This window comes from Sceloporus occidentalis, unplaced genomic scaffold (assembly GCF_023333645.1).
Source record: "Sceloporus occidentalis isolate IW3139 unplaced genomic scaffold, rSceOcc1.0.p SCAF_34, whole genome shotgun sequence".
Taxonomy (NCBI): Eukaryota; Metazoa; Chordata; class Lepidosauria; order Squamata; family Phrynosomatidae; genus Sceloporus; species Sceloporus occidentalis.
In genome coordinates this window covers 4,013,075-4,085,163 of record NW_028317014.1, presented here as the reverse complement: position 1 = coordinate 4,085,163, position 72,089 = coordinate 4,013,075, and the positions used below count along the sequence as shown (strand labels likewise).

Here is a 72,089-nt window from a genome sequence, read left to right as displayed (position 1 = left end):
AGAAACAAGGAAATTACGGTTGAGTAAAAACATTGTTTAAATAGCCCTGGTCTGAATTACTGGTTTAAAGGAGAAATAAATGACTGTGCCTATAATATAAATCTAATTTCCCCGGCTCCCTGTTCTATGCAGGAAGCATTCTGCGGAAAGGCTTAGCTCAGCCTATTCTAGTTTGATGGAATCTTGAACTATGTAGACCCGGATTCATTTTAGTTGTATTTTTTCCCAGAAGCATACATTTTTTTATTGATTATGATTCCCTAAATGTGTGCTCGTGTTGTTAGCATCAGTACCGTACTGTTCAATATCGCCATGGGCTTCAGATTTTGCAACCTAGCAACACCCCTGAATCTCATAGAAGAACGTTAGAGTTCACGCAGGATGTATACAAGAAGAAGTAAATCAAGTGAAAGCCACCATCATATAAAACACGGACACAGGGACATGATGTTTTCCAATTACATGGTACCTTGTACATCAATGGAAATGCATGACATTTACATTTCAATGTATTACACAAAACACAAACCCTCATAAGATTTTATACTTTTATGTTTTTATTATTGATCATCATAGTGCTCCAGCCCTGGTGTTTGATCATGGATTCTATTTTAGGCCGCCATTCGTTTTATTCGTCCCCCAATGGCTCTTATGAGCAAAAATTGCTTCCAGACTTGGAATAATTGGTTAGTGGTTAGTACATAGTAGATGAACATGAAACAGTAAAGAAAATTGCATGTTCACCAGGTATTAGACAACCACCTAAGGCTATGTGAGATGTTATATACATATATGAAAAGTTGTGATAACTATTGAGTAGCCAATGAAGGGATGTACAGATAAGTTTAAATATGGATAGCTATATGAAAAGAATGACTGGCGCTCCTGTTAACTATTAAGATAGATTTAAATCAGGATGTTATACTACATGAGAAGCACAATAGCACTTACTCAATCACAATCTGAGGCTGTTAAAGTGCTTTGGTTTCTTTCACTGGCTTCTTCTTGTGTTCCGGCATTTTTGATGGAAGTTTGGCCTTGGACGGGGCATCTGCAAGGTATAGATACATGTTTAGAGCTGCAATACAGTAGGGAATGTGTGTGTTATAACTGAGTTTTAGATTGCTTTGGATATGAGGACACCATGAATATTCAATTTGTACATAAAGATACCAACAGCTTGAGAATGGCATTGGAGCAACTTTATGGTATTACTGAAAATGACACTAAAGTCCCTGTATCACTTAGTGGCAGACTAGAAAACAAGGTTAAGTTAAATATGTATATGAGTAGCAGATGATATTTGATCTTTTCGGTCTCAAGGAACACTCACTGCCTGTTCTCCTCATCGAGGCTGGCAGTACTCTTGAAGATTTGTATGCCAAACCTATTTTTGTTTTGTGTGACCTTGATAGGTTCAGGAGGGTCCGCTGGCTGTTTTGTTTCAAATGTTGCTGTGGTATCCAGGATCTATTCGTGTGGAAAGAAACAACCATCAAGCCTGAGAAAGAAAAAAACCAGATAATTTGTCTCATAATCTGAAATTTTATAAGCCAAGTAGTTTATAAAATAGAAAGTATCAATCAAATCTTTAGAGAGTTTTCCGAATAATAATTACCTAGGAAACAGAGCATGACGTTGAGCCGAAGGAACAGATGGATTTTTCCCTTCAGCCTTTTTCACCCATCCTGCACCCTCTGATTTACGCTGGTCTTTTTTGAGCAACACACAACTGTACGGCTCCCGTGTGCCACACACATATATTTCACAATTTCAAGTATTTTTGTGTATTTTTTAAGAAAAGGTCAAAGTGGTTAAACAATATAGAACATTTTTCAAAGGATTCTTTGCTCATATTTACCAAAGGTGCCTATATCAGTGGATAGCACTGTTTATATACAGTCATCTGAAAAGTATACCTTCTTTAAATTCTACAGGTTTACATATCAGGAGAAAATACCTTAGCAAGTCTAAAAACAACACATGACATATACACCATGTCATGATCTATTCAATAAAAATAAAGCCAAAATGGAGAAGCCATGTGTGAAATACTAAGTATACTCTTACTGCTTCCATATGAATTAAGATGCTAAGTAGCAGACAGGTGCTGCTTATCAAATACCCTTGGTTAATTGATCATCAGCAAGTGTGACCGCCTTTATAAAAGCCTACATTTTAGCAGTTTGCTGGTCTGGAGCATTCAGGTGTGTGTTAACACAATGCCAAGGAGGAAAAACGTCAGCAATGGTCTCAGAGAATGTTGCTGTCTATCAGTCTGGGAAGGGTTATAAGCCCATTCCAAAACAATTTAAAGTCCATCATTCTACAATGAGAAAGATTATTCAAAAGTTGAAAACATTAGAAGACAGCTGCCAATCTTTCCAGGAGTGGACGTCCCAGCAATTCATCCTAAGGTCAGACCTTGCAATGTTCAGAGGGATTGCAAAAAACCCCAAGAGTTACATCTCAGACTCTACAGGTCTCAGTTAGTATGTTAAATGTTAATGTGCATGACAGTACAATTAGAAAAATACTGAGCAAGTATGGTTTGTTTAGAAGGGTTACCAGGAGAAAGCCTCTTCTCTCTAAAAAGAATATGGCAGCATGACTTAGGATTGCAAAGTTACACCTGAACAAACTACAAGACTTCTGGGATAATGTCTTTTGGAGAGACGAGACCAAAGTGGAGATGTTTGGCCATAATGCACAGCACAACATTGGGCGAAAACCAAACACAACATATTAGCACAAACATCTCATACCAACAGTAAAGCACGGTGGTGGAGGGGTGATGATTTAGGCTAGTTTTGCAGCCACAGGATCTGGGAACCTTGCAGTCATTGAGTCGACCATGAACTCCTCTGTATACTAAATTATTCTAGAGTCAAATGTGAGGCAATCTGTCTGACAGCTAAAGCTTGGCCAAAATTGGGTCATGCAACAGGATAACGATCCCAAGCACGCCAGCAAATTAATGGCTGAAAAAGAAAAGAATCGAGGTGTTGCAATGGCTCAGTCAAAAAACAGACCTCCTGATTGGAAAGCCTTAAGAGAGCTGGGAAAAAAACAAATAAAAAATAGTGGGCAAAAATTCCTTTAAGAGACTGATAAAGTAATACAGAAAACGAGTTGCTGCAAACCCTTATGATTCAACAAGCTATTGAATCATAAGGTGTACTTAGTTTTTCACACATAGAACCACAGAATTAAAGAGGGTGTACTTTCTTCTTTTTCATGACTGTATATATAATATATATATAAGTTGTGCTGTGTATTAAAGTTGCTACACTTTTTGGTTCTTTTCCTTGAGATACCCAATGCAAGTTTATGCTTCAGACTTTTTTTAGTAAAGTCCTGTCAGTTTGAAATGTGTGAATCATATTTTGCTGCATATAGAACCATTCTATATTGGAGCCAAGTATGAATTTAACACCAGTGAAATATATTAGGTGTTTGTGAGGTTGTCCAAGCTGTTGCTATCTTATCTGTGGAACAACATGTGTCCAAGATTCTGGGGCTTTTTTTATTTCATTAATTTGTGTTTTAAAATGTTCACTAAAGTTATAGTGACATCTACTGGTAAGTATAGAGGTTGTCTAAAATCTTAAATAAATAATACAAATTCTAAAGTTTGATATTAATATTTCTTACTTGTTCTATTTGTAATTGGGTGGTTTATATCTTCAGCAAAAATATAATTTCATCGCATCCAAAATATTAATTTATTGTGAATGAGTCTCATTTGCCCTCCACTGCAAAACCATTTGCAGTGGAGGGCAGGAAACGTCTTCCCCTAGGGGCAGATGAAGCCTGGTGGCCCCGTGCCCCATTAGTAACATACAGACTAACACATAAACACCACATGCTCACTCTATTACCACAAGCTAACAAATTCAACCAGTGTAGATCTAGGCACCCTAATACTACAGGGTCATGTAACAGGATCATCCCAATGCTTCAATGAGTGAGATGGCCCAATTTAGACTGACTCTGTAAAACGAATGTGGACCTGGTACAAGGTAAGAGTGAAGGTGAGTATGTATACACTATTTGAACAAAAGTAGTGTCTTCAGCATACCAAGACATTTTGAACAACGCTATGCTTCCAACTTTGTGGGAACAGTTTGGGGAAAGCCCTTTATTATTCCAGCATGACTGTGCCCCAGCGTACAAAGCAAGGTCCATAAATACATGGTTGGGTGAGTTTGGTGTGGAAGAACTTGACTGTGTCACACAGAGCCCTGACCTCAACCCCATCGAAAACCTTTGGGATGAACTAGAACGGAGATTGTAAACCAGGCCTTCTCGTCCAACATCAGTGTCTGACCTCACAAATGCTCTTCTGGATGAATGGGCAAATCTAGTGGAAAGCCTTCTAAGAGGAGCGGAAGCTGTTATAACTACAAAGGGGGGACCAACTACATATTAATGTCTATGTATTTAGAATGCAATGTCATATAAGTCCCTGTTGGTGTAATGGTCAGGTGCCCCATATAATGTATGTTAGCATTAGTTTGCTTGTGTTAGTGTATGCTGCTAGAGTAAGTATGTGTGCTAACATATGGTACCTGTTTGCATGGAAGGACTTGCACCTTCTTGCCCAGGGGAAAAGTAAAACCAACTGGGAGTTTGGTTGCCTAATAGGTCAATCAACCCCTGGTTTTGCAGCATAGGGTCCAGGTCCTCCAGACCCGCTGCCCTCGCCCTAAGCCCAGTGAGCCTAAGCAAGAATATGTGACTGCCCGAGATATAAGAATTTCTGCCATGCTGAAAACTGGGGAAAACAGAAAAGTATATATAAAGGTTCACCCAGAACTATATAACTGAAAACATTCATAAGGAGGAATTGGGGGTGGCACTGAAAAAGTTTCCTATGAAGGTGGACCATGAGAATGCCCTTTCCAATGTAGATTTTAAATGAAGGATTTTCATTAAGGCATGTAATAAAGCTTCTTAGTAAGACGGAATTGGTTTTATTATGCTGCATTTACTAGTATTGTAGTTGAGTGTGATATGTATCTTTGGAACAATCCGGAAAAACTATTATATATTAATGTTGTGATTTAAACGGGTAAATTGCAGCGTAGAAAAAAAGTTCATTTTAGACTGTTAGGTTTTTTAAGCTATAATTACTGGACAAGCAATTGGCAGTTTGACAAAGACTTGATGCTACTGACATGCTATGTAATTTGGACTGGCTCTCATTTGCATGTTAAAAATTCTATGTGTTTTTGCCATCTGGATACTTGTTACGGCACTTCAAAAAAGCAATTTAAAAAACTCACAAAACCTTTTAACCCTTCAGCTGCCTGTTATGATTGAGATACAGCTGTGAGGGTCCAATAGATATTTCCCCTGCATAAATCAATGTTTTTAAGCTTTTTTCCTTTATAATAAGGAATTTTAGTTTTCCTTTGCTGAGTGGCCCTCATAGCAAAATTTTTATATTAAATACAGTTCACTGAAGCTAAGCATGTGCTGTAATTCCTACAAAAATAAGGTGGTACAAGAGCTTCTTAAAAGTACATCCCGATTAAGCGCTCACTGAAACTCAAATATAGGTAAATTCACTCATATATTTATTTAATACCAAAATTCATGAAGGAGCAGCGTCTGTGTGAATGACTACAAGAATAAACAAAAATTCCTTAAACATGATTATTGCAACATATATAAATACCCATGTCAATAAATATATTAAGAATTATCTAACTAAAGATAAAAACAAATATAGCGCTATTCTCATACAAAATTAAACACTTTTAAATATCCAAAAATATAGGGTCCCTTGGGGTTTTTAGTTTGTAAACTATCAAAAAAAGATAATCGTCATCAGACACCCTCAGTTGAGGCACAGTTTTAAATGAAATTTATAGAACTTCTACTAAAGTGTGCATAAGATGATCAAAGAGTCCACCATTAAGTAGTGTAATGGTGGGTTAATTCATCCTTTTGGCGAGAAATTATTCTTTATCTACTTATATATTTATTAAAGTGGGTATTTATGTGTTGGTATAATCATGTTTGAGGAATTCATTTATTTTTGTGGTAATCTACACAGATGCTGGTTCTTTATGAATGTTGGTATTTAATAAATTAATTTATGAATTTGGAAGCGCTTAATTGCTATCTAGTTTTAAGAGACTCTAGTACCCCTTTATTTTTGTACCAGCAGGGTTCAGCTCCATGGTATTTAATATTTTTTCAATATAAATTACTAAATTGCAATGCTACCAATCAAGTCTAAAGCTGAACATTCAATTTTACTTTAACACAACTGCATATATGAATAAAAATAACAACCTTCAATGCTTTATTTCCAATAATTTGGTTGAACATCGACGTGGTCTAATATAACCTAAAGCAGTACACAACATGATATCATATATAGGCTATATTTTGTTCAGATATTGATCACATTATAGTTACATACCTCTCAAGTGTTTCTCTTTGGGATGGACAGTACCTTTTTGGAACCCCAATACCTCTGCCCCTGTATCTCCCTTGCTGCCCCTTCATTTGTGTGAGCTGAGAATGTTTGATGGGTATGACTGCATCATAGCACCAAAAGTAAAAACAATGTAGCGGCAGATCAGGGGAGTGTGTGTCTCTGTTGGCCAGCAACCCTTAGAGCATTTACCCTGTGTGCCAGATGGCAAATACCTAAATGTATTATTGGTATGGAATCCACTATGGCTCTATAAATTAATTTAATGTGTATTTATACAAAGCAGGGTGCTACAATAATACACAATTCAGTAGAACACTATACACACGAGTAGCTCAACAGCAATGGCAGATAGGAGAGGCCCAATGGAATCCTATAAAATAACCCTGTTTTCATTGGTGTGCTACTAGTCAGTGTCACACTATACTTGGCTACTGTTGTTTGAATTTTATGCCACAGGGGACAGGTAGTGGAGTAAGCCATAAGTGATATAGCTGACATAAAGGGCGCCCTAATATCATTCTTCTCTTGTGTGCTATGTCATCTAGGACCAGCTCTGAATGTTGACGTTGTTCATAGTTCAGACTTTAGTGACAGCATCTATTTAAATTTATAAATGCAAACTGCCTGGTAATTATACCCAAAGTGGACACTTAGTCTTAGTATTTGCTGCATTTTGTCAGGTATGGGACTAATGTTATCTGGGACCATACGGATAGCGTGTCAAAAGGTTATCACCATCCATTATAAAACAGTGTGACAAGCTCCATTAATAACCTGCCACATTAAGCAATTAGGCTGTCTCTTTTTGCTGCTGGAAATCGTTTTTTTCTTCAACTGATGATATTGGTTTTAAGCTTGTGATGATAGCTTCTTGGCCTCCTTCCACTAGGGTAATGGGGCCATGATTTCCGGGAGAAAGAATAACAACCATTATAGGATAGATCTATTTATTATTATTATTATTATTACTGGATACGTTCAAAAAACAGAATGTCATATAGATACAGAGCTTTTCTTAACACCAATTTAAGCCTTTTTTAACCTGAGATCATAAGATATCATATTCAATGGATATATCATGCAGAGCAGTAGAACATGCCCAACGAAATTCACTTGAGCTCTAGAATGCCATGCATTATGGTCTACATTGCTAATTTATACTTAGTTTTTGTAACTCTTTGATCGTTGAGTCACTCCGGCAAAGCAATATAACATTTTAGTGTTTTGGGAAGCAGTATAACGATACTTTTTAGTTGCTTCCTCACGCTTACATCCAGTGCCTTATGAACAAATGTTGGTGAGCAGAGTCCTCAGAGCCGTAGATAGCTCCTTTGGCGCCCAAGGCAAGAATGGAAAATTGTGCCCCCCCAGCTATTTTTTTAAAGAGGTAATTTTATTTACACTGCCCTTACACATACCTGTCCATAAACACACATATACACAAACATGCTGCCTTTACACACACCTGCCCATTAACACGCACATATGCATACACTGCCCTTACACACAACTGCCCATAAACACACATATACACATACACTGCCTTTACACACACCTGCCCATTAACACGCATATATGCATACACTGCCCTTACACATGACTGCCCATAAACACACATATACACATACACTGCCTTTACACACAACTGCCCATAAACACACATATACACATACACTTCCTTTACACACTGCCTTTACACACATCTGCCCATTAACATGCATATACACATACACTGCCCTTACACAACCCTGCCTTTACACACACACATACACATACACCAGCTTACAAACATACAAATCCCTACACTGCGCTTACACACAGACTGCCCATACACACACCGTGCCCATACACACACCAGCTTACAAACACACACATATATACATACACTGCTCTTATACACGACTGCCTTTACACACCCACAGATACACACACCTGCACATTAACATGCATATACACGTACACACACACGTCATATCCCAGCGCTCTGCATCATTTGCCGACGTGTAGTGATTAGGGAGCACGGAAGCCAAGGTCTGAAGTGACAGACCTCGCACTCCCTAATGTTGGGCCAGTTAGAGGGGGATTGTGATCTCCCCAACCAGCCATGCTCATAGGACACCTCCTACCCAGACCAGAGCTGATGGTGCCTGGGTGCGCACTGCCCACAGGGGCGCCTCGGCACTCCCCTGAAGACTGGCCCAGGGGAGGTGGCCTCTCTGCTCGCCCCCTCCCCTATAGATACACTACTATTTCTTTAGGGACTTCGTGGTGAATCACATTGCTGGCACCAACTTCCCTGTGTGCCCAATGCGTTTAAATGGCAACCTTAATGTTGGGCTGGTTAGAGATATCCGTGATCTCCCCAACCAGTCCTGGAGGCTGCAGCTGCTGATCGGGCGGCTGTGCGCCCCCTCGCAGCGGCACCTGAGGCAAGTGCCTCTCTCGCCTCACCCTTCCTACGGCCCTGAGTATCATCTTTGTTTGTCATAACAGAGCCCTCCTTTTCTCGCACTATACACCGAGGTTTTGCACTAAAGCAGGTATTTTTATATACACATTACGAAAGTTCTACTTCGGCATCAAATATGTTTAGCTACACACATGCGCAGGCTGAAAAGGCAACGTGTGCTTATGTTTACTGTGCTCCATATTCCTTTTAAATATAATAGCGCTTAGGCCAAGCCATGCCACATTGTATCTGTCAATGATGATTGCACAATGTTCCTGCTGTCAGAAGGGGGAGCACACTATCATCATATAGCCTTCTTCCTACTCTATAGAGCTGGGCAGGATATTGGCAACCAGCTTGACCTTTAAAGGGTATTCAGGCTAGTCAAATAATGGTCACCTGGAAACTGTTCTTCCTACAGTAAAATATTCCACACAATAATTAACCCATTCCCTACCCTACTGGGTAAAGTGTATCTTTGCATTAAGATGTATGTATGTTTCACTGCGTATATATATATGTGTGTAATATTAGGTATTGTCCACATGAGGGAGACAAGAGAATTGTACAAGGACAAGTTCACTGTAAGTGTGTGAAAAGGAAAATCACCAAGCATGTTGCATTAAATCAAATGATCATTACATTTTATTACTTCATATTTTAATGCAAAAAATTTATTCTTTACTACTTGTGGTAGCTATTTTTTTCGGCATGAAAGTGAAATCAATATTTTTTTTCTATTTCAGTTACTATTTTTTTGTTTATTACACTCTACCTATCATGCCATTTTATTGCATCAGTTTCATTTAAAGCACATAGATTTCCCTCGCTTAGAGGGTGAAAGAAAAATGAAATAGCCTCCCAGCAGAAATGGTAGAGCAAAATACAGCGAGGGAACTTAAACATGCATGGGACTGGCAAATAACTACCCTGAATCTAAGACAAGACTGAAGCCGGATTTAGGTCTGAATCTCTAAATGGGCAGACTAGATGGGCTGACTGATTCTTATCTGCTGTCAAGTTCTATGTTTCTACAAGCAGTTGCATGATCAACAATGTTACTCGCCAGAATGAACACTTGCCAATGTTTTTCAACCCCAAAAAACAGTGCAGTTTTTTAAAAATATATATAAATAGCAGTTGCTGGCACAAAAAAAATCAAATCAATAAAAAATATAAATACAAGCGCAGGTCACGCTTTGACTGCCCAAACATTGGCAACCGCAGTAGAGATTCCACAGGGTCTCTGATGACACCACTACTGATCACACGTTCACATATTTTTAACATAGAATATTAAAAAGTGCTAATGCAAGAATTAAAATAATAAATAAAATATATGAAAAATATTTATATGGGCCTCAATGATTTGTAAGGTCTCTACTGAGCAATAAAGAAAAGATGAAAAATTTTAAAAAAGAAAAGAAAAATACAGTACATGCTAATTTAAAAAAAAAATGGAAAATGTTTTAAAAGTGTCTATACACCTCATACCGATCCCACTAGAAATAAAAAATAAAAAAACACCTATGCTTCCCCAACCCAAAAAGTATGTGTTTATTTTTAAGAAATAAAAGCAACATAGTATGTCAGGGAGCAATTTGACTCCCTCAATACATAAAGACACTACATATATGAACACAAGTTGGATTTTTTTTTTTTACCATATGGAAGATTTTTGTTTCAAATTTAAAACATTTATATATTAGCGCTAATAAATATTATATGTATAAATATGGTTTAAAATGAAAGCTGCACTTATCTTTAAAAAAAACAATATATACATTTTGTTGGTACACTAAACATAAAAAGGGGAACATACAGTTAGCGTTGCAGAAAAGAAAAAGAAAAACTCCAATCTGTAGTGACATTTTCTGACTGTTTACCAGCGGGATTCTTTCTGCCTTAGATACCATTGTCAGAATTAAAGGGGGTTAATAGGGAGAGAGGAGGATATCTATGATTAGTGCCTGGAGTTAACAATATTCTTTCTAGCACCTGCTTTGCTTCTTGCATCTCTTTAGCATGCCTGGGAGGCCTGTGTATTATTCTTTAATTATTTACATATTTAATGGAAAACTGTGTCCAAAATGTCATTACAATGACAAATAGAGCGCAGTCCCTTCTGCTACGAGATCTTCCGACATGTGACGCATAAATCTCTTTCATAGAAAAAAAGTAAACATGACTACTGTCTTGGTTTTGAAATAATAACTGGACGTACCATAAAATGTTGTGTGTTTATAAAGTTATCCAGTCATCATGCGACGTATATCATTTTCTCAAATAGAAATAATCCAGTTATATCTGAATTTCTATTTTATATAAAATATGTTAAATTACAAACCCAAAACACGTTTTGTGAATCAGGTAGTTCAATTTAAAATCAATTTTTTTATAAAAAAAATAACAAGTGTATATATCCTGTTCTTTCCTGTCCTTCCATACTTTTCTGTTTTAAATTGGTCCATACTGCTATATTTATGATTGTTAAGTTCATCCAAAATCAATACTTTGAGACCTCTTCCCTTGCTGTCTCCTCCTGCTGTTTAGTTTTACCTGAATCATACAGAATATTTAGAGCAAATATAATTAGTATTAGTAATTAGAGCAAGCATAATTAGCACGAGTTAAACAGGGTCAGACTGGGGATTAAAATTGACCCTGGCACGCTTACACTTTTGCAACATGCAATTCTGTATATCCAGACTGCGGCCGAATACAAATGGCAGTAAAAGTTAGTGAGCAGCAATGGTGGCCAATCCCCCACCCAACTGGGCAAAAGTATTTGCCCAGTTTGCCCATAGTCAGTATGTGCCTGGAATTATATATATATATATATATATATATATATATATATATATATATATATACATCTCATTAGATGGCTGGTACACCTTAAATACAAGAAATATTACAATTTGAAAAGTGTTACAAGTGCTAAATCCAGACTTAAACTCACTGTACAGTATTATGGACACTATTTCATCATATATGTGACTTACAAAAGCAAACCAAATTACCTGAAAAAAGAATGCATTTGATAGAAATTATGAAAAAAAACAAAAAAAAAAACGCTAACATGATTTCAGCAAATAGATATTGTTTATGGAACATTCAATTTACCAATTTAGAATATTTTTTAGTATCAGTCCTTGGTCTCATCTTAGTTTCAGGATAGCCTTATGACTATTCGTGTTTAAATCCTACCACTGTATTACCTCTACCACTTCTGCAGTGTGGCTGTTCCAGTTATTTACCACACTCTTAGTAAAGTAAAACTTCCTTATATTATATCTAAGCTTCCAATTATTTTTAGATTATGGCCTCTTGTTCCAACATGTCTCCCTATTTGACATATACTACATTACTTTATATATTTGTTTTATGTGTTTAAATGTTTATATCACATCTCCTCTCTCTGTTGTTTGGTCCAAGCTATCCTTAGTTGATGAATATCTCACCTGGAATAGAACATATGACCGAAATTAAGGTAAAGTGACCAAAACTAATAGAAGAAGCAAAATAAGCAAATTCACAACCTATTTATGGCCACTGGCACGGAAAAACCAACACGCCCTAGGGAACATAGAACTTTGGTAAAAAAGTGCCTGATGGACATAACCGAACACAATAGAAGAAGGAATATCTACTTATTCTTTATTTGTTACGTTAAATTCTGTACTTTTTTGACAGTAATGTATTTTGGCAGAAGAGAGAAAAACAATAGAGTAAAATAAATAAACATTTCAAAAAGTAATACCAACTAAAATGTAGGATAATATAAATAATAATGCAAAATATTTTGTGTTATGTCATCATGGAACATACTGTATAGTTAAACTATGGGCACAGTTCAGTGAACACTTTTATTTCATAATACTGGTGTGGTTTGTGCATCTCATGACAAGAATGAATGACCACAAACAGTATTAAGCAAATCATATTCACTAAATGATTTATGATTTATTTAATAGATGTGGGTGTTGAATAAAATGGGGGGAAAAAAAGCAGAGAGGTGTAAAAAAATAAATTTATTGGCCTATACTAATTTCTATGTTTAAATTATATACCGTTTCGCTTTGAGTCAGAATGTCTGCTGATATATTTTTTCCCATCATAAAACAGCAACTATTAAAATGTATTTGAAAATGTATTTATTAAAAAAAAAAAAAAAAAAAAATAGGCTCCTGATCAGCTTAGGCTTCTGGTAAAGGGCAATTATTTTATATGTATAAAGAAATACATGAGGTCCCCTTAATGTAACTTTCAATAACTGCAATATTGTTACAAACTGTAAATGTTACTGTATTGTTACTGTAAATGCCTGAGAAAGATGTATGAGAAGAAAAAATGACTGCTCCTAAAAATATACAAATATGAAACAAGATATGCATGTTATTTCTGCTTCATGGAGGAGAACAGATCTAAAAACGGATAAGCAATGGGAGTTAAATGTTCATTGAAAAAAAGAGAGGGATGGTTAATTGAAATTCACAAAAAATATATTAACAATTCATTTTTACCTATGGGGGTTCTAATGTTTTCTCTGTAAAGATGCAGTTATCCTGTTTATTAGTCTCATAGGTTAAATGTGCAGTCCAGACTCTTATAACAATGCACCCTACAGCTGGATGCAAGAATAAATGGTATTATGGCAAATAGTTACAGAGCAATGGTGTCTGTCCCTCAAACATCTGAAAGAGTCACTGAAAGAACAAAAAACCTGTCACTGAAAGCCCCAACCCCATTGCTGACGACATGTGGTATGTGATGTGGGAAAAGGGACTGAGGGGCAGTGGCAGGAGTCTGCAGGACCAATGAAATCTCCAGTGGAGGACTATGTCCTCAGATGACAATTCACTGCAGGTTTACTGCTCCCACACCTCAGGCAAGGACAGAGACTTCTATTCACAATGCAGCCACCAGCATCTTCTGCCCAGGACTGCAACAAAGTGACAGATCCACAGCCCACTCCTCATCTCCACACTTCATATTTCATAGACAGTATCCTTGGGACAGCACAGGACTCACAAGAGAAGAAGGAAACCCAAAGGAACCTAGGAGAGCTTTCTCTGAGTGGTGAGTGTCAACTTTTTGATCCACAGTGTTACTCAAGGGGGTGATGCTGTCCTTATCCTCTGTACAGGGATCTGACACCAGTGATTCCCACACTAGCATTAAGATTATTTTTGGAAGAGCCTTGATATATTGTTCCAACATCTCTAGCTTTCTTCTTAAAAAAAAGAATTTTTTTGGTGGCAGATAGCATACTATTCTCTGATTTAGTCAGGAATGTAAAGGGATATCAAAAATCAACATTTACTGTAAAACTATATTTTGCACTTGCAGTAAAATTATATTCTGCTTGTTGCATGTTTAAATCACATGTTCTAAATAACTCATCTTTTTATTGTGTACAAAATTAGACACAGATTTTTAAGAATTAAATATTGATGAATACTGGTTAAAGGGGGGGGAAATCTCACTATAGAATAATGAATTTGTTACCCTTTAAGGCAAAAAGATAGTATTGTATTATTTTCACACTTTTTTGTTAGTTTAAAAATATTGAAATCATTTGTGGGGTGTTTTTCAATTAAAGAAATAATTTGTGTTTTTTAACCTAATGTGTGAACTACATTTCTGACTTAATACTACTTTGGTTTATAGAATTTAATGCAAAGTGCAAAGTACACAAGTGTCTCTGAAAAAGGTTATATAGTCATGAAACAAATATATATATATAGTATAGATATTTATATACATACATATATAAACAATATATATATATATAATTGATGCATATAATAAGGGTTATATATAAATAACAGTCTGTTGATTATGTCAAGTTAAAATAAATAGTTAAAAAAAAGAAGTCCGTTTATAAGTCAGTGAATAAGTCAGTTTATAGCTTTATCGATAAAATGTATGTTTAGTGCCACAAAGACACCTTTTACATATAAATTCTCCTCCTGATATGACTGACAACCAACCTCTATGAAAAACAGCTGTCATTAACCATTTGGCAGCCCAAAACGGTTCTTGTTATAAGATTATGTTTTACAAAGTTTTGAAATTCTATATAAATCTATTTTTTGTTAAAATGATAACATAATCTTCTCTAGAACAGATCTCACTGTTTACTAACATTAATATGAACACAGCAGCTATTTAATTACATGTAGTCTCATCTTTCCACATGTGTGATACCACTTTATGGGGGTTTAAAGAGCCAGCTGTGTGGAATATATTGACTATATAAACACATATAAACACATATACAAGTCTCCATGAGTTCTGTATCTAGCAGGACACTCAAGCAACTCAAGTGCATTCCTGGGTTTAATCTACAGTGAAAACAACAGGGACTCAACTTCCCAACTAGGTCTTTGGCCTAGGCTAGTAAATAACCCTGGTCAGATAACCCACCTTCCCCCCAGTAAAGTACAGTCATATGTAAAACTAAATAAAGTAACATTAATTATAGATTTTAAACTTTCACATATATAGCAGGGCCATGTAGTCCTTTGTTAAAGGTATGCCCAGGTTATTGTCCTAAAATGTAGGTGGTTTGTGGTGTCAGCTCCATAACTTCACTATTCATTATGAAGGGCCAACAATGTTTCTCCAGTAAGAATGGCAGAGCTGCCCTGGCATATGTATAATTCGTTGGGTGAAGAATTCCCCCATTTAATGTGTGAAGAAAAGGGCCAACCAAGTAGCATGAAGGCAGAAGCTCACAGGGTTTGGACCTTGATGAAATAGAGTAGTCAATGACTTTAAACAGCAACTCTCTGGCAAACTCTGACAACTTTCACTCAAGTGGGCCATGAATACTGGTTTGCAGGCTTCATTATATATATATATATATATATACATACATACATACACACACACAATAAGCTGGAATCAGCAGTGCTGGGGATTTTCTTAACAGTCTCACATCTCTTTTAGGTTCAGAGGCCGATGCACCATCTCTAGAGGCAATACTTTGTAACACAGTCCAGTGTACAGAGAAAGCCATTGCCACAAGTACAGAGAAAGCAGATTCGGGAAGCAGTTCTGGTACAGATGGTACAAAGGAAGCAAGTGATAGTAAGCAGAGGACTATAGAAAGCAGGGAGAGAGCTGGTAAATGGTCCTCCTCCTCCTCAGGGACCGGTAAAAGAAAGCAGCGTCGTTATCGGACTACCTTTACTAACCAGCAGCTGGAAGAGCTGGAAAGGGCTTTCCGGAAGTCCCATTATCCTGATGTTTTCACCAGGTTAACATTTTTTTATTTTATTTATATTAGAATATTCTACATTTCCAGCTGTCATCTACAAGTGTATCTCTCATGAAGTTGGCTAATGAAATTAATTACATAATGCTAGTTTTGCCACAAATCTCACTTCACTGAGGTTGACCTTTATCTCCAAAACAATTACGCTGATCACAAAAGCAAAAAGAACGCACAATGTGTAGCTTGATAAATTATACTAAAAGCTGTACTAGTGGCATTATGTTTTCCTTTTAATGAACACTGTTACATTATTGACATATATAATAGCATTGCCTTATCATGTTGTGGTTTGCTGTTCATCTTATGTGGACTAGAGTGTTGAGTCCAAAATGGTTTATACCTCTATCAAATGGCTAACAGATATATTTGTCTATTTTATACACAGAGAAGATCTGGCCATGAGGCTGAACCTAACAGAAGCTAGAGTACAGGTCAGTATGATTCATGGCGTGTGGACTTTATGTGAGCATATAATTTAATAGTCTGGGGATTAACATACACTATGCGAACTTGTGTTTAAAATCATTCTCTCTTAAAGTAACTTTTTCAAGCTAAATTTTAAAATCAACTTTGCATTCATTTTCCACTGCATTTTCCTGCATCCCAATTAGCCATGGTTTTTTTTCTAGTTATTGTAGAAATTACATTTCTGTCTTATTTGACAGTTTTTTTACAAGCCTGGTACTAAGGTATATTTGTTGTGTTAAAGGTTTGGTTTCAGAACCGAAGAGCAAAGTGGAGGAAACGTGAGAAAACAGACATAATGAGCAGTGTCCATGGGTTTCCTATGAGGCATCCCTTTGGACTATATCTCGATGTTCCTTTAAATGCCACTCCTGTTATGGAGCCAGCTTGGAAAACAGTGCCTCTTACATCATCATCTGCAACTTCTGCCTTCAGCACAGCACCGATGGGAGCGCTCAGTCTCGGCAATCTTTCTTGGACTTCATTCTTCAGGAACTCTATTCTAAATCCTTACTTCGGAAGGTACTTAAATATTGTATAAAAGAAACCACACTTTTAAATTTTATTATTCACAATCGTGTTGTTAGGCCAGGTGACATATTATAATACAATTTGCTTCTTGTCAAGAGGGACTTCTTGTATCCTAAGGACTTGGTACTCTTGTATTTAATGAGGGTTTAATTTAGTTGAATTTGGCAAGGTTTAGTGAATTTACCATCATACATTTGAATTGTTCAGTAATTAAATACACTTATAGCTTAAAAGAGATGTATGAGGTTATTCCTGTGCCTCCTTCACTAAGTGTTGCTTAGATAAATATATATATAGACAAAAGTATTGGGACACCTGATCATTACACCAACAAGGACTTTTATGGCATTGCATTCTTAATACATAGATATTAATATGTCGTTGGGTTCCCTTTTCAACTGTAACAGCGTCCACTCTTCTGGGAAGGTTTCCATGAGATTTTGGATTTGGAGTTTTTCTGTGGGAAGTTTTTTCCCATTCTTCCAGTAGAGCATTTATGAGGTCAGTCACTGATGTTGGGTGAGAAGGCCTGGATCACAATCTCCGTTCCAGTTCATCCCAAAAGGTGTTTGTTGGAGTTTAGGTCTTTGTGTGGGCCAATCAAAATCTTCCACACCAAACTCATCCAATCTTGTCTATATGGACCTTGCTTTGTGCACTGGGGCACAGTCATGCTGGAACTGGAAAGGGCCTTCCCCAAACTGTTTCCACAAAGTTGGAAGCATAGCAGCGTTGTCTAAAACGTCTTTGTGTGTCCCCTTCAGGGGTAGCAGCCTATTGGGACTCACATGCCTGGGGTGCCATTTGTTCAGGACCAACCCTGTCTATTTAGATATCTTTACTCTACCATTTGAATAAATTATGTTAAAATATAACATTGGTTTTTTTTAAACGGATGCATATGAAAATAATTGTGGATGTCCCTCAGTTCAACATCGGGACATCGATAATCTTAAAGGGGACATAGAACATTGGCTTCTTTTCATCAGATTATTTGGTCAAACCCACTCATCAGAATTATGAGTACTGGCAGACGACTCACTTTCTATATGTCAGTAAAAACACCTAGTAGTGTGTATTTGCCCCTTTCTCTACCCCAGCTAAATGCCCTGCAGGAGACGGACTCAGACAAATGCATCTCATGTGTAAAGTCTTTCCATTGACTTCCTATTGATTCCATTGCTGTCAGTCAGCGGCAGGAAATCGCTTCCATTGATTTCAAAACAAAATAAATCTTTCAATTTAATCTATGGATAATGCCTGTTTAGCAATTGTTACACATGAATAACATAATTACCAGAAATATTGAGGAACTCACATTGAAGTATCATTAACCAGCAATAACTGTCCTAATCGTAAGACAGTGTGATAGAACATTTAGAGAGAAGACATTTATCAATTGCTTCAGGATATTTAGTCTCACCAAAGAAACAATGTCATGCAGAAAATGCAGGGATGCAACAACAAAGAGCTGAACTTCAAACAAAGACTCATAGTAGATTCATGTGAAATATAATCATACGTAAGGAAGCTAGTTGCAAAAGTTAGTGAAACCCACTCGAGATTACAAAATGTGTGACAAGTGGTGCTTTGGAATAATTCAGCGAGCAGTCTAGGAGGGCAATGTAGATAAATGATTGAGTGCAGGACAGAAGAGTTGGAGAAAATGTTGGAGGGTTTATCTTATATCCAGAAATGTGTAAGTAAGTCCTACTTTACAGAGGTCAGGACAACTTTGGAATGTGCCCAAGTGTTCCAGGAAATATGGGAACTCTATGTATTGAATGTTTATATTGTTACTAGATAAAACTGTTGCTGTTAGTTAGTGTTATGTTCTAGTGAACCTCTAAAGCAAACATTAAGGCCCGATGACTCAATGATTGAAAATCCCATAGACTTCTTCTTCAAATGTCTTCTTTAAATTTAAGAACATTAAATCTCTAACATTTGATTTTGTAGGTTCCTTAGCGTTCTTAACCCATTGATGACAGCAACATCCCCACTGTTGATGAAAAACCCTGCCTCGCCTTCTCTAGATTCTGATTTTGGAACTCTCTCGGATCCAACAGGAGACGATTGGAAACCAGCCAGTATCGCAGCCTTAAGACACAGTGCAAAAGGACACTCTGAACAAATCTGCCCTTCAAATCTCTACCCCAGCTACTCAACTGCTAATAAAGATATGAGCTAATCACATCCAAAGAACTTTAAACGGGAAAAGGAATAAATACCCCTATGGACAAAATCACGTAAATTTGATTTCACAGATTTCTGTGGTCTTGTGCATTTTAATAAGGTTGATAAAAAAATAAGTCTTTTGTTTGAGTAAAAGTGGTATAAGCCTATTGGTGAGTCTTTGGAGTGTATTCACTAAAATGGAGTTTGCAGGAGAGTCAGTGGTGTACTTATCTGGTATGACCTATCTGGGTCAGACCTATAGAACCGCTCTAGGTCTGACCCACCCCCTCCACGGCCACCATCCTTACTACCGGGTCAGTGGTATTTGATGTCATATATCGGCTCGCTGTGTACTAAAGTTGCGCAGAGCTTAGTGTAAATGGGCAGGTTGGGAAGTAACATCAGAGTAACTGTCCTATTGAGCGTATTCAGCATATGAGAGGGGGGCTGATCTGCCCCCTGGTTTTGCAGAAATATATCATACCCATTGTGCCTTAGATGTTGAATGTATAGTATGGGAAATGCTAATAAATGTCCTTCTCATGTAGGGGCACTGCAGATTAATCTTTAATAAGCATTGCCCAGATTGTATAACAATAAAAACTACTGGAAAATGTTTTGGGCTATTAATAAGGTGACAATTAAGCTCACTTTTCTTTATTCTGGTATAAACCTGTTTCCAGTACCAAAATAAGATTGTAAATATTTGAAGCACTTTCATTGCCTAAATTATGATCTTTTGAAAATAAAAATGTTTATCGATTTACTAATGTTTTTTATTTTAATTCAAAACTATGTGGTGCGCATTCCAGATTTAAAAAGAGAGTTTTATTAGCAAGATTAGATAATGCATTTTCCAGTTTCATAAAAGTGTGAATCTCAGAATAACCTCTTTAAAGTTTCAGAGAGGAGAAGCGGTTAAATTAATCAGAGTAACCATTAAAAGTATACATCTTAAAAATAAACTGCCTTGGTGAACCGCACAAAAATGTAAACTGATTAAGTACACAGTGGGGGGCTGGGATATACCTCTCCCCACCTTTTCACTTTAGCCGCTATATGTACTTTAATTTATATGACAGCTGTAATGGATCTAGATACCCCAAATGGGTATAAGTTGACTTTGTCCACTACTCCCACCGCTGAACCTCTCGCTAATTATCACCCACGCTTCTTCCCCATAATAAACGTCAGCAGAGACCAGATGCTTGAGGGTAAAATCATGAACTGTGTCCTAGATCCACAGCCGTTAGAGTCTCTGGTAATTGGGGAAATGGGCATTCTGTGACAGGGGGGGAGAAATAGTCCAAATGGACCCCCTGTACCCACCAACCTAAAAACAGAAGCCCTTCCAAGGCCAGGGCTCATAGTCTTTAGGGAGGAGGCTGGCCCCCGGCCCCTTCAGGATCCCAGGGCACGGAGGCTTCGATGACAATAGCTTTGTGGCCCTTTTAAATTCCCATGGTGTTTCTTTAGCAAAATCCTCCTCATGCATTTGAACCTTACCCCATCAAGAGCTAGTTCCTGTGTAAAAGAGGGGATGATGTCCACTGGGTGTTATTAACCCTAATAGATTTCAATGAGAGTGGCCAGTGGGCAGAACCTAGGAAAAGGTGAGACCAAACACCTCAACCCAGTAATAAAACACTGACTTGGGGGCCTAGTAATCAGCTGTGACTTCCAGACCTGGGCAAACAGGTATCATTGGGGACACCTGTGTTAGGAGACATGGCCAGGGAGAGGAATGGCGGGGCATAGAGGCCGGATGGGTAGGGCCAGAGCAACAACCTCTATATCTAAAGCTAATGTGTTTTCAGCTTTTCATAATCCTTATAATTCTACTTGCCAGTTAGGAAATTAATTCATAAACAATGAATGGTTTTTCAAGACTCTAAAAGAGTTAATTCAGAAATGTTGCGTGCTGTTTAATTTAATTTCTTCGCCTTTGCTCATTCCAAAGAAATTCTCTGTGTGAATTTTAAACCAGCTGTGAGAGCTAATAACATAATAAAAGTGCACAGGTAATGTTATAAAACTTAAAACCAGCTTAAATTCAAAGCCGATCAACAAACGTCTTGCTGGGGAAACTTTGATTGATATTTCTGCTGCTATAAGAACACCATTAATAGTTTCATTTTGGACATCTGTATCTGTAACCTGTTAACTCTTTCACTAATTTAGCTGCCGGAAACTGCTAATCTCCATTAACATAATATAACCAAGGCAAAAAATATTATCTTTCTTACCATTGTTTCTTCCAGCCTCAATTCCACACTGAGCTTCTAGTGACTCCACATATTATAATATTATCTTGCCATAGCATGTAAAAATAAAAAAGAAACATAAAGCAATTACCGGTATTAGTTGAAATAAAATTATGAGGATACTATTATAATTACCATATTATTTTTATCCACATAATTAAAAGAGCAAGTTTAAAACATGTGCTTAACAAATGATGGCAACTAGGGCTCTGCACTGATCATGAAGACCCTAGAGTATCCCTCCAACATAATAGGTGTCACTCGGGACACCTGTGATGGGGACATGGTCAGAGGCAAGAGACGGCATATATATTCTATTTAAGTATTCTTTGTACGGCCCATGACTTGTTTTATTTTTTTATTTATTTTTTCAGATGTTGAACTTTTTTTTTCCAGAAGCATGTTCTGCAAATTCTCTCCTACTTATTCTAGATTTAAACACTCATTAGAGAAGCATAAAAGTAGCCCAAGTAAAGTCTTCATACCTTATAAACAGCATTTTGAAGAAAAAAAAAACACCCATTTATTACCCCAAACTTTTGAGATCATTGACTTCTGCACGTGATCTTCACTATAATCAAATAAAATCATTTTGAATATTATTTTAATATTTTGTTGTGCACTTCAGTTATTGTAAAAATGCTACAAATTCTGTTATGCTATAAATAAAATGTAATAATAAATATTTATTTATAAAACATTTTATCATCCTTTTTAATATTATTATCACACATGTGCTTATGGAAGGTACTTTAACCAGGGAGTTGCACACAGTATTTTGAATCAGTGACATATTCAGCTGCCCAGCATTAAAAAGAGTTAAAGAAAGAAAAAAGAGGGAGAAGGAGAGAGGAAGATGAAAAAATAGCAAGCCAGGTGTTTCAAGAAATCACAAAGACGTTCTCCCAGCAGGATGTCCTGACTCAGAAGGCTGAGGCGTATTCATGAAGAAAATTAATTTACAAAGTATGTAGCTCAGCGCTTGAGTCTGTAAGCCTTTTCAACAACAGATTAGTGATTCAAACTTTTTTTCTTCCCTTTCCTCCAATCCTTTAAACAATTAACACAATAATTGGAAGGGGCGTTAACACTAAAATATACACGGAATTAGAAGTGTTCTCTATTGAGACATCCTATGCTGCTCCGAGCTGACAGCACACACCTGCCATGGAGTCTAAGGGATAACGTGTGGACAAAAGGGTTCCTTGAAAGAAGACGTGCATCCATTTAACTGGTACAAAGTGGCACTCATTTACAGACTGTAAATAGACAAGACGTCTGTAACTTAAGGGTAACTTAAGGGAGGATAACAAAAGTAATGCAAAATAAAGTGATCCGTTCAAACAGTTGCTAATACGCTTTCTATCTACTTTTTTAATAAGATAAAAAGTTAAGAATTCATAATTACCCCCTTCCGCCACAAAATATAAAATTATTTAAATTGCTTATTAAGTTTGTTATCAATATAATAAATGACACAGTGTCTGACCCAATAAAGCTTTGAGCATCTCCCGTGACTCTTCTCTATGATCTTTTTTTGGTTTAGAACTGGTTCTGTACAACAGAGACACAAAGATTGAAGCTGAAGCATCACATTTTTTTTATCTGCAAAACGCTAAATGTGCGTACTGCCAGGAAAGGTGAAATTGCATGGTTATTTATCTAAGAAAGCTTAGGTTCCCCAAAAATGTGATGTCATGTTAAGCAAAGAAAGCTCTTTTTTCACTGTTACAACAAATGTGGAACACACTGTCACGTGAAATAGATTTTGGCATATTCACTTTATACTTTCAGAACATCCTGGGTGACTTTCTATTAATCACATTCATTCCAGGCTGCACAGGGGGGATCCAGAGCCAACACACACAATAGTACAAACAGACACACTATTGCACCTACTCACACTAACACAACCAGACATATTAACTCACATGCACACAGACACTGACACTAACACACTAGCAAACAACCATACTGACACACACTAACATGCTCACACACAGACACTTACAAATCCACACTAACAAACCCACATTCACACTAACACACATGCACACAGGCATTCATACTAACACACAAATAGACACTCACATTAACATACATGCATACAAACACACACACTAACATATATACACACAGAAACTCATGCTACCATACTCATCCAGAGACTCACACTAACACACCCATCCAGACACTCACACAATCAGGTACTAAACACTAACACATACACACACCAATACTCAGACACACAGACAGTCACACACACTAGCAAACCCAGGCACACACATACAAATAAACAGACACATACTAACATACTCAGACACTCATCCTCACAGATAACTCTAACTTAGATAACATTCATCCAGGGGAAATCTGATTCATTCGGGAGTAAAGAAGGCATTTAAACCCCCTGAGATAATATTGGATACAGGTCTCATTGGGGTTTTACCTTCTGGTCTAAGAGCTTATAAGCAGCAACGTAGTTTGGCCTAGACTGAATAGGCCTAGGGCAGCAGGTCCAAGGGTACGGCAATCGTCCAAAAAAAACATGACCATGTGGGTACATGGCTTTAAATATTCTGTTTTGTATATCATGTACATTTGGATATAATTTAATAGTCCTGATATACTAAACCACACAATAAGAACAGATGATTCTATCCTGTATATGTAGCAGCCGACAAACCTTTCATGACAATCAGTGCCAATATTATTTCACAAATGACTTCCCTTCAGGGGAGATTAAAAACAAATCAGTAGCCGATGTTTAAAAGCCTTTTCTACTGATACTTATTAAGGAACAAAATTAGTATCCAATCAGCTGTGAACAAAGCGAACCATTAAATGCTTTAGCGATGACATTAAATGACATCAACCACATCTTGACACTTAAAACATGACTTGAGTAAACTTTACATTACACACGGTATGTCTAATGTATCTGTCAATGTGTCACCGAGATGGGCTCGCGTGTCTCCTCTACAGAAGGAACAGTACAAATAAATAAATTGCAATGTTATCTATTTAGATGTTCATGAGGCAAACTATGATGCGGTTTAGCATTCGGTAAGTGGAGGAGTAATTTACTGAGATAATATCTTCTGGGCTTAAAATCACCTGCCTCATGTGGTGTGACAAAAAAGACAATCTAATAGGAAATGGGGCATGATAATACTGCTTTTTAAATAGAACCGAGTAAATGGAAATCCGATAGGTACATGTTAACGAATATACAATCAAAATCGCTCATTGAATTCGCTTTTTAAAACAGTATTTCTTATGACCTGAGACTCTTGAAATATTAACCCTTAAATAGCCCATCATGAGGAGCATATGTGGTGACTCACCAAATGTGTGAACCAAATGGGTCTAATACCGGTCCTCATGGACACGTTGACTTGTCATTATTTAAAGATACACCTAATTGAGTCACCTGCATTCAAGCAGGGATATCAGCCACAAAATACTGGGAACAAAAGCACCAATTGGGTATATGAACCTAGGACTGTAGAATAGGAAGGAGTCAACTCCAGACTGTGTGACCCTGAATATCTGCCCCTTCACCCTGAGACGCTGAGATTGGGGCAAAAACCCTGAGACTCAGGGTCAAGTATTCATGCTCACAGGGTCAGATATACATGTAAATTGTGTCACAGAGCTAACAATCTAATTTACTGTTTCCTATTATTTCATAGTGCCAGCATTTTGTATGTACATCTGAGTACACCCGCACCCCCCATAAGTACATCTGTTCTAGTCCAATACTTAGATGTAAGTGTTTTCTTGTGTGAATACATTTTCTATCGGCGTATGTGCAGAGCTGAGTTTTATCTGCATGGCACCCTTCACTCTACTCTGCCATGCACACTCAGGTTAAGTATTATCTTGTCATTTTCGCAGTATCTGTGCATATTTTTTGCCTTAACCCAGTTTCTCCATGAAGAAACCCGTTTTTTTTTTTAGAAGCGCAAGGGCTTCTATTTTATCCCCAGTCTGGCCCTAAATCTGAACTGTCATGTGCTGTAGGGAACTAACTGCAATGTTAGGGTTCTCGCTTTGATTAAATGTCATGATTAAACCATAGTGGTATTTTCCCCAAATAAAGGCCAGCAACTAATAATCCAATTATTGTTAATTCATGGTGCACAGGGTTTTAGTCTAAATAAATTCCCACCTACTTGGAGTATCTCTACTAGCTTATTAAGTTTTATAGATAACTAAGATTGAGGTCATTATGAGGGACTTTAATCTCTAATGTAGACGGAAAAAAATAAACTGCTGGGTCAGCCAGGAACAGAGACATCCTTAATTCTTTACCGAGATTGTGCCTTAGAGATTGAAATAGGAAAGCTGTGCTGGATCTTGTATTTATAAATAGAGACTTGTTTTTGGAAGTCACTGTAGGAGAGTGTTTTTTGCTCCAGTGATCATCAATGTGATTTAATATAAGGACAGAGAATGTGTTGCACTGCACTAAAACTAAAGGGATTTTTATAAAATGGATACACATGAAGTTGAGTCTTTGATGATCTGGAGAAATTGAGAAGGAGTCCAGTAGAAACAGAATTATGTAAGAGAGGTTCTGCTAAAGGTGTTTATGATAAATAAATCGCAGTGTTTAGGCTTGGATGTTAAAATAGTTGAATGGATACAGCAATGATTGCCTGACAGGAGACAGAAGGTTGTAGTTAGTGGTGTATATTCTGATGAAGGACTTGTTGCATACTTTTTATTATTTGTACTAGTCGTATTACAAAGTCTTTTAACGGCAAGGTAAGTCTGTTTGCAGCATGGTGGGTCCTTGGTCCATAGGACTCAGGCGACCCTTTGACAGGGTCTCACCTAGTTTATTGCGTACCGTTCTGGAGACCTCATCTCGAGGAGAACGTTGACATTTTGGAGAGAGTTCAGAGGAGAGCTACTAAAATACAAAAATGGTTTGGAGGATAAAAAAATAAAAACTGTTCTTTACAGCACCTTAATCTTATTAATTAGAAATACATAATGGCTAATAATTTACACAGACAGGTAGAAAGCACCCATATTAGGAATTTAAATAGGAGGAAAAACTATTAAAAATTGTACTATCTCGGTCTGTATGTACAAATAAATATTTTTTTATGTAAATCCCACTTTCTTTTTTTCTCCTATTATCCCGTTTATTCTTGTGAAAATCTTCAATAAAATTTGATTTACCAATTTCATTTACCGTCTCTGGAAAATGCTCTGTTCATCCTCCCTAGTAATGCCAATAAAGCAAACTTGAGTGGTGTGGGCATGGTAGTATTTGTGGACCTGACAGTGGGTACTATCTGCCTCTTTGATTAAAATAATAAACTTGCTTTCATACTGTTCTATAAGAATCATGTTGGATTTAGGCTATAGCCAAAAAAGAAAAAAGAAAGAATATGTAGGAAATCACATGCAAATCCTAAAAAGTTCTCTGGCGGTATGTGTTTAGAATATGTTGACCCTATAAGAATTCCACAAAATAAATAATTATAGTCGATCCCACATCATATGCCGCCTGTAGAGCTAGTGAATAAAAGCGTTGGTCAGGAAATGGAGCACAATAATAATGCTTTTCAAATAGATTCTAACAATACCACTAAAACTCTGTTATATAAAATGCCACCTCCCTGAATGCACATATAGATCAGCTGCTACTCGGCGGCCAAATTGCATTCTCACAGCTGCCGTGCATTTAGCTGTTTACGCTACACTTATAGCTTCCATTACCAGCTACAGTAAACAGAATACATGTTCCAAATATCTGTGGAGCTCTGCAAAACGCCTCAGTGGGTGCACAGCAGCACAGGCCGGGGCGCGTTCACCCAAAATTATTTTCTCTGTCCGCGTAACGCAAGGAACACTGCTTTGATGGAGATGTGCGAATCAGCACCATGAGACCATAGTGAATTAACACTTCTTTAATGCATATTCTTTAGTTTTATACTGATATAATGATACATAACGATATCAATCATCCATTCTTCTGCAAGGTGATTTTATCACCATGGTAACCACTGGACTCATCAGGAACATTGCGTTGACTGCTGTTGATCATGTTTAAAATTGTGCACCAAATTGCTCCTGATAAGGGCACAGTGTTGACTGTTGAATTTTATTTTTATTATTAATTCAAGGAATTGTTCAACGTTTCCTGTGTCCCAAGATTCTGTTATCAGAGATGATCCAACCAGTTATGGCCTAGACTTCACCAGCAGAAATTGGGCTAAACCAAGCGATGTATCTAACCCAGGCCTGAACACCTAGACATTGAACTCCAAATTCTCAGTCACTTAAAAGTGGCAAAAATGAATAATCAGGAAAAAATGAATAAAATGTTACTGAAGCCAATCTAATAAGCATTGGATTAAATCAAGCTCTTTTTCTATCTTATTGATTTTAAACAGAAGTAAATGAAGTAAATGATAATAGCGCGCAGTTTAAATTACTCACAGCTTTTCAAATTCTTTGAGAGATCCCGCTGTTTATTCTGCTACGCTTCACATACATAAAGAAAGTTTGTGGGAACAATTACTTTTGACATATAGCCACATGCATTAAGGCATCTATACATAGGTACATTAGCATGGCTGCCAACAGTTTGAGGGCAAAGTGAACTAGGGAAGGTACAGCACATACATGGACTGTTAACAAAAAAAATGAATTATTGTTTAACAAATGTTATTGCACATCTTTAACTCTAAAGAATAATTTGCACTGTTTTTTTTAGTTCCTAGTATGTTGAACAATCCCTAAGTTTTATCTCCTCGTTTTGGTTTATCCAAGTATCTGTTCAGTGTAGCCCACGCGCCACACTACAAGTATGACCGTTAACAAGAATCTTTGAGGGGTTAATAGTAGCACAAGTGAACAATTTAAATGCGGTACATTTATGGAACATCTTCCTGGCAGAGGTGGTGATGCTTACTGTGAAATTTCAGTAAACATTTAGTCAGATATGACAAGTGGAGATGTTTTATTTTGCAGTAAGAAGACTACACCTATCAAACAGCTTGGAATTGTAAAATCCTTTTTATAGTAATTCTCTGCCTATTTAGACAATGCGTCCTTCAACCCGCTGCGCTACAATTGTGGTCACACGAGCATAACCTGTAACTGCCCGGGTGAATCGCTGCTTCCCGGGGTCTCCGGGTCGCTCTACTCTTTCTCCGGGGCAGGGGAGCAGTGTTAACAGTGCCTGCTTCTCACCACAATTTCTATCCTACTCTCAATGCATTTAACGTTGTCTGGGTTTAGTTTAGGGCTCCGGGTTCGGGTTTCTAGGTATGGACATGAGGTGCAAACACAAGTATGAAAGCGGGTTACAAGCTTCAATAGAAATCAAACATTTTGCAGGGACAGATTTGGGTCCAAAAGAATGACAGGGTCTTCTAAAAGGGTAACTTTGAATGCATGTAGTACAACATAGTTTACCTTACTTAAAGCAAAACAGCCCCGATCCTAAACTTTACTGTTCAGTATATTTAGGTGTAATGAGTAAGAACATTTAGGTTTTTGCCACCGTATTCGGTTCTATTAGCCATAAGTGAAAGGAAGACATTTGCTCTGCTTGTCAAGATAAAACAGTTCCTAATTCTTCTACCCTAGTCACCAGTGTGGTGGGATCACCTCTACCAGGATGAATATATTAATTCCAGATGCTTCTTTCTTCTGCCACTTCCTTGGCAGCCTTGAAGCCAAGCTGCTGGTCCTGACGCCTTTGTCCTCAAGGTTTTGAAACAAAGAGGAATGGAGCCTGGTGCTGGTAGAAAGGCATTAGTATTTAACCACTTGAAGGAATTTGCGTTTCTGCTGTGTCCAACAAATTGCTATAATTATTTGCACAACGTGAGTTGCTATTAGCTGCTGTGAGACTTAATAAAAGAAATTGGAGAGTCAATGCACTGAAAGCTGAAAGTTTTTCTAACCAAGTCTAAGTGAATTCCGAATGTGTAACATTTGGTACAAACTAAAAGTACTAATTTTCTTAACAAAAGATGCAATCATATTGTTAAAATTAGTTTATGAATATATAACAACAGTACTGTTTTGTGATTTTGCAAATGTTAAAATAATCTAGCAGGGAAAAAGCATATATATATATAAATGTCATAATAATGTAATAGGTCAATTGTCATAAGACAAAGCACAAATCATTTCTGGAGTTTACTTGTAGATCCACCCAGTCCTACATAAACTGACATCTTTCATTTATAGGCATATCCAACAATCTCAGATTAATTTACTGAGGACAGACAGCCACTTCATAGTCTATCCCACAGTGCATCCCTGCTCGGGAGCAACTTAAATTTTAGCTCTCTTTTTTTTTTTACAGAAAAAAAAAGTTCTCCTTTAACACATCAGTCTGATCCTGCCACAAGGGTAATCCACAACCAAAGTGCGTGGCAAATTTCAGACAAAGAAAAGGTTTGTGATTAACTCACCGAGGACAAAAAGCTGCCATTATAGAGGAAAAATCTACAGGGTGGTGAAGAACCAGAATGTGAGGCCTTCGTGTCTCAAACCTTGCTTGCATGGTATTTGCCCTTCTGGGATCTCTTGAGATGCACCCCAAGGGGAAATGTGAGACCAGACATAGACGTCCTTGCTCTCTTGTGCCTAGAGAATTACCAACCAGTCATCGCTGATGTGGCCCTTGATAGCTGAAATGTATATCTGAGGTTTTTGGTTCCCTCATGCAGAGGAAACTTGTCTTCATATGTGTGATATGTCAATGGAAGCGTTTCCTCTGTAATGGCACAAGGCAGCTACCCTTGAAATGTAAGGATGCATTGTATGACAGCCTATTAAGCAGTCTAGCCAAACCTTTTTTGTATGGTAAGATACATCTCTCAAGAGTCCAGTTTCCTGCAGGTCAGCCATGTCTTGCTGTTTTGCCAATGAGCCCCAATGTCATGTTTTGGTAGGCAGTGGGAATCATGGGCTGTTGGGGAGGTCCTCTGATCTCTACTAACAGGCCCACTGAACCACCGCAGCACAGATCTCAATGACAGCAACCACATGGCCTCCTCACAATATAGCATTTGGCTTCACTACCTCGCAAGACGTAGGTGTCCCTAGTATTGCCCCTGGCCTGGCTTATAGATAAGCAAAGGTATCCCAATTGGAACACCTCATATGTTGGAGGGTGTGAAGTCCTGAGTGCATGTTGCAATTATAAAACATTATTTATTATGATACACCTGATATCTGTCACAAACAATGTGTTAAAAAAAATAACAACTAACAATTCAAATGCTACACACCAAAAACAAAAAAACAGAAACGGTGTTTTGGGCAAACTCTTGAAGCAAAATTAGAGATCTCGCAATAATTTCTGAAATCAGTTCTTTAAATAATCTCGGCTAATTAAAATCATTCATTAACGTATCAAATAGTATTTGGTATTAAGAAAAAAAAAAGACCTTCCACAAGATAATCAGTCTTTTCATGCCAGAATTGTTCAGACATATCCCAACCCTCACATTGACAACAAGGCAATTTTGTGACTGCACAGGAGATAAATGGCGTTAAATCCGCTAAGTCAACAAGACATTTTTGTTGTACTCTGGTCATAGATGAGTCACTAAGTAAGATGATTAATCACAAATCAATGTTACTAAGCTCATTTACAAACTATCTCCCTCTTCAAAAACAGTTAGAAGGTTGAAATTTATAAGCTAATGCATTTATTTTAGACGCTTCATCCTTGTTATTAGTCATAACCACCGTACAACGCCGGAAGCTCGAGAGCAATTAAAGCAGAGTGATGCCCTCCTTGTAAACACTTTGGCACTTTTTTTTTATCTTGCAAGAGCACTGTGCAAATATATAAATGAAATAATGCATTGCAGATAAATTATAGCTAATGTCATGTAGTTGGAAAAAATAGAGATATATATTTCAATAGGAAAACGGCTAACTGAGAATAAGCTTTATTGGTCGGCAAACCATGCGATATTTGTCTTGACTTCTTTTCTGATTAGGAGCATTATTAACGTCGGTAAACACATATATAGATTTATTTTTTTCATAAAAGGTTTTGTACGATTATAACACTATTTTCAGTTAATTGTTTAACCTGCCAGTGGGTGGCAATGCATTGTTTAAGGGCTGTTAATATATTTACACCATAGAATTATTTGACCATCAGTTTAAAATTAAAAAATAGTTAAGAATAAAAAAAAAAGTATTAAAATATAAACTTGCAAATCATGTGATTGATATTCATTTACAAAAATAGACTTAATTTAGAGGATTCTGTTGTATTTGATAGTGGACTATTTGTAATTATTAATAAAACACTGAAAAGTCTTTCAAACTAGAATGGCAATAACCAGCGAGATCTGGCCATCAAGTACATGATAGGTCCCAAACATAATATGACTCTTAACCATATGTATAAACAGAATTACCAAATTTATACATATTTCTGTTGTGGGTAAAATCATTGTGCTAAATGTAAATGCTTAGGAGTGACTTTTTATAAGCACTTGTTCCAAGAGCGATTTTCCATTGTCTATATCAGATTTCATTAGCCAACCATCCCTACACTGCCCACTGGTGGATTTATAGGATCACACCCTTCAAACACAGACCAGAGCAGTGTTGAATGCCACAGGCTTTCCTCAAGTCTAGTTCGGAAGATCAGACACCATTTATTGCAGAATATATATTTTATTGATATTTAATATATTATAATTTTTTTTTAGCAGGTTAGTAGGTTACCGTACTAAAATTTGTAACAAAGTATTACCGGTAAATCTTCTATGTAAATTTATTTCACATTGGAAATATACATTATGGAGGTCCACAGCAGCCCAAGTTGATTTCGACAAGCCAACTCACCCATATGTTCGGTTCAGCATCGGGCACCACTATTAATGTCGGCTTAACTGAAATGATCTCAGTTCCTCAGAAGGAAATTAATTGTTCCAGAACTTTCTAAAACTCAACTGGACCGTCCAACTCAACAACCAGCTTGAGCACTGGCTCTCATCAATTCCATTGACAGACCTTAATAATAATAGTTCAGTACACACTTGCAGTCTGGTTAAATGGCACTCAAATCAACTCTCTTGTGAACAGTTGAGCTGCTGTTCAAGTTGTCAAGTACTCGAGTTGTTTTAAATCATTTATCTCTGTGATGCGCCACGCAACATAAACGTTAGCTTGTTTGAAAGGTTAAAAATGAAGATCATCTTCTGGTCATGTGTGCCTTCAACTTACCTGGAACATTCGGTTCCGCAGCATTTAACCCATATTGTTTGCCAGTGAATTTGTAGTTTTTAAGGCATTTTGGAATTGCTTTGCTTGTGTTCAGCTGCACAATAGACTCTTATTCGATCCCAAATGATCTAAGGGCGAAGTTGTAAGAGATCCAGAAGCATTGATTACGTGCCGACTGAACCCCTAACCTGTTTGGCCTCTGAGCAGAGCCACTCTTAATGGACCTCGGAATGGATTTGGATCTGAGCTCAGCTTCACTTAAAATGTTTGTTTTAAAAAAAGAAAAACCTTTTGCAGCACCATGGATGTCCAACCAGTCCACCAGTGATGTGATGTTCAAAATGATCACACACACAGCATCGATTAATTATATTTATTCAACAGAAAGTAATGTCATCATCTCAATGTCAAAATTAAAGTCAAATTTTGCAGAAAAAAAACCCAATAGAAATTCATAGGCCCAAGCGCGCACGTATTTATGTACAATTAAGAAAAAAAGAATATATAGCACTAACCCATAAAAAGTTCAGGCTGCAAAAGCTGTACAAATTACATATTAAAATGCATTTCACAACTTGTACGTAACTATTTTACAAGTTATAGTATACAAGTAATATTTTTTTCCTGATACACCAGTCATCTAATATATGTAATTATGGGAAGCTTAAAAAAAAATTGTGAAAAAAACATTTACCAAAAAAAAGTAACAAAACGAGCAAATCTGAAAGAGGTAAGAATGCGGTCATTTAACAACGGTCAGCATTTTATCACATTAACATTCCACTACAGTATGTCCACGAATGGCATATTTTAGAGTGCATTTCAGAAAGCGGAGAAGTTGCCCGCTGATTTTTTTTTTAGGGGCTGGTACTTTAACATTTTAAAGTGACAGAGGGCCATTTTCCTTATGCTAAGCCTCCTCCAGTCTAGGAGGGAACACGCCAAGGGCAGAAACACGGCCATGTTGTCATCATGGAATCCAGACAAAAAGCACTGCCAAAGCGTGAATGGAAGTTTCACAGAAAAATAAATATTTTTTTTAGGCAATTTATTGTAATGTAAAAACTTTAACTGTATATGCTAAATAATACATCATGCTATTATAAACAGTAATAGCATGCAAATGTATTATGTATGCATGGTTTAACATAACTGGTGCATTCAGGTACTAAACCTTTGTTGCAACAATTGAAGAAGAAAAAATAGTTGTTTACATAATTAGGGATGACCGAAACATCTCAAATTTATTAAAAAAAAAAAAAATCCATGATATAGCGGAAGGTTCTTTTTTAGAAAAATACATACCAGTATTTTCCTATGTATATATGATGGGAATGAAGCCGCATTTCCATAGGCATTAGCAGTTAGATGAGCCATCATGTCACTTTATACCAGTCCGGTAAAAACCAACGGAGGTATTATTATCACACCAGTGACAGAAAGCTTCCATCCCAAGGGGTGATACAAGCACACATTACAAAGACACAAGAAACACTGTTCACACCAGTAGTGTTAAAATAAGACAACAAAATGCTAAATCATAGCTCGATGTCCTGTCTCGTATAATCTTGGACAGAATTTAAGATGAAAAACTTTTTTTTTTTTTAGATCCTACAAATGGCATCATGGCTGCATTAAAACCGAAGTAGGCTCTGAAGGTGAGTTGGCTAACGCGAGCGCCTCGATCAGGGATCCGAAATGCATGGGGAATTAAAGGGGACCAAGTATACGTCGGATAGTAAGATTAGTTGATTAAAGCAACCAGGTTAAATCTCTACAAACCTCATACAGGGCTCTTTAATTTTCATTTCAAAGACGCTGTGAAGAGCAGTATGACTAAATATTAGCCCCTCCATGTTCTACAAATAATGTCCTCTCCAACCACTGTGTTTTTCTGAGGTCTTTGTATCTATCCTTGGGATAGAGATATCATCATGATAATCTGATTACAGATTATCAGATTACCGGGGGGTGTTTATTTGGATACATCTGCTTAATATTAGATCATATTAGCAAAGTTTACACATTTTAATGTGTGGTTTAGGAAAAATGTGTGAAAAGGCAAAAAAAACAAAACAAAAAACGGGTATTTCTACTTAAAATATATGTAGTCTGAAACATGCATTGTCTTTTCAACCGCTATTTGATGTCATTTACAATCATGTCACGTTTATTAGCAAAGTTAAGTAGAAAACAAACCTACACGGAAAAGCCATCTTGTTTTCCTAAAAGAACGCATAACATTAGGTAACGATACCCTGATCCTACCCGAGCGCTTTCCTAATAAACTCACCGACACGAAGGCATGCAATATAAAATAGCCACATGGCACCCAAAACCTAAAACAGCTTCATACAGACATGGAACGTTTGGCAGCCATTTTGGTTCATAAAACCATTCCATACCTTCAGAACAAGGACGGTGATGTCCCAGACGTTGGTTGTTCATACAAACATGTAATACATTCCAACATTTTCAGATGCACAAAAATATCAGGAAGATAGTCACAAGAAGACCATCCCATAGGTTTCTTTAGTCAAGTGTTCCAGTATTACTATAACTTATCTGTATATACATCACTTTACAGGAAAAAGTAACAAATAAAGGTGACTGCGATCAAGTCCCCAGCCCTAATACCCCCCATCCGGGGACCTTGAATGTATTACCCGGCCTGGAGTTTCTACTACCCATCCAAACTCTAGTGCCTCACGACTTCAACTTGAGGAACTGGCCAACTGGCCGCCAGCGACATAGTCTTCTACACGGCGTGAGAAAACGTCAAATCATTCATTCATTTCAGAAATATTTGAGCATTTTGTTTAGTAACAGACTGAACATAACTATGCCACTTAAAAGACCAAATTAAATAATTTCCCTTTAAATTATCTCAGACAAAAAAATATATAAAATAAAGCCCTGAAAAAATTCCAGAGTTTTTAGTTAAATCATTTCTTTTTTGTCAAAAAAAAAAAATTCACACATTCTGTAAATATACTTCAGATTGCAAATAGCATACTCTCCGATAACCAGCTACACCAAGGTGGAGTGTCTTTATATTATTATATACAGATATAAAGAGTAAACGAGTTGCTTGACAATTTCTATTCCCTTTTCAGGAACTGATAGTGTTTAAGAACTACAGTGTTCTTCGTAAGTCTGTGTCAGTAGTCCGTTCCAGAAAATAGCAAATATACAGTAAAATAGATCAAAAGCAGGTGCAGGCTTCGCTTATTTTTATAGAAGCATTTTAGAGCAATGGAGCCGAGCAAAAAGCGATTTGAAGTAAAACCTATATAAAAGAAATGCAATGTCTGTATCCAGGAGTTAGCATTTTATGTGCCTGAAAGCCTTTTGTGACTCGCTTCAGTCTTTGACGCAAAAATGTTTTTTGCGTGCTAATGATTTGAGAAAGTAAAAATAAAATCTTAATATAATAAAAAGGGCCGTTTAATGATTTTTGTAGGCATATTCAATATTTTAGAAGATGGAGATTCAACTGCAACTTACAAAACTATATTTCCAGTTCTAAGGCGGAGGAAATGTGTATGCAATAATTGTTATTACACTTTAACAGATATAGAACTTATGGGCAGAGATACCAAGACTCATAAATTACAAGAACATCGTGGAAAGACCTGTATGTGGGAGTTATACACATGCTGTTCTGGATGCTCCAATGCTTTAGTCAAGTTTGCAAGTCTCAGCGAAGACTTAGGAAGAACACTGTTAGTTTCACCCTCGTCACATCAGTACATCCACGTCCCCTTCGTGGTCTTCTTCATTCACTTTCAAAGACAGCACTTCTTCGTTTAGGAACAAGCCACTGAGTCTTTCCTTCCTGGCCTGCCTCTGCTCCTTCAGCTGCCTCTTGCGTAGAGCTTTCTGCTGAAGTTTTCTTTGTTTGGATCTTTTCTGTATTAAAAAAGGCATTGTTAAACATAAAACGCGAGGAAAGAAAAGTAACCGGACCACATAAACTAAAACTAATTGGCCATCATAATGAAGAAGTCATGAGCTTCACCTGCACCTTACATTAGAGAAGACATCCCTTGTTGGCTACACACAGTTCTGTCATGGCAATAAAGTCTACAGCTTCTGCAAGCCTCTTTCCTAGATTAGTCACACACCTATTACTACTAGCGGAACAAAATATATCCCGGATCACATTCAGCGGCTGGGATAAGCACACGTTACCTTGGAATCTCGAATTCTCTCTGCAGCGCTTGCCGACAGGTTGCTGTCACTGTGCGTTCGGCTCATGTTGGCACTGGAGTTTGAGGCAGAGTTGCCCACGCTAGAACCACTGCTGCTGGCCGTGCTGACCATGCTGGCACTGCTACTGCTGACACTTGCCCCGCTCACCCCACTAGTGCTGGCTGTACTGTAACCAGTTCTCTTCCAGCTCTCCCGCGTGGCACGCTGCCGTGGACTGTGCTCCTTAATGTAGCTCCTGACCTGAGAAAGTAAAAGTGGAACAAATCACTTCAGACATTAGGGAGTTACAAAGCCCAACACGCCAAAAATACCCTTTCAAGTTACCTCTTTAACACACAGTTGCCCACAATATGAGGTAGTTATGTGAGTTTGTGATTGATAACGTTTGGTGGACCTTCATTAATACGAGTCCCATGCAGCCTAATCAACAAAGAATGCATATTAAATTACGTTGTATGTACTTTAATAATCATTCTATAAACTCGGGATCCCCTCTGTGGGCTCTTTGTGCAGAAAGCGGGTCATGTTTTACCCCCTCCGAAGTCTTGCTGTGTCAGCAACGGAGCTGACTGGTGGCGAGTACACCAAGCGGGGGCAGTCAGCAGATCCGGTCGCTAAAGTTCAGAAGCAGTGAAGGGCAAAAGCACGTGGGAAGGGCTTTAAAGTGGGAAGTGATTTAAAGTGTGGAGTGTCCATTGAAGAAGGGACCTCTAAGGCCTTGAAGGCTTATGTCACTCTATATTTTACTCTGAAGATAGGCTGGCTATAATGTATCACAAAGCGCTCTGGATAATTTATCGCTACAAACATTACCCGTAGTAAAAGTAGTGTCCACGTGGAAAGCTTCTTGCACGGGAAGCAAACTAGAGAACTGACAGGAAACCCTAGCTTTGATTTTTCAGGACTGTTCCAATTCCTAGTGCCTTCCTTATCGGTCAAACTCGTTCTTCCAACATCTTAGTCATTAAATGTGGGTTATGCCTTAAATATTTACGGTAACAAATGTTTTTATCTCTACTTCTCAAGAATAAAAAGATTTGGTGGCAATCTATGGAAAGAAACCAAAACAACCTACCTGTTTTAGCTTTTCATCTGTCAGACAATTCAGTTCGATGATAAATTCGCTGTCTGTTGGAGAGATCTGTGCTGTAGGATCAATGATCTTTATTATATCAAGCTGTTCTCGAAGACCCATTTCAGTGCTGACCTTCCGACTAAGATACTCAATGTATTCAACCTTGAGAAAGCAGATTGGAACGATCAGTAACACAAAACACTTACTCTACACGTAGCTAAACCAAACTGTTCAGTGAATACAATTTATTGAGAGGGGAACTCCTATCACCATGTACCCACATAACACACTTACCTTGCCTAGAGCCTGCCTTCATAGCTGCTCACACAACGTGAGTGACATAACATTGCATTAAATGACCCCCGGTGCGCTCAAGTGAGCCCAAGACCCACCCTGTTTAAAGAATCTGGGGCGGCTCAGAGGAAATTGCCTCCCTGCCTGCCCCCGTGTTCTAACAATTAAATTGCTTGATTTCAAGTCCACCACCAAGTAACTATTGTGATGGCAGCACCCCAAGGTCCCACTGGAGATCATGTTATACGTTGGAGAGGACAGTGTGGACTTCATGAAGATACCTGTTCATCATTTGTCATGGCACTCCATGGAAGTTCATCCAGGTTCCTGTGCTTGTTCTTCTTTTTGGATGGGAGACACGGTGAACTGGGAATACTTGGAATTACGTCTGAAAGCACATCGCTTCCACTTGCAATGTCGCTGCCTGGCAACTTGGGAGACAAAAGATAAAGAGACCTGTTAAGGACACAAGTGATGAAATACAGGGCTGTGGCGTTTAGTTGATATAACATTGGGTTAAGGGCAACATTTATTGAAGTCAAGCATGTTTGTAATATTTAGCAAGAAAAAGTAAAATGTTATATGCGTACTACAAGTGCCTGGGAGTTTCTGAAATAAATACAGCCCTCCCACGATAAAGAATACAAAAAGACTATGTTAATGTTTTCTAGAACAACACAGAATGATTCCATCCACGATGTCCCAAACCAGACTGCTCTTGGTCTAACTGAAATGCAGGGTACAAATATATTTATGAGCTTCCAGGGTAATCACGCGAAGGTACACCCCAGTCAACATATGCATGTTAACGTATATAAAGTGCTACATTATAAATTACGTTTATTAAATCAAGCATACAAGCATTCATCAGATCCCACTGTATATATTAGGTACGTTTTGTCAGCCACCCACGCAAATACCTTGCAAATACCACACACAAGATTTCCAGGGGGTCTCACTACCTACTACCTTACCTGCCATTCAAATTCACTGTCAGACCAGTCCCAGTAGGTACTGATGGAGGAGGACACGTCGCTGCATACGCTGCCTTCCGGAAACAGATCGAATGAAGTAAAGTCTTGATCATCCAGTAAGGAGTAGCAGTCATCTTGATCCCCAACAGAGACAGAAGAAAATAGTTCCTCGCTGCACTCGGAGCTTGCCACACTGGTTCCACAGGATGTTAGGTTCCACCTGCAGACATACAGAAGACACACATTACCCTCCATGCCAAAAATCCGGACACCAGACAAATATGCCACAACTTGATAAAGACACAAGATACATTTGTGTAGATGCTGCACGCCTTGTTTTCCCAATTACCAAGGTTAACCCATTACTGGCGAGGCAGCTACTCTTCAGCCCTTTGGAGATCACGCTACAATCCTGAGCGACACCTGATGGAACGTCTGGAACTTCTAGGCTCCAGAGAGAGGCACTGTGACTCCCCAACCCTAGTCTAGCCAACAACCTCTGGGAAAAACTTCTGAAGAAGCAGAGCCATAAGAGAAAGTACGGATGGACAATACTAAACTAACTGAGTTAACACATATAAACAGCCCCTTACGAAAAATTACTGCAGTTTTTCTGAAGTAATACTGCTGTTTTTTGGACATGAAAAAACTGCAATACTGCACTTTGACTGCAGTATTACTGCACATTTACTGCACTTTTACTGCATTTGTACTTTACTGTACTGCAGTATTACTGCACATTTACAGCACTTTTTTTTTTATATTGCAAACCTGCAGTTGTACTTCAATGTACTGCAGCTTTATTGCATTTGTACTTCCGTACAAAAATAACTGCAGTAAAACTGCAGTACAGTGAAGTACACATGCAGTAAAACTGAAGTAAATGTGCAGTAATACGGGAGTAAAAGTGCAGTATTACTTCAGAAAAACTGCAGTAATTTTTTCGTAAGGGGCACTTTTGTTAATACAGCATCCTCCTCCCACTCGCAGAGACATGAGCTGGATTTGAAAGCTTTGCCACCGGGGGGGGGGGGGGGGGCTAGTACTTGTTAATTTTCAAATCATCCAAACTGATTAAATAGATTTGGTCCATTATCGTCCTTTTCAATCCGATTCTGGAACGGCCATGGAAGCCGCCCTGCAATAAAGTGTACATCAGATTTTTATGACGTTAAAGTCCTTACTTTATAAGCATTATAAAACACGAACTGTCTCCAGCAATGGAAAACACAACTTGCCTGTGGACGCGGCCCTCGGCGCACTGAATTAGTAACGAGGACTGTAGGATTTGCAGACACAATAGAGGTAATTTCCTTAGCAGCAAGATGCAAATACAAACATTTTTTTTTACAAAAAATACAAAAGTTAAAGGGAGCGTAGCCCCCGGGAATAACGTAAAGATCTTCCGTGCACAGATGCCCTCCCCCATTTTTTAGATGAGATGGTTCCTGCCCCGCTCTTACAGATTAACGTCAGCAATGCTGCCCGCTTTCTGCCAGGGGCGCCCTTCTGGTAACATTACAGAGACGCACGTAAATCTACATCGATTGTTTCCAGCCCAGCAGGGACAAGAGAAGAACAACACAAGAAGCCATCATTGTTCCACTGATTATAGGATGCATCTAAACCGTCACCCCACCTAAAGACGGCGTTTATTAGAAACCACTGCCCTGGGAACGACTCAGGGCTGCAGCCCCAGCCCTCAATGGCCTTACTGCTGAGGGCCACAATATGACGTCATGGATCTGACACGTTAAATTCTTCTGCAAACAGCCCTCTTTAATGAATAGACCCCAGATAAACATAGAGCTGCTGTAAAGGCATCTAGCCCGGTCATTTGCTCTGCCTTACGTTGCGTAAATGGATGATAAGATAGCTAAGCGTTATATATGGATCGGGGCCGGACTGGCGATTAAAGCCAGCGGCCACCTGATAACATAATCGTGGCCCGTGGCTGGATACACACAGATGCCCGCTACTGTTTTATGGTCACGTAGCGTGCGACTGGGCAATTTGGCCCAATGGGCGTTTGGCTCGTGCGCCAGATAGTCAGTCCGGGGCTGGACAACCAGCTTCAAAATGTTAGCGATCAATGAGACAAACTGCTAAACGCAGAGATGCAACTGATGTTCTCTCCAGACAGCTGCTTTCCCACCCCGGTGACGTCTACACACGCACACGGAGCGCATGTTCACGTCTATCACTAATGGATGCGTGGCTGGGGGTGATCACGGACACGGCAGAGGCCGAGTAACTCTGCAGACGCTATAAGATTAGTCTGCAAATCCCAGGGGTTTCAATATGGAATGCATAGGTCAAGGCGTGACATCACTTTCCCTTTAACACACAGTTCATCATCACTCAAAGCCAGTATGCGGCTTACAAGCAGGTCTCTCTCTCTGTCGTCAGTGACAGCGTTTCACCAAGAAAAAAGTGATGTCACCAAAAGTACAGTTTGAGAGAGGAATCAATGGATTTCCACGAAAACCACGTTGCTTCCCCTCCATGAAGCGCAGGATTTTGTGTATATATAGTGTAGGATATATAAACCACTTTTCTCCTTTAACTGTTAAACTTGTGCAGCAGAATAGTCACTCTCTGCATACCGGAGGACTTTGGCATATACTCTAGAATAACCAGGAACACAGATCACAGGACCGGGCAGTCATGGGGCTGCCTTATAGTAAACTTTGGAGAGGAGCCACCATTCAGCCCTGGGGAGGACTAAGGTGGGCGCCGTTACCCAGCGCAGATAATGTGTTCAGGGGGCACTACTATCCAGGTCTGTCCCCCACATAAAGTTACCATAAGACTCTGCACGTAAAGCACATAGAAGGAGCACAGAAAGTACCCAGCCAGAGGTAACTCTAGACACCTGGTGGCTGTATTTGGAACTGCAATTAGCACCCAAAAAAAGGCAGTGGCGCAGAGCAGCTTAGGGTTAAGTCCTCCCCGGTATTCTAAGTACTTACCGGTTAGAGTGGAAGCGGCGCAGGGGGTCTGTCCGGTGGCAGGATGACAGCTGGCACCCAAAATCACTGACATCCAGGTAGCCCTCCTCGCTCACACTGCCTCGCTGGGACAATAGCGGGAAGGGCTCGTCCGGAGCCAGGAACTTCTCGTACAGGCCTTCAGACATCCTGAGGGGCGGAAGGCGCGCGGCTGTCGGCTTCGATCTCACGCCCGGGACGTTCTTATGTAACGGGCCGGATCATGGGAAGACTCATTTGCTTAGCTGGCTCTCGGTAAAATCCCACAAACTGCGGCTTCTGGATCTGCTGCCGCGGAGCACAGAACGCGCGGGCTACTACATACACGGTGTCCGGATCTGGACGCGCTCGTATACCGGGTACCGTGTCTCAAGCAGCGTGGATCCCCAGGCCAGTCAAAGCAGAATTCAGGCAAGACGCGGCTTTTCCGGAGTGTGTGAAGGCCCGTCTTCCTTTCTGGCTCCCAGTAAGCGTTGGATACTGAGCCCTGCGCCCCCTGCAGCACCGGAGAGCAACTCAATCCCAAAGGGAGGTTCTGGGAAGCCACGCAATCCCAGGCAGAAGCACCGCGGTACTCCCCATCGCTACCGGGGCGCCTGCGTCACATTTCCGTTACTGCCCTTTCATTACTTAAAAGCATAATACCCTGTTCCTAGCGATATACATGCCATAGGGTAATACTGTACTACAGATTCATGTCCCTGCTATGAGGATGTAGGCTTTGGCTGAATAGAGCCGTTAAAACGAGAACCGTATGTGATGTGTGTGAACCGAATGGGAGAAGAGGGCCGCCATGTTTGACGGGGTGTTCGCTGCTGAGAACATTTAGTAGATATTCACGTAGAGTCGGCAATTCTCATTTACTGTTTCATTACATGGAAGTGAAAAGAATTCTCGGAGCGCTATGCAGGCATTCACCACCAGGTGGCGCACATCGTGAAACACCAATGCTGTCGGCTGAGAAGTCGCTGTCTTTTGCCGTAGCCGCCTATAGTCACGTGAGTAGTTCTCAGTAAGTCACGTGTGCACACTGGGAAGCTGCTTGCTGGTAAGGCGGCTAATGATAAGGTGAGAGAGGAAGATGACATCTGTAAGGTCCGTCCATCCATATCCACCCCCTTCTTCCCTGAACAATGATAGGACAAGCTATTTGGGAGCGCGGATTCCCCCAGAAGTGGAGGCTTTGGCACAGCATCTGAAGGACCTGGATAAGGATGTGTTTAGGAAGATTCTGAAGGGTGAGTGCAGGCAGTTGCTATCAGTGGGGTGTATTCACTAAAAGCATCGTTTGATTGACATAACTTAACCCATCTCACTGCTACATCTAGTTCACTAATGGTGCTGTTCAACGGACATGAGCAAGATGTCATTGTATTCTTTCTTCTGAAGGTGATCACATGAAAACAACACAGAAACAGTTATGCAGTTTGACAACAACCTATCAGGGCTTGGTTTTGTGTCACATGACAAGCATTCCCTGAGAATTTACCATCCCTAGCAGCCCCACTAAAGAGGAATGCATATTAACATTCGTCAAAAACTGATATAAAGAGTACTTATCTATGGTAGTAGAAGAAACAGCTGCCTCTTCCTCTGTGGTCCAACTATCCTTGCCACCGATTGGCTGCTTTAAGAAACCAATCAGTGGCAAGAAATAACTTCCATTCATTGCTTTCTGCATATGTACAGGGGGACAGAGACAATTGCCCACACTGTGTGAGTGCTAGAGGTAAGTATCGTATTGTCCTAAATATAGGCTGTGTCCCTAAAGTTTGATATTAATTTAAAGAAAATGTCATTTACTAGAAAGCCAGAACAGTATTTACTCACTCACTCATGCTCACTCTCACGCTCTCTTTTAATGTCTTCGCTCTCTGAGCACTTCAGCAAATGAGCCGAGCTTCCAGGTACCCCATTTCACTATATTTCTTTTGTTCACCAGCTGTGGTCAATGCTTTAGAGGGAAAGGACAGCAGAGAGTCTGTGAAACTGATATTAGAAAATTCCACAATATCAGAAGAGCAACTGACCTTTATCATTTCTGGAGCTTACACCGTCCTGAAAGTTGTTCTCAGATTTCCAGTATCGACGCTGAAGTTAGAGGTGAGTGGAGCGGGAGATTTTAAGTGAATGGCTTCTATTCTCCTAGCCACACATTGTCAGATAAGCGGTTCTGGGCTCTCAGCACACATACTGCACATGACTTGGATAAAAGGAACCAGTAAAATCTTTAATATCTTGTATGGCAAACACCTGCCTCTTTACCTCATTTGCATTGAAGAACGTGCGTGTTTAATGTCCTATCTTACATGAATAGCCACACAAGGGAACAGAAACAGTCACCTCTATATTATGGAGGCCACAAATCTCACCTTCAGTAGGCCACCAGAGAATGTAAATGTTGGGGGGGGGGGGGTAAGTAGAAAAAACAGTAAAGGGTTATTGGGTGGGTTTAATTCATTACCCATCAAGCAACGCTATTTATTATAACTGTTGCTTTTTCTGTATTATATTTTAGATTTTTAAAGAAGATTTGAAAGAACTCAGGTAAACCTATAAAAATCATACTGTTATTTAATTTCAAAAGCAAATGGTAACAGTAAACATTTAATTGCACTGATAATGTTCGTATTCTCTTCAGACGGATGGTTTAAGTCCTATTAAATTATACTGGTTTAGGATATCTGTTATAATTTTGGCAAATAGAGCCTGTCTCTACCAACAGATTATTTCATTAGAACAGCAACTTTAAGGCAAAAATGCCTGAATATATTAGGAATTATGTCTGAAACCGTTTGTATCCAGAGTGGTTGATGTCCTCTGTGTTTAATTGGATTCTACTCTGTGAAATTAAAGATGTCGCAACACCTTAGATGTCGCAACACCTGGTAAATTTATTTAATTGCATTTATGTAATTCCTTAAATGAAGCCAAAGAGACTTGACCAGGATGGGATGCTTTATTTGTTAAAATGCTTCTTTGCCTTGTCTGCCCCTAGAAGTAAAAATGGTTTGAGTTCTATACTTTATAGTAAAAAGATTTCTTGGCTTACGCATTATTAGAAACACAACTATAGGCAGCAGAGAGATGAGCGTGCGTTCTCAATGAGGTTTGGAGACCAGTACGTTTATTAAGTGTAATTACTGCCTAATGTCTCACAAAGTGCAGACTACATCTTGTTCTTCCTCAATACAGCATAAAATAATCGAGTTAAATGCCGTTATAAATAATAAATTATCATACTCTAGTTCCTTCACGGAGAACATTTTTAACTGCCTGCTTTCTACTTTATAGGATCCCAGAAGATTTTATTGGGGACTTTGCCAACATAGTTTATGGAAACAGGTGTGTGGTTTTCAGACGTTTGTGTGTCTAATCTATTAGAGGGAAAGAACTGGCATAGAATAGAAGACAACGAAAAGATAAGGCCTGGCATATTCCAAGACTAATGTCATATATGTAGAGAGAGAGCAATAAACACCATTTTAGCTATAGAACGTCCAAAACACATAATGGAAAACATCACAGGGACAATTTACATTTCGTCTGACTTTGCGGCCTCACAATGCCGAGAGGAACAGACCTGCAACAAATAATATTAAAAAATACAACCCATACTGATTTAAAACTCGAGACAGAGGGAAAAGGGCTGACTCACGTTTACCTGACAACGTAATCTTTTCATTTGATATCTATACATTTCACTTTTATTGCTTGTTTCTGTGTAGACGCCCAGTTCTGGAAGGGGTGGCCGTGGAGCAGGGAATTAGATTGCCGACTGTAGAAGACTTCAGGTGGAGAGTTGATGTTGCCATCTCCACAAGGTAATGGGAAAAGCAAATCTATGTGCATTTAACACGTGGATTCACAAACGCTTGTGTTACATTTTTCATACTGTGTTTATTTATTATTCTGATCACACAATTTTATTTTGCAAAATGTGAATTCTCTCTCTGCCTCTCTTTGTTTAGTGCCAGATGGGACATGTGACATAATAAATATTACTATGTTTATAAACGACGTATTAGTTAAAAGTGAGATCCTGTAGGTTTTTCCTTTTTTTATATGTGATCAAGGTAAAAAGAGATAAATTGAAAAACAAAGTGTTGGTATAAAATACATTTGGAATGTGAATTATTGCTACATTAAGTCGGTAGTGGTGCCATCTACATGTATTTCCTCAATCTCTGATTTGTTGCTTGCAGCTGCCTTTCCCGGGCCTTGCAACCGTCCATCCTAATGCAGATGAAACTCTCAGATGGGAAATCTCATCGATTTGACGTAAGTCTGTTAAAAGAATAAAACGGGCAACTCAAGGACAATTAAACATTGTGCTCAGAGCACATACTATTCTGGACAACCACTAGTTTTCATTTGGAGAAAAAAACACTTTAATTTGGTATGAATTGTTAAAAACACTACTTAGTACCTCACTTCTTCCCTTTTTCCATGATCTATGCGTATTGTCTGTCTATCCTGACAGCATGGATAAGATGTTGGAAGAGAGGATACATTAAAATCATTTGTAAGTGGTCTGTGAGTTCCAAGAGATGGCTGGCACCTTCCAGGCCAGGGACGAACCGCCACTCATATTTACACACACACATACCTACGCTTATGTATTCACACACACACTTATACATACACTCTCACTGTAATGTACATACACACACACATACTTCCCCTCTCACGCCAGTACCACACCTGCAGCTTTCTTTCTGGCTTTTCACACAGTGGGCAAGCAGCTCGCTTTTACAGCGGGATCACGTAACATTGCATTATGTGTTCATGCCTGTCTGAGCCATTCCAGCGTTCTTCAGAGAGGACTGGCCCTCTGTGGTAGACCCTTTGACCTGCCTGGAGGGAGGAGAATCCGGCCCACCCCTGGTTTTACAAAAAACAAAAATGCCAATGTTCATTCCACAATGTTTACTACCTTCCTCTGTCTTACCTTTCATTTTATGCATTTATAGTATGCATATATTTTTATGTTTTAATTATGTACCAGATGTTTATAAAACTGTATAAACATATTTTTATATATATATAATTTTACATTATTTTAGGTCCCTGTTGCCAAATTCCAAGAACTGAGGTATAATGTTGCCCTAATACTTAAAGAAATGAATGACCTGGAAAAAAGAAGTGTTCTCAAAATTCAGGACTGACCCAATTGCACTGACTCAAGACTGTCATTTTGATATATATATTATTAAGGAACGTATAGCTGACACATCACATGTAACGTGGCGGAATTTTGACTCTGTTTCAGCTATACTTTACCATTACATACATGTTCTATAACTGTATATATTTTTTTTCCTACATAAATTTACATTAATTTCTATGTCACTTTTCATGGTTCGTCACATTTTATGATGTTGTTTATTAGCATATAAGGGAACGTCAGAAAAGTAATGTGGTATTAAAATGTTTGGTACAAGAACACCTGAACACCGTAATTTAGATTGTTAAACAGGGAGGCAACTCTATACTTTGATCCTGGTTGAGTTAACATGGTCACTGATGAGTCTGTAAGGAACACTGTTACACATGAGAAACACACATTTCTGATGGTTTTAATCTTTTACACAACAAAGTGGACATATCCCTTTCAGTCACACAGACATTTCCCTACATGTTCAGACTCCTGTATACATTTAAAGTGGATTAGGGAAGAATTTAACAGAATCATCTGCAGCTGGGTACTAAAAATAAAATAAATCATTATATATATATATATATATATATATATTATAGTCATGTTGCTGGTATAGTATAATAATAGATGAAACAACAGCCTTAAAAAGTGGAACATTTTATACCATTTAACATAACAAGGTCCCTTTGTCTTTGCAGTTGATGTCTGTGTTGTATGTCAATTTGTCTATTAGAGTTCTGATAAAGTATGATGGGATTTGGGGATTTACTTTAAAAATGTTAAGCATATATCCAAATTGAAAGTGAAAAAATATATTAAGGAAATTGATCTTTCCAGAGTAGTGTAAATATTTTATTTCTATTAAATGATTATTTAATGTATCATGTACCTGAGGTTGAATACTCAGTACTGATTATGTAGCAAGTTTCCAATAGTATGTAACCTGTAAAATGATCCTGCACATCTTGAGGGTGCGGGTTAGATAATGCGTAATTATTTCCTATATAACACATTAGCTGGCATGCCACGTATCTCAGGAAGCTGGTTACGTAGTAGTCCATTACTATATAACAGGCCTCTGAACATCTTGCATCACTAGTGTTCTACATTTAAAACTTGACTTAGATTTGCAATACAATGCATTACAAAAGTATTCTGTTCCCTTTTAACAGTTTTGTTACGTTGCCAAATTACAAAATCCCACATTGGAGTTTTCTTATTCTGGATATATATTAACACTGGAACACAATGTTGTAAGTTGACGTTGGTTTACTTTTACTGAGAGTTACCAATGAATATATTTACATAATAAATAAGTTTTCATCAGCTTATTTAAGAGAGTCACTCGTACACACCTTTAACTCTTGGAGCAGGCATGGTCTCCTCAGGCCAAGTTCTGCCATCAGGAGTTAAAGGGCCATGCAAGTGACTCTATTGGTCGCCTGCAGGGCCCTCCTCTGGCATCGGCACCGCAGTGCTCTCACACTGACACTTTGTTCACATAAGTATGCCACTGTTGAATCTACTGTATGGACTCTCAAACAGTGTATGAGGCCTGAGGAGGAGTATGTGACCAGGTTCCAAAGGGTGGCTCTATTTCATCTTCATAGAGTTTTTTGATTGGTAATTGCCCAAGAGCCTGGTGTTGGGCAATAGGAATAGATGTATTTAGCCTTTTTGCCTTTTCACGCATACTTTACCTACTTTTTTGCCAAATACACATATATATGATCCAATTGGTCTTAGGTGATCAGCATGTGAAGACAGAGGCCTAATTGGGAAAGGAAAAAACATATTAATGGAGTGATAAATCCTTTCCACTATGAAAACCATAAAATATGTTTGGAAGGCATCTGATATAAGAGAGATACTCTGTTGTATGCAGATTCAAGACATAGGGAGACACAACAGAAAAAGTGGACATCCTGGTGGATAACAATACTTTAACTGATACTATTTTAACAATCTACAATTTATATATGTATTGTGTGAAGATTTAATGCAAAAGGAAAATATGGAGAGTATTTGAAACTCCTAGAGGCAAGGCTTAGGTAAGATATAAACTAAAAAGAAAAATTTGGATTTCTATTTATGACTTTTATTTTGAAAACATGACCTTACCCCATAACAAAATCCACAAATAACTCATTGGTGCGGTATTAACCATGCATCATATTTCCTTAAGACAGATAGCCCTGCATGTGCTGCAAGTAGTTTTTGCGACTGTTATATACACGTTTAGACCGTCATGACAGATTACACCAGTTTGGTGACAGAGAAGTAGAGCACTTTTAAGGCCTGTAAACTATTGGTGTCTATTATTGATTAAACCTTGAAAACCTTGAATGAAAAGCCTGCATAGTAATAGAATTAAAGCCTTCAGAAAGGGTAAGATCCCATTTTACCAGATAATCTACTATTGTACTATTACCTGTTTATTAACCCCAAATGAGGATGAGGAGAAAAGTTCTAACTTGTAGCGTCAGCTGCAACTTGGCATCATGAAATGCTCCTGCCCTTGAACTTGACCCTGTATCTCGCTCTTGTATCCCATTTGCCCTGTTCCCGCTATCATACCCATTTGATTAGTTCTGATCTATAACTTTTGATTTCCCTTGGTTACTTCTGATATGACTCAAGCAAACACATTGCTTCCTTCACTACATAATAAAGAGGCTGCCAACATGCTGTCAGCTGATTTATTGTGATATAAGACAGTTGGCATACTGGTAGAAAATCATGATCAATGATCACAGATACCCCCCTTATAAAACACCCTCTTTCCAAATAAATAAATGTAAAATAAAAATAAGGAAATAAAAAGGCCTGCTTGATGCCAAATTTGCCCAAACAGTCATGGTTGTGGCAGCAGGGAGCCCTCTGATGAGCTTGTGAATTACACATGGTGACCACAGATCTGTTTTAACCCCCTCCAATTGGTGCTCCATTACAAATTTCCCCACGTCGGAGTAGAGCCAGGGCCTAGTCCAATTGTAAGGAATGGAGCTGTCCCACTTTTTACACTTGAGTTGCCTCCACAGGAGCGAGACATGCAGTACGTCTCGGAGAGTCCTGCACACGCAGTTACATAAAAGAAGGTCCTCAGCAGGGTAGGGATGTCAGGAACTCCTTTGCCTCCCACACGAGGCTCCTTTACTGAGCACTTTACTCTGTCCATTTTCCAGCCCTAGATGGAGTGGAAAACTGCCTTGTTTATATAAGGCTTGGTGGCCAGGAAAGGCCAGGCCTGAGCCACATACTACCGAACAGAAGAAATCTTGTTGCACATCACCAGCATTTAACTTTGATGGTGAGATCTCTGAGTCTCCACTATCCAAATTTCTGCTTTACTGTATCGAGTCTCTACTCTACTCTACTCTACTCAAAACCAGTCTCCCAGGATCGTTAGGAACATGATGGCAAATGGTAGCGGCCAGATGTCAGGTCGCATTGGCTGAACAGCATGGTCTCTGACGTCCCGCAGTTGACCTTTGCGTCTGAAGCTCTGCTTACCAATACTGTTACTTGAGTGGCAGACCGCGTCCAGCCGCCGGCAAGGTATGAGCGGCAGCACTCCATCTATAAAGACGTAACGTGCCGCCTAGCCATCCGCAGTCCGGCTCTGCGGAAGATGATGTCACTGGCCAACTTGGTCCGAAGTTCTGCTGGGGGAGTTAATACAATAGTTTGTAAACTCTGCTTACAGGCTATTCTATCAACTCTACATACATTCCTTAAATCCTTAAAGTGCTTTTGAATATGAGGCATCAAAGAGTTAAGCTATGCATTCTGCCGCAACATACACATTCACACGCTTTCACTACGACCCCCGAGCTCTAGTCTGATTTATGTGTTCTTTTCCATGTATGTGCCCCGCTCCCTGCGGGTACAGGTAATGTGTGTCCCCCCCCCCCCGGCCGGCTGCGGCGAGTGGCCCGCCTGGGATCCGGCATTATATTCCCATTACTGACAATGACACAGAACTGCAACCTTGTTACAAAACAGTAAGGTTTTGTAACATTTTGAAGGCTCGGTAACCAATAGGAGGCGCCGCTGGGGGTCACGTGACGCCGTTTTATATAACACTTGGCTAGAAGGCTCTTATTAGCCGTATTGCAGGAATGGAGCTGCACAAAGCCCCTGGGGGAGCAGCCAAGGTAGAGGACCCGCTCGCCTGATCCCTGCCTCGGGGAGACGCCATGGGCACGCAGGGCGCGGACAACAGATTCATGCTGTGGTTTGCGGCTCAGGCTTTTCAAGTGAAAAACTTCCAGCTGGCTTGTGAGATCTACGACAGGCATGTGAAGGAGCAGGAGTCCGGGGATGGGGACTGGGAAGAGCTGCTCCGCAGGGCTGACTGCTTGGCATGTGCTGGCAGACTGCAGGATGCCTGTGATCTGTATCAGAGAGCTGCTGCCCATCACAAGGTCACTGCCGATCAGCTGGAGCTTCTTGTATCGTGTCTGGCGAAAGACGTGAGGAGCAGAGAGGGTCTGCCCCGTCCTCCCACACACAGGTGGGGCATCCTGAGCTGCCGGGACTGCCAGGGCATCCTATACGAGCCGGTGACTCGCACCTGTGGACATACGTTCTGTAAGAAGTGCCTGGAGAAGTGCGTGGCCACAGAGTGCACAATATGCAAGGAGATCGAATGCCCCGAAGACCCCATCCGACACCACAGGGTCAACGTGCTCCTCTCCAACATCATCTGCAAGCGCTTCCCTATGGAAGTCCAAGCCGAGAGTCTCAGGCAGAAAGCCGGCGATCTGATGAAGGAGAACAAACTGGAAGAAGCGCTGGCAAAATGCAACGAAGCAATCGAATTAGGTAATGACTCCTGGTTTTCATAGATAGAACATTGGGAGTCACAACTGTCATCTAGTTGGGCATGAGGGGGACTGATGTCTATAGCAGGTGGAGCAGGTTGCCCACCTCTGGTCATATGACTAATGAGGTGGGCTTTCTACCCAAGGAGAGCCAAATAGATGCCCAGTGCCAGTGGTTTGAGAGTGGGTTGTGGACCTGGGGCAGTCATAGAACCACATCATTTGACTTCTTCCCACTGTGTTTTTGGCTTCAGACCTTATATAAATCTGAATATGTGTAAGCAAATATAGAGGTACAGAATGGAATGTTTGTGTTTTTATTTGGGTGGCACTGGAGGACATGTAGTTAGTGACCCAGAGCTTACAATCTAACCCTGTAGTCTGTTTTGAGCAAATGCAGTGTGTTGGACCAGATCACTTGTTGATAAGTATGATACTAAACTCCCCACTAGTTCGGTACTTATTAAATGCCTTTTGTGGATTATCGGTATTGCTTTAGTAGCTCCCAGGAAAATAACAGTATTGTACCCCACAGTTCCATTAACCACAATGCCGATACTCCCAGCACTCTCTGCCAGCCCTTTGAATTGAGGCATATAGACACTGCCGTGGAATACATTGCTCATTGTCCAGGTGCTCCAAACGATAGGCCTGTGACTTAGTGATCTTATACTGCCGATAAGAACCATTCTGCCCATCTGATCTGTCCATTTTTCCTGATGAGACTCCGTTTTGGTCTCATCTTGGTTCAGAAAAGATTTATGCCTATGCAATGCACATTTAAATTCCCCCACTGTATTTACCTCTACCACCTCTACTAGGAGGCTGTTCCACTTATCTACCAACCTCTCAGAAAAGAAAAACTTCCTTATATTATCTAGTTCTTTTGCTGATTCTTTGCTGTGAATTTAAATCACAAAGCGGCGGGTTTACAGTGCTCGCAAGGACAATTTACCAACATCACATCTACTTGTGATATGAAAACGTAAAAATATATCGATGAAGACCCAGATTCAATGAGTATGAAACGTATCCAATTCGGCAAATCTAGTCCTTTTTTCCCCCTCTACCCCTCGGCTCTTCTTTAATGTGCCTTCTTGTTATATAAGTTATATTAAATGTGGATTCAGGATCGTACGGGATTGCGTTAACACAACGCCAACAATCCTATACGCATCCAGAAAAATAATGACAAAGTCCACGTAGCAGATGCAGCTTCTCAGTGACCACCTCTAGAAAGCTACTTTCCTTTGAATCTTTTATTATACGACCTCACAATAATTTCTTCTCTAATATAACATAACCACCACTCCTGCCCCAAATGATCTTGCATTTCTCCTGAGCTTTAACTCAACCAAAACCCCCTTTTTTTTGCTTTTGTATGATGATAATCCACGTTCAGTACCGGAACACAGAGTCTTTTGTGTCTGTCTGGCTTGCTGCGGTCAGACAGGGTATCGGAGGGTTTAAATGCCTGGGACCAGCTTGTTGACATTATAACATTACATTCCCCGCAGATCCGGTCCCAGACTATTAATATGGCACTCCTGACCTGTTTGCTCCTTGAAAGTGTTGCTATGTTGAGAAAGTGGGTCAGGAGAGTACAGTTGCATAAGCATGAAGGCGGCATGTTCTTCTCTCTACCCCTCCTCCCATTGTGTGCTTGTGTAAGCAGCGAGGTAACAAAGATCTGGGTCAAACATTTGGAGAATCCTTCCGAGAAACACGCTGATTTCATATATATCGCTAAATAATTTTACTATAGGGTTACTAATAGTGTTGGGTGCAGCGAAACATGAAAACCTGGAACTTGGCAGCAGGTAAGAACCATCCGGTCCATCTAGACTGCCCATTTCCACTGATGTAAAGACTTGGAGTGTAACCAGCCCTAAGGTCGTGTCTTAGATTCAGGGTAGCTTTATGCCTACCCCATGCGTGTTTAATTCCCCTCACTGTATTAGCCTCTACCACTTCTGATGGGTGGCTGTCCCATTTACCTACCACCCTCTCGGTAAAGTAAAGCTTCCTTGCATCTAAACCTCTGACCTTCTAGTTTTAGACTATGACCTCTTAATCTAACATTTCCCCTCCTTTGAAATAAACCTCCCTCCTGTACTTTGTTAAAGTAGGCTCAGATCTAGCATTCATACATGAATAGTTTGGCAATTACAGCCTCGGGGAAAGGCATTAAATGACGTTACGTAAACTATACACCCCTCGAACTTGATAATAATATTGATGTTAATATTGTTTTATGAGCTCCAGATAATTTACTTATACAACCCTTTTTTACATAACTGTCAGACCTTGTATAACACGTAACTTCGGACTAGATATCATACTTTGGCAATAAAAAAACAAACAAACAAAAAAAACCGCTTAATTGGAACTTGTTTTAACCCCTTAACGTCCATTGCCGGGTCAGGCACGTCATGCAAAACGGTCACTTAACGACCTATGACGTGCCTGACACGTCATCAGACTTAAACAAGCTTAGAAAGTGATCAATGATCACTTTCTAAGCTTAAACGGTGTTGCTGTAATGCCTCGATGTCGAGGCATTCAGCAACACCGAGATCGGCATGATGGGCCATGTCTGGCCCCTCCCCGGGGCGTCAACAGCCGCCATACATTGTATGGCGGCGGACGCCCGTTTTAAAAGCGTTTAGGAGGCGATCAACGATCACCTCCTAAACTTCAATGGTGTCGCTGGAATGCCTCGATCAGGAGGCATCCAGCGACACCAAACACTTACCTCTTGATGGACTGTGACCGCTCCGGAGAGCGGTCACAGCCGCAGCTGCACGCAGTCTTCACCATCCGCAAGATGGTGGCGGCCCGGGAAAAAAAATAATAAAGTTGAAAAAGTTCGCTAGACGGTCTCCTGACCTTCTAGAGAACTCTGGCTCCACTTGCTGGTTGAATACAGGTACTGCATTCAACCATACAAGTCAATGGAGGCCAGCTTTCTAATCACTATGTGATTAGTAAAATATTTAAAAAAAAAAATAAAAAAATAAAATAAAAAAAAAAGAAAAAAGAAAAAGCTTAAAAAAAACATGGTAACATTTAAAAATTATTATGCTTTAGAGGAACTATCCAGTTCCAGCAAAATGTAAAAAAAAAGTCCAAAAAGAGTAAAATAAATAAAATTAAAAAATAAAGTTTATTATTATGAGCAAGTGCTAAAATTAGCGCTGTATCTTCCCAAAAATCCTGACGTGGAAAAATTTAAATAAAAGCATTTCAAATACCCAAGGGGTGTCTAATTTAAAAAAATGAATGGTTTGATGGGGTAAATTGGAGTGGCCGGGCTCAAAGATAGGGCATAGGCACAGACTGACCGAAATGGGGGGGGGAAAAAGCGCACTTCCAAAATGTGGCATTTTAACCTCAAACACCAGACAAACCCATACATGTGGGGTATGACTGAACTCGGGAGATGTTCCTGAACACATATTAGGGTGTTGTTTGATAGTGACGTATACCTGGAGCTATAAATTTATACCCAAAATACAATTTGTGTGAAAAAAAAAAAAAAAAAAAAATACTACCACAAAGTGTGGCAAAGGCTGGTGGTAGAATCTGATGCATGGAAAGGGTTAAATACTACCATTTTAAGTACCTTGGGGTGTCTAGTTTTCAAAAATATATGGTTTTATGAGGTAAATTGTAGTGGCCAGGCTCAAAGATAGGGCATAGGCACAGACTAACCAAAATAGGGGAAAAAAAGCGCACTTCCCAAATGTGGCCTTTTAACCCCAAACAGCAGTCAAACCCATGCATGGGTGGTATCACTGTACTCGAGAGATGTTATTGAACACATATTAGGGTGTTGTTTGATAGTGACGTATACCTGGAGCTATAAATGTATACCCAAAGTACAATTTGTGTAAAAAAAAATACCAAAAAAATACTAACACAAAGTGTGGCAAAGGCTGGTGGTAGAATCTCATGCATGGAAAGGGTTAAAATACTAGCATTTGAAATACCTTGGGGTGTCTAGTTTTCAAAAATATATGACTTGATGGGGTAAATTGCATTGGCCGGCTTCAAAAGATACCCGAAATGGCACATGGGGGGAAGAATTACCAGATTTGGAAAAAATGGTTTTGAAATAGCAAAACGCTACCTGTACTTAATGCTCCATAACGTGCAGAAAAAAGCAAAAAAACATAAAAACATTGGGTATTTCTAAACTCAGGACAAATAGTAGAATATATTTAGTAGGGTTTTTCATTAGCTTTTTTGGATGAGTAAAAGATTTTTGGGGTAAAAGTCAGAAAATGTGGGGTTTTTTTACATTTTTCATCATATTTTATTACTTTTTTTATGGGAAATTAGATAATATGATTAAAACAATGGTATCTGAAGAAAGCCCTTCTTGTCCTGAAAAAAACAACATATAATTTGTGTGGGTTCACTAAATGAGTGAAGAGAAAATTACATCTAAACACGAACACCGCAAAAGTATTAAAACAGCCTCGGTCCCAATGGTACAAAAGGTAAAACACAGCCTGGTCCTTAAGGGGTTAAAGGCTGCTGTCTGTATTGTAAAACCTATTTGGTTAAAAGCTCTACGAGTTCAGGGGAATCTGACCAAGTTGCCTGCCATCTGCTATTTTTCACTATGATCTCCTTTTATTTTTAACTCTTCAGTATCTTACTTAGGATAAAACATAAAAAAGGTGAAATATGTGTGAAATTATATTTTGGAAATTCTTTTTTTTCTTTTTTCGTGCAATTCGGTTAATACAATTTACAAAAAATACAATACAATACAATATATTTCTGTGATTGGTTCACTTTAAAAATATGTACAAATGAAAGTCATACCTGCAGGCAGTTAAAGGAAACCCTTGCTAATCTATCTATACTTTTTTATTAGTATTTCTAAATACTGTTTCTGGGACGCGCCGGTCACACTCTCAAGACCTGCTTAATTAACTAGATGGACATATACATCAACACCCTGGTGACTAGGTTCTGTTATTTGAAAATGATAATTAGTTTTTAATGAAAATGCTAGTTATTAATACCATTACTAGACAAATGTTAGTAACGCCGTCAGGTCCGGTAAATGAGATTTTTGGACCACAGGAGGGCACTTTTCCTGGTTAGCATGTTATTGAAATGAAGCTGTGAATTCTCCGAGATGTCATTCCTTCATTTATTTGCTGTCGGCATCGGCAAACCTGTATTGTTTTTGCTATAAGCGTTCTACGTCGCACTAGTCCTTGGTTATTGCAGGACGTTCTATTATATTCACCATGTTCAGTTCATTTGTCTCATTCCTGATTATCTCTACGCCAGATTTCTTACCCTGTATACAACATATTCAGATTTCATTCATTGATGTAAATATTACCTCTGAATTATAAGAGATTATTCACGTTAAGGTGTTTGGGATGATTCCTATGGGACTGAGCTAAAACCTAGAGTAACCGGTGGTCTGTAGCGGAGATGCCCGGCCATTGTTCTGGTATCCTTCCCAGGTTGTTCAGGAACGGTCTTCTGAGCCACCCGGGCAAAAAGGCATGCCTCCCAACTATCCCACTTTGCGCAGGACAGTCCTGATTTTGCCACCAAGCCCAGTGGGATTCTGCGTTCCTGATTTCATTCAGGACGGTAGCGCTGCTGGTTTGAGTGGCGCTGTACTCCCCAAGCTCTGCCCCCCAGCATCCCAGTTTGCCGGGGGGGGGGGGGCATAGAAGGTGGGAGGTATGGTACAGGCAGTTATATTATGAGAAATATATACGGGAAATGTAGAACATAATATAGCTTTCATCTTGTCATATTTTCCCACCCAATGAACTCTAAATGCAGAAAAGGTAGATTACTTCAAACTCTTGGGATAAGGTGACTAATGAGAGAAACCCCTTCCCTGATTGGTGAAAGGGAGACCAATGAGAGAGACACCTACCCTCTCCATATTACGCTATAAGATTTAGCAAAGGCAGCCTTATTGTATGTAGCTGTCTGATGTCTATGTCCCAGCACCTTAACTCACTCTCATCACACCTTTCTCCAATTGGTCACACCTAGCCATGCCTCTAGCTATGCAGCCAAAAACAGAAGTTCAAATGAACACCAGCTGTGGTCCCTGGGCAATCTGCATTCTGCATGGGTGGAAAAGTTGAATGTATAGTCATAGCTACAGAGTTTGTGAGCTTTATATTGCTTTTCTTCCAGTGTCAAGTAACCATTTGCTGTACGGTGACCGCTCTATGATTCACACCAGCTTAAAGTCGTATGAACGTGCTCTGCAAGATGCGGAAACGGCGTGCCAACTTAAGGCATATTGGCTAACAGTAAGTTATTTTCTCTTACAGAATGTGTGAACAAATACAACATTTTCAAAATAATACAATAACAATTGAACTGTTACCATATTTTATTAAATAACTGTGATGAACTTTTAAAGTACACAAAAAGCACAAATTTTAGAAATCTATATTTTTTATAATAAATAAATAAATTTACTTTACTTTAAGGTATAGACTGCAGCTAAGTTATTGTAATAGGGTAACGTTAACCAAATCTAACCAACGTGTTCTACTGTTATTTAGAACCATATGAGAAAAGCACACGCGTTGGTGAATATGGGAAAGCATGAAGACGCTTTAAAAGAATATCTTTTATGTGTAGCAATAGACACAGACAATAAAACCGCAAAACAGGAAGCTCAAAAGGTAAGCAAACAACTACTGGTTATTGTTCATCCATGTCTCTGCTAAGGCAGGGTTTTTGTAACCCAGGGCCACTGTTGATGTGTCATAGGCCAGTGTGATACATATAATGCTATTGCTCTGGCTGGAGAGTGTGTATAAAAAGTGCTCAACGCTGTTCCAGGCAATCCAGTTTTATAAGGAGAACGCTTATACAGTTTTCATGCTGGACCACCCACCTTAGAGGGAGCACTTTTATTGTCTCTCCCCCAGAAGTTTCATCTTCTAGACCAAATATAAAACACCTAGAGCAATACTTTACCAGTACATTACCATTAGGCATCAGATACAATGGGAACCAAAATTAAAATGAATCACCCGTTCCTTTGCCGTGCTGGATCTTCTCATGTGCTGTGGTTCCTGGACCCTAGTTCCACTTTCACAAAATGAGGGGACCATGATGGACACGGAAGCCACGCATCACCACAAGCATTGTGAACAGGGACGTGGCATCATCCTACTGCCTAAGAGCTCTACTCAGAAGCTAGTTTACAAAATATGAATTTACATGGTGGTGACAATTAATTTATTTTGTCTATTTTTTTATTTATTGCCATTTATGTGACAAAAATTTAAAAGGAGAAAAAATGTATGTAATATGTATTCATGATATGGCAAATATTATTGTATCCACAGCTCCTGCTTAGTTTTTTATGTCCAGGGAATAGTGAAGGAGACTTGTCCACAATCCAGAAGATAGTAACACATCCAATAAGATCCAAAGCAAACCTCCCCAGTCCGTTCACCACTCAAGGACCATGCAGTGACATCCAGAGGTTATACACAGTAAGTGATAAATGATTAACACATAATGCATGTGTTGGATATCTAACACCCTAGATTAAAATCAGTTGTCTATCTCACTTTAAATGTGGAGATTTATGTGATTAAAAAATCTATTCAATACCCATTGTGACTTTTAATTTCATGCTAGTACTGGTGGTGAACCCAACATTAAGTGAATGTGATGTCTTCTGATGAGTTGCAAGTGCATGAATAAACAATCAGTGGACATTGATCCATATATGTATCTGAGTAATTTCCATAGCAACTAATAGCAAGTTTGTTCCATTTTCTTAGCCTTAAAATCGATAATAAACAAATAACTCAAAATCTGCTTTGCTTGGAAGCAGGTAAACTGGGGAAATAAGAAATGTTTGGCAGTTTCCGAGGATAAGGTTTTCACCGCCTGCAGCCCTGTTAAGAAGGCATTTCAAATGGAATTTCCAGAAGTGACAAAAGGAGCAGTTTGCTCAGAAGATTCCTCTTTGCTTATTCCATCTAAAGCCAACACATTAAAGAGAAAGCACTGTTCAGATGAAGCAACCGAGGCCAGGGATGCTGATGTGCCATGCAAGCTAATGAAAAGAGGTAAGCCCAACTAAGAGGAAACGCTTAACTTATGCTTTTGATGTGGATCTGATTCTAATGGCCAGAAACACAATGACGGTGGTCTTTATAGTGTCATAAGGCATCCTGACAAACCTTCTCCGATTCCATTCCCATTTCCTAGAGGGGCAATATACAGGAAAGGTTACACGGGACTGATAAAGCGACAAAAGTGGTGCTTTAATGACTCGTAGTGTCACCACATATGATTCCTGTTTTGGTGCCATTTTTATTATGAGTAATATTGAAATGTTTTTTTTATTCAAATATTCAAATATTTATTTATTGATTTCCCATAAAAAAGGAAATCATACGGGGTACAGAAAATAAAAAGGACAAGGGATATTGCACATTGTATTCGGAAATATACTTATATAATTGATTATATTAAACTCATTTCATTATGACTGACCAATGGTAAAAAAAAAAAAGGGAGAGAGCCGGGGGTAACTATTATTATATGTTTATAAATTATTTATTTTAAGGATCCAGTCCTCATAAGTTGCTATTCTTCTATAATAAGTCTGGCTAACCCATCCTAACCCTTTTTTGCATTTGTAATTGAAATAATATTTAATATTGAAATGTTTTTTAATCTCTCTCTAACAGATATACCACCGGCATACGATTGTATCTCTATTTCTCCATCCATTGAGCCATCTGATCTGGATTGTCCCCTCTGTATGAGGTATGGTTTGTCCCCCCCCCCCCAGATGATTACCCTGAATAATTGTGTATATCCCACAAGGGTCCCCAGTATGAACGTTGCTTTACTGCAGCATTACGCCTAGATAGACAGACAGATATTATCATTTGGGAATCTGTACAGGCAGGTTACTTTTCCGACTTATGGAAGGCTGCATTAGAAAGGCCAGGCTAGGATTCCAGGTGCACCTAAATCACTTCTAGTGGAACCACACAGATAATGAGATGATAAAAAGGCTTTGTATGGGGTGCAAAGGCATACAACGGAAGGGGCATAAGGGTAAAATGGGTAAAAAGTAAGAGGAACGTTGCCAAAATAGGCAGAGTGTGGATGAGTTAGTTCAATTTTGCTTCTTGTGGGGGTCCTAGAAATATGGCACATGGGCACACGTCTGGTAAATTTAGCCTTGGCTTGGAGGCCGTGTATCAAGAAATAACATTAATTGTGAATAGTTGCAGAAATAAAACCTAGCAGGTCTTTTATTTTATTACTTACAAAGAAAAAACACAGAAACTTTTATGAAGCTCTTTTTGAGATTGTGTAGCAACAACCTATAATTGTCTGCTTTTATGCCACATAACAATTAAGTATTTGTAGGTAAATTATGATTGAAGCAGTTTTATATCTTTAAACAATTATTTCTGTTTATATATTTGATACAAAATTGTTTTTTTTTTCATACTTAGTTTATTCAGGAACTTCAGCTCATCATATTAACTATGTATGATGCATTGCCAATATTCCTGTAGAAAAACACCATGGCGGTCAGATCCTTATAAACCATTGGTCACCATTTAGTGAATAAAGCAAGCATGAGGTCATAAAGAAAGCCAGATGGGGCACAACTGACTTATGGGTTTGCAATGCAGGAAACGTGGTTATGTTTTTCATTTAAACTAATATGTTGTAAGACAAATGTAAAAATGCATTATATAATATGTCTCTCATATGCTTTACAATATTATAGGATACATTAATAAGTGGCGGGCCAACAGTACCAGTTCTCTTAGAACAATACAGGATGTGTTAATGTTTTTAATACAGATTAAACAGGGTGACTCTTTTTCCTACAAAGCCACTGTATTAGGCAGAAGTGATCCAAGGGTCAGATTACCTTTCCACTTACCCCTGGGCACAAAGGTCCCTGGCATTGGCGCATGTATCAGATAGGCAGAGCATGATGGGAAAGGGGCACAGAGTGGGCAAAGCTTCCAGAATATGGGGAAAGCAAAGGCAGACATGGGCATCCCTCAACACCTGGGGCTCCATGCTCAGTAGGAAAATCTGACCTTGGATGATTTACTAATCACAGTCAATATCTTAAGGAGGTGCATTACATGGTGATAAGTATTTGCAGTAAACGGCAGCATTATTAGAATGAAAAGGGAAAAGAAGAATTTCAGAGCTGCCGCACAGGATAGGAAATTAGTGTTTGCTTGAACACAGAGCTCAGGTCGTTTGTCGTCTGGTTACGTACCAGAAAAGATTCCCAAATTGCTTAATTACTTTACCTTCGTGTCCCTTCATGTTGCAAGATATTGTTTTTCTCTGTTTTTTTCCCCGTCCTCAGGCTGTTGTATGAACCAATTACCACAATCTGCGGTCACACATACTGCTTGAAGTGTCTTGAAAGAAGCCTGGACCACAGTCCAAACTGTCCCCTATGCAAGAAGGATCTATGTGAGGTTAGTTTTTTATTTGCCCTTATATATTGTACTCTTTATAAAGCCAGTTTGAAATTGTTACATTTCAGCCACTTAAAGCTGAATTATTAGATCTGTAAATATGCTCATTGGGCGCTCCCAGGGAGCAAATTTAATGTATTTTGGTGCTCATATAGTCCCCTAAAGTACACCAATACAATAGGTCTTTAAAGGGCAAGTCCCATAGAAAAAATGTTTTCTCCTTGAGCACAAAACACAGTGCTGTATACACATACCTGGGAACATCCAGGCTCCAGCTACCCGGAGCCCCCTCTTTTCGGGCTGCAGGTAGGTGCTCCGGCTGATGTTGGTGGGCAATGCCCTCTGTGGTGACCCGGAAAAGTGCCACTGCACCTAGAGTTCCCAGGTATGTGTACAGTATATACAATACAGCTTAGCTGCCAGTCATGTGATATTTTGGACAATCTTTGGAAGGCCCTATCTTAAGTGAAAAGAGATAATTATAAATAAAGAAAGACCCGTAATACTTTTGATCACAACTTTGTTAATGAGCAAGAAGTGATATACATTTAAGCCATGCTTTATCCTCCCACATTCTTTGGGGAGGGTAAGATCATAGAATCATGGGGGCCCTAAGAGCTGCTTATATGGTATCACCACCCCTACATACATACATTGAGTATATACGGTACATCGAAAAGCATGTCTGAACAGATCTCACCATTTGTATTCATATTGTTATGTTTGGAGGAGAAATATTGATTTTAAGTGTTATTTTGTGTCAGCTCATTAAAACAAATTTATTGAAATATCTTTCCATTGTATCTTCTCTTTTTCAGTACTTGATTCAGAGAAAGTTTTGTAAAACGGACATCATAGAAAGTCTAATAGCTAATTATTTCCCTGATGAGCTGAAAGACAGAAAAACTGTTTATGAAGAGGAGATGGCTGAACTTTCAAAGTAAGCCGGGTTCTCGGTCAATAGTCCCTGTTGATATTAGGATGTGGGAAGATCGTAGACAAACAGAGACCAGGAGATTTAGGGGCCAATAAATTGGGATTATAGAAACAAAGAATTTGACTGCAGAATAAGAATGATTTGGCCTGTCTAGTCTGATCATGTTTTCTGATGTAGAGACCTTAATCAGACCTTGGTCTAGCCTTCTAGACTTCTTAATTGTGAAAGTAACTTTAAAGTTGAACGAGAAAGAAAAGTTAATTCTTTGTATATAACTAAAACTTTCCTAACATCTATACTTTTTTTTTTTTTTAAGCTTGAATAAAAATGTTCCTATATTTGTCTGTACGATGGCCTTTCCCACCGTTCCATGTCCGTTGCACATATATGAACCATGCTATCGCTTGATGATCCGAAGATGTATGGAAACTGGTACAAAACAGTTTGGGATGTGCATTGGAGACCCTGTGAAAGGGTGAGTTATCTTAAATTACCCGTATTTTTTTTTTATTCATTGCACATGTATTCCACACGTTTAGTGTTGTCATTTAGCGGTGTCACAAAAGGGTCTAGAAAAATCTGTATTTATGTATTTTTTTTACTAGCTTGACTTGATAAGGAGATATAGCTTACCCCTTTGGGGTTAAAAACGATCAGAATCTGGGATGTACATAAAAGATAAAAGAAACAAATAATAGTACAGCCTGTGTGCAACACAAATTAAACACAGGTTGCACTATTTGTTTCTTTTATCTTTTATGTACATCCCGGATTCTGATCGTTTTTAACCCCAAAGGGGTAAGCTATATCTTCTTATTCGCTCCACTCATAGGGTGGGTTACACCACCTCTATTCTCTTCTGCATTATTGTTTTTGTGTGGGACAGCGGGATTCCCAGCGGGATTCCCAGCGGGAGTGTTGTAGCGATTTGTACACATCTTAGACCCTGCCTTTTTACTCTGTATATAGCTTAAGTTGTAGGTAAGGTAAATCTTACATATTGTCATGTGAGAATAAAATGCATTGAAAGGTCTAATTATATTTATTTTACATTACGTCTACAGTCACGATAATATAATAAGCCCAGTCTTATCTTTTTTTTCTTCTCCAGGATATATAGCTATATTAATTTCGGAAGTGGTTTCAACTCCATCACTTTGTATTATGTACTGAAGATTAAATGCACTACATTTCTCCCGTCTTTAGATTTGCAGATTACGGCTGCATGTTGGAGATCCGAAACGTGGATTTCTTTCTAGATGGCCGTTCGGTGGTAGACAGTATTGGAAGGAGAAGGTTTAAAGTTCTACAGCACAGCCAACGTGATGGTTATAACACAGCTGACATTGAATACATCGAGGATCAAAAGGTCCGTTTAAATTGAATCTGAAGCATTATACAAAAGGCTAGTTATGATAACCAGAAATATCACTGAGTGCTGAATTAACTGCGGTTTATTCTAACACATTGTAACACATTTGTTGCTGATATTCCAGGTACAGGGAGAGGATTATGCAGAGCTGCTCGCTTTGCATGATACGGTTTATGATCAGGCGTGTGCTTGGTTTAGTATTTTAAAGCCAGCACTGAAAAGTCGGATTCTAAAACACTTTGGTCCTATGCCTGAGAAGGAGTCTGATATCCAGGTAAATTACTTTCACATTTATTGTCTTATCCTAAAGCCACTCCATGTGATTCAGGGATTTTGCTAGACTATGGTGACCAGATGCCCAATTTCAAGGGCATTTCTCTGATTGAGAAATCTCGCCCCAGCTACTGTTCCTTCCAGGACGAGGTTTGTTAACATACATATAATTAATAACTAATGACTATTTTGAGTTCCTGGGGTCATTGTGTCATCTCTTGTTGGTTGTTTGGGGAGCTCATCTCTGTATTTTGTGTACAGGGTGGGAGGGAGGACCTGTATGATAGTGTTGTGTGCAGAGCGGAGGAGGGGCTGTTGGATAGTGTTGTGGGGGGTAGGAGGCTCCTGGACAATATGGGGTGGTGTTGGAGAGGCTGTCGGACAGTGTTGTGTGTGTGTGTGTGAGGTGGGGAGGGGCTGCTGAATAGCATTTTGGATGGTGAGTGGACAGTGTTGTGAAGGATTAGGGGCTCCTGGATAGTATGTGTTGTGGTAAAAAAGAGAGAGAACAAGAGGGTTAGAGAAGAAAGCAAGAGAAAAGAAAGAGAGAGAGAGGGAAAGAAAAAGTAACAGCATGAGGGAGAAGAAAAGAGTGCACTTCATTTTAATGACTGGCACATATACAAATGACTATATAATAACATTATGCTTAGTAGCTGTGGGATGCTGCAATATATACTTAGAGACAGGAATACAGTGTTCCAGGCACCCCAGGCATCTCTATTTTAAGTGTTGTTTGAATATCCGTTATGTAACTGCTGTAAACATTTCTGTATTGTGTCAAACTTGTACAGAGTAGTATTCTGTATTCTGCATTCTACATGTTGCCTTCTTCTTTTAGGCAACCCCTAATGGTCCTGCGTGGTGTTGGTGGATGGTTGCTGTTCTTCCTCTCGAGAGTAAGGCGCAGCTCCCTTTTCTTGCTATGACATCATTGAAAGATCGCCTGACAACCATCAAGCGGGTCTTGCTGCTTCTGCGTACAAGACCCCGATAATTCCATTACACAAGCCTCATACTCCACGGTGCGCCATTTTTATCATACATAAGTGTGTCTGTGGCGCACATCGCAGGGCTCCCTGCCCAGTTTCACTCATTTACAATAGATTATTTTTTCTCCACATTTTTGAATGATTACTTTTTCATTGATTTATGAAAATACAGCAAAACAAACATTAACTAGAAACGCCATATGCTTTGAAACAGTGAATTCAGCACACTTTTGATACATTTTTGTTATACAAAACACAGATTAGTACAGTTCTGTACATAATTCTGACCACCATTTATGCCTGATCAGTTTTTTTTACCACCATTCTGATTTCACCAGCTTTTATGTATTTGATTTGTAAAATGAAGATACAACGCAAATTAGTTGTCTTATTTATTTTGTATGTTTATCTTTTCCTTACTTTTCACTCACCTTAAAGGGAAGATCTATTTTATTGCTTTCAATAGTTTTTTTAACTGCTTATTGTGAATTGTATTTTATTTAATTCAGGAATTTCCTGAAATATTTTTTCATGAATCTGAAATCTCCCAAATCTCATTTTCGATCTCATCTTCCATTTTACATTGTACATTGGAAAATGTATAATTAACTACTGGACCCCAGGCATACAGTTGGTCACAAAAAATATATTTTCTTTAGGAAAATGCCAAAAGTAAGTAGATTACATCAAACATTTCATGCACTATACATACTTGGTATACATCACTGTTTTGGAAGGACAAAGATTTGTTGTATATAACTCCATGATGTGTGGAACAGGTGCCAGCAAAGACATTTTGTATACGGCCGTTTTGTGTTTTATTTATGTGCACGCTAATCAAAATAATTGTTAAGTGTGCACTGATTCTGATATAGAAAGGGTTTTCTAAATTCAAAATTATAATGTTTCCTCAAGAAATGTATAGTTTTATATTTTCATAGAGAGGGGCAGACTGGGGACAATGAGGCGGTCCTGGCACTTTAACCGGCAGTCACCTAATGACATATGTGCGGCCGGTGGCTGGATATGACAGGCCGCGTGTTACATGGTTGTACACATCCAGTCTATGAAAACTATCTTTAGTAGTTTTAAATGCTGTCTCAAACTAGGTTTCCTTAAATGAAGACCCAACTGGACTCTTTAACACCTAAAAGAAGCTCATATTGAAGGAACTTAAGCCCTCATCCAGTTGTCCTTGTAGCAATGTCCTTCACAAGAGGGGCCAATGAAAATACTGGGCTTTATTCACTAAACCAGGAGTTGTATTTTCAACTCTGTGAACAGATTATGCTTTACAAAATGTCATTCCTGGCCCATTACTCTGCAAGTAGGGCTGATTTAGCTCTAAATATAGAAGTTAAATTCACTTCAATTAGACCAGTCAATATCCTCACAGCCATAATCCAATCCCCTAAATCAAGGACGGTACATCATTCAATTTAGAGGCAGCAGGATTCATAATTAACTGTGGCCTATGGGAATCCAATTGGATTAACGGCTGTCAAAATTAAATATGTAAATTAATTTTTATGGTCTGCAGCTTCTCGCTCTCCGCTGGAGTATCCTCCGGGAGATTCTGATATAGAAAGCCACCTCTTTGCCAAGAATATTGGCTGATTGACCTTCTAAAGAGTTCCATTATTAAACCTTTTCGTTTCAGGCACAAATCTTTGTGAATATAGCACATATAATGCTGTCCACCATATGGATTTGCTGTTTCATACGTGCAGCTCTGTCTGTGTGTAATTTTTTAATAAGAGGTAATGTAGGTTTTGGAGTCTCCATATTTGATTGAGAAAATAAAAAAGTTGTAATTATCAGGCAGCTATACATTTTTAAGATGAAGATGCATTACCACGGATTAGTCATTAATTCAGAGGAAATTAATGCCTATTAAATCCCAGCACTATGATGTTTCATACACCTTCCTTGCATATTTATTATATTTACAAGCATATATGTATATTTGAAAGTGAACATAATTGTTATATTTTTGCACATCATAACAACTTTTTGGTGAGCTTTTTTTTTTTTTTAAACAAAGGCTCTCGCTACTTATGTCCTTAAGCAGTGAAAAAGAAATCTTCCATTTTGTAACAGTAGCAAAAATATTCAGCCAGCTCAGTTCTATAACAGATTGTGAGCTCTTGTAGCAAACAACACACATGTTTTAAAGATGTTTACATTAAATATGCTACTTACTTAATTCCATACATATTGTTCATATTTTGTTAAAAAAAAAAAAAATGCACTTTACGTAAAAAAAAAAAACATAAATAAAAAAATAAAATACATGTCTACAAATAGGTTGAGTGATGTTGGTTTCAGTACAAGAACCTTGGACCTAATATATCTTGTATGTCTGGTTAGTTATATCGGGCATAAAGAGATCTGTTTTGTATATTTCCAGTTCATATATGCATACAAATTCCCAATACGTGGCCAAACTGTGTGTTTGTTTGTCTCCTTGTTTCCCTATTAACTGTTGTTGGTAATTGTGTTTGTAAATTATGTGGTTTAATGTGGAATTTAATAAATCAACAAAAATGCAAGTAAACAGCAAATGTAATGTTTATACTTTGATGTAATCATGTATTTATTGTGTGGATCTAATACTCTCATTTAGTTGTCAAGGGATCTATTCACTAAGCTATGAGTGTGATCATTTGCCAACAACCTACAAATTATGATAGCAATTATCAGTGATGCGGACTGAAGTTCTTCCTGGAAGAACTCGACACTCATGATCCCGAGAGATTAAGGTTAATTCCGGTAACAATTACCACAAGCTGTTCTAGTAGACAGGTGTTCCCACCACACCACCAAGTTCAGCTACAGTCAGCCATTGAAATCTGTTTTGATAAATTCTCAAGTGCTCACGGCCCGGTTTGGCTTTTGCCAAGTTAAGGCCTCATAAATTGGTAGATTAGATATAGCCCTTAGTAAATGAACTATTTGTTCCATGTGATGATGGTACTGTTGTTGTTTGTTTTGTGTTTTTTTAGCAAAGTGCCTGCAGTATTTAACATAAATGGCCATGGCCAAACCATATGGAAGATCTTCCATCACTCAAATGCAAATATTAGCTACTTTTCATTAGTGAACTAATGTGCAGAGGGTAGAACAACCAGAACTTCACTGTAGGTGATGGATTTTCAGATATATGCAGTGTTCTCTATATAACCATGCAGTATATATGTATATAAGCCAAACGCACCCTGATTTATGGTTATGTTTGGTCATTCCACAACTATATTGTATCGTGAGTTACAGATATGGAACGTCTTCTGGTACCAATTCATTTAATGACAATTACAAACTTGCTAATAAGGTTGATCTTATTTTATCACTACAGTGCCTTTGTTGACTGTTTGTTTTTTATATTTGCAATCCATTGAAAGTCATTACTTTGTATGTCCCAGGTCGCTGAGAATAGATTATATTACTGCACTGATATGAAACCAACATCTTATTGTGTCTTATTATGTTCCAGTGCTGTTAACTACCTCTGAAAATGTATAGTCGTGCTTTTTGTTATCTGTTGGCTTGTGGATATGTTTATCCTTATCACTGTTCATTTGATGCTGAAAATGTTTTATGAAATGTAATGTTTGCTTTTTTTTGTTTCTGTCACTGTGTTTATCAATTAAAATAATTGTGCTGTGGAATCGGTGTATTTTTCTCAATTATTGTCCTTCCACTTTTCTGAATGGGTACCAGATGGATATAGTGCTAGACGATTGTAAATAAAAAATTTAAACCAAAGAGTTGTGAAACTCAGCACCAAAAGATTCGCAACAGCAGCTACAAAGATCAGTGCGCAATTCCCCAAAACACACTAATATTGTAAGTAAGCAAACAAGAAATCAATGTGTGCTTTCTGTGACAAAGTGTTAAAAGATATTGCAAACTTGTTTGGTGACAAGTGGAGTATAAACAAATCATACTTTCCATCTGATATAAGATGGTCCTCTTGAGTGGACACAATTTGTTTAGATAATTGGAAAGGGCATAAGCATTTTGTATCATTTGCATTTCCATTTGTAGAGCTTAGGACCTGATTTAATAAAACATACCTGGGAACTTCCAAGGATTGGCTATCCAAGGTCTCGCTCTTCATGGGTGGCTTTGTGAGGGGCTAGCCACATACAAGGCCAAGGCTAGGCAGGGCTACCCATGAAACAGGTCTAGCCGCAGACAGTTACATGAGTTGGGAGTTGGCACGGGTAAAGCTTCAAACTCTGTGTGTTCCCAGGTATGTGGATGAGGCACTGGGGGAGGCAGAATATGGCCGAAAAGAGATAATTTAGTGATGTCCTTCTTAGTACTTTCATTCAGTATCTATGAAGTTTGTGACAGTTACTATTAGTGAGAAGGGTTGTTTACTGAAGTTACCTTTGCTGGTTATCTTTGCCTAAAACCTCCCTATGCATAAAAAGGACAGCGTGAGTTAACTGGTACCTAAAGGTAAGATCTTCCATATGCTGATATAAGCAGTATTGGCACATAAGGGGACCCATTTAAATACAAGCTAATTTTGTGCCTACACAAACGTTTTCTATTAAAAGTGAGGTTTGCACATTCCTTATCTAAAAGGATTTATTAGAAAACAGAACCAAAAGAAACACCATCCGATGGTGACCTGCTCCGCTGTGTCTTCTATCTGTCCTAGAGGGCAAAGCTAAAGAGCTCAGGGGCCGGCAGTGTCTATATCCACCGCTGGTTCCTCACTGTAGGAAGCGAGGCCTCTAGCTAAATGTGTCACGGTCTCTTTAGCTCATTGTACAGCGCATGCAGAATATATTTGCTCTATACATAAAGATAATAATAAACCCGTGTGTCCTAGCCTAGCCTCTAACCCCATTCCACTGGCCATTTAAACTGTTGAGGTATGTTGTAATAGATGTTGCTCGACAATTGATGAGTTTAGGCGTAAGTAATTCCAATCAAAATTGTTGAACATTACTCATATCTGCAAATACCGTATTTCCCCAAGTATAGGACGCTTGTATAAGACGCACCCCTATTTTTGGGGGCCAAAATTAAAAAAAATAATGGCTGCCTGTGCATGATATGAGTGTGATTGATGTTGGCAGCTAGCAACTGTTAGGAATTGCACTCCTATCATGCTCAGGCAGCCAGTACATGCACATCACTTTCAGCCTCCCTGTTCCCCCTCCTTGTGCCCCCTACACACGGATCCATGCTAACATACATACATACATACATACATTTACTCCCCAACCTTACCTGAACTGCAGGAACAGGAACTGAGCGGAGTCATGTGATGCAATGTGCATTCACGTGACTCCACTGGGTTCCTGTGCAGCCTTGGCAGATGAAGGTAAGCAGCAGTTAGTTAAAAAAAAATAATAATAATCTACCACCACTAAAAAAGGTGCGTCTTATACATGGGGAAATACGGTATGTCAGTGCCATAAAAACAAATGCAGGTTTTATATAATGTCCCAGTTTTGACAGCACCGGCCTTCTAGCCAACACCAACAAGTCTACATTGGCAAAAAGCTTACATGAAGGAATTGTGTAACCGCTACAGCTTTGTGTCGCCAGCTAAAAATGAAGGCACTCTTTCATTGCCTAAAATATT

The 72,089-nt window shown here is 38.8% G+C and overlaps 3 protein-coding genes across 3 annotated transcripts; 2 read left to right on the top strand and 1 right to left on the bottom strand.

The window, feature by feature from the left end:
- Nucleotides 1-36,605: 36,605 nt before the first annotated feature.
- Nucleotides 36,606-42,561, bottom strand: FAM199X (family with sequence similarity 199, X-linked). The gene is made up of 6 exons (XM_089487642.1): nt 42,395-42,561; nt 39,423-39,642; nt 38,730-38,879; nt 38,155-38,316; nt 37,059-37,319; nt 36,606-36,776 (listed from the first exon to the last, which is right to left on the bottom strand). Exons 1-6 carry the CDS (start codon nt 42,559-42,561, stop codon nt 36,606-36,608), a joined length of 1,131 nt encoding a protein of 376 aa, XP_089343768.1.
- Nucleotides 42,562-43,493: 932 nt separating this feature from the next.
- Nucleotides 43,494-47,580, top strand: LOC149298165 (COMM domain-containing protein 5-like). The gene is made up of 7 exons (XM_089487791.1): nt 43,494-43,650; nt 44,355-44,515; nt 44,931-44,959; nt 45,707-45,757; nt 46,141-46,236; nt 46,618-46,693; nt 47,479-47,580. The coding sequence occupies exons 1-7, from the start codon at nt 43,494-43,496 to the stop codon at nt 47,578-47,580; spliced, it is 672 nt and encodes a 223-aa protein (XP_089343917.1).
- Nucleotides 47,581-51,772: 4,192 nt separating this feature from the next.
- Nucleotides 51,773-66,486, top strand: LOC149298164 (LON peptidase N-terminal domain and RING finger protein 3-like). Its single transcript, XM_089487641.1, has 11 exons — nt 51,773-52,400; nt 58,592-58,710; nt 58,969-59,091; nt 60,261-60,498; nt 61,126-61,204; nt 62,793-62,907; nt 63,726-63,847; nt 64,161-64,319; nt 65,051-65,213; nt 65,341-65,490; nt 66,331-66,486. Exons 1-11 carry the CDS (start codon nt 51,773-51,775, stop codon nt 66,484-66,486), a joined length of 2,052 nt encoding a protein of 683 aa, XP_089343767.1.
- Nucleotides 66,487-72,089: the final 5,603 nt, after the last annotated feature.

Excerpts from the sequence above, each read along its gene's own strand:
- LOC149298164 (XM_089487641.1), top strand. The coding sequence starts at position 51,773 with ATGGGCACGCAGGGCGCGGACAACAGATTCATGCTGTGGTTTGCGGCT. Across the intron at positions 63,848-64,160 it reads GAGATGGCTGAACTTTCAAA|CTTGAATAAAAATGTTCCTA; the intron begins GTAAGCCGGGTT and ends TTTTTTTTTAAG. Across the intron at positions 64,320-65,050 it reads ATTGGAGACCCTGTGAAAGG|ATTTGCAGATTACGGCTGCA; the intron begins GTGAGTTATCTT and ends TCCCGTCTTTAG.
- LOC149298165 (XM_089487791.1), top strand. The coding sequence starts at position 43,494 with ATGACATCTGTAAGGTCCGTCCATCCATATCCACCCCCTTCTTCCCTG. Across the intron at positions 43,651-44,354 it reads GTTTAGGAAGATTCTGAAGG|CTGTGGTCAATGCTTTAGAG; the intron begins GTGAGTGCAGGC and ends TTTGTTCACCAG. Across the intron at positions 45,758-46,140 it reads AACATAGTTTATGGAAACAG|ACGCCCAGTTCTGGAAGGGG; the intron begins GTGTGTGGTTTT and ends GTTTCTGTGTAG.
- FAM199X (XM_089487642.1), bottom strand. The coding sequence starts at position 42,561 with ATGTCTGAAGGCCTGTACGAGAAGTTCCTGGCTCCGGACGAGCCCTTC. Across the intron at positions 39,643-42,394 it reads CGCCGCTTCCACTCTAACCG|GTGGAACCTAACATCCTGTG; the intron begins GTAAGTACTTAG and ends GTATGTCTGCAG. Across the intron at positions 37,320-38,154 it reads CAGATGAAAAGCTAAAACAG|GTCAGGAGCTACATTAAGGA; the intron begins GTAGGTTGTTTT and ends TTACTTTCTCAG.